The sequence below is a fragment of the Martes martes genome (assembly GCF_963455335.1).
Source record: "Martes martes genome assembly, chromosome: 1".
Lineage (NCBI taxonomy): Eukaryota > Metazoa > Chordata > Mammalia > Carnivora > Mustelidae > Martes > Martes martes.
Window position 1 is genome coordinate 13769160 of NC_137888.1, and position 56009 is coordinate 13825168.

The 56009-nt window shown below is 36.5% G+C and overlaps 3 protein-coding genes across 3 annotated transcripts; 2 read left to right on the top strand and 1 right to left on the bottom strand.

Annotated features, from left to right (window-relative positions):
* Nucleotides 1–12568: 12568 nt before the first annotated feature.
* LOC308343119 (uncharacterized protein) lies at nucleotides 12569–17591 on the bottom strand (the record flags this gene model as incomplete). Its single annotated transcript, XM_080804052.1, has 2 exons — nucleotides 12569–12769; nucleotides 17385–17591. The coding sequence occupies 2 exons, from the start codon at nucleotides 17589–17591 to the stop codon at nucleotides 12569–12571; spliced, it is 408 nt and encodes a 135-aa protein (XP_080660178.1).
* A 14701-nt stretch (nucleotides 17592–32292) lies between these two features.
* Nucleotides 32293–33255, top strand: LOC308352415 (uncharacterized protein). Its single transcript, XM_080818678.1, has one exon. The coding sequence runs from the start codon at nucleotides 32347–32349 to the stop codon at nucleotides 32644–32646; it is 300 nt and encodes a 99-aa protein (XP_080674804.1). The 5' UTR covers nucleotides 32293–32346; the 3' UTR covers nucleotides 32647–33255.
* A 13607-nt stretch (nucleotides 33256–46862) lies between these two features.
* On the top strand, nucleotides 46863–47582 carry LOC308352408 (uncharacterized protein). Its single transcript, XM_080818666.1, has one exon. It carries the CDS (start codon nucleotides 46923–46925, stop codon nucleotides 47250–47252), a length of 330 nt encoding a protein of 109 aa, XP_080674792.1. The 5' UTR covers nucleotides 46863–46922; the 3' UTR covers nucleotides 47253–47582.
* The last annotated feature ends 8427 nt before the right edge of the window (nucleotides 47583–56009 follow it).

Consider the following 56009-nt stretch of genomic DNA (forward strand, 5'->3'; position numbering starts at 1 on the left):
TAAAAACATAGTAAACTTGGCCAGTGGATGAAAACACAAGACAAAACCAACATCAAAAACATTATTCTTAAGTATGCATATACACAAATAGTAAATTTTTATATACTACTGATGGGAATTATAAGCTGGTAAAATTTCTTTGGAAAACCAAACTTAATTCTATGACCATGGATTGCACTTTTAAGTATAGACAGAGTAAAATGTGATTAATGTTTGCAAGGTATATTGTTCTTCATCATTTTTTTTTCAACCTACCCATGTCATTTTTGAATTGAGGTTTTTATAGGGAGCATATAGTTTGATCATTTTTTTGTTTGTTTGTTTTTGTTTTTTCTACTCTGCTTCTCTCTATCTTTTAGTTAGTGTGTTTAGGCCATTTATATTTAAAGAAATTATTGATATGCCGATATATCATGTCTCCCATTCTACTGCTTCTTTTCTATTACTTTTCTCTGTTTATTGGTCTTCTCTTTCTCTCTTTTTACTTTCCTGTGGATTACTTGAACTTCTTCTTGATCCCATCTTGATTTACTTGCACGATTTTTTAAATGTATCTATTTTTATTGTTTTCTTAGTGGTTGCTGTAGGCTTCACACTATTTCTTCCATTACTTGTCTGAGTCTACTTATATAAACATTTTATGATGTTAAGTGAGGAGTAGAATCTTATTCCCATTTAGGAAATATAATTGTCTTAAACATTTCCCTTACATCCATCAACACCACATCAGGCAGTGCTGTATATTTTATTTCAACTATCAAATATGACTTAGGAAAATCATTAGAAGAAGAATAGTTTAAAATATTTACCCCAATTTTACCCACTCTAGCAACTCTTTTTATTTCTGTAGCTCCAAACCTTCTGTTGTTATCATGTCTGTTTTAGAGAACTTTCCTTAGCCAGTTATTAAGGGTAGATGCTAAGGAAAATTCTCTTAGTTTTCCTTCATCTGTGAATTCCAGAGGACTATTCTTGACACATGTAAATTTCACAGTTAATTCTTTTTTTTCTTTTAGAATTTGAAAAATGTTGTGTCACTTCCTTTTAGCCTGAGTGGTTTCAGATGAGAAATTTGCTGTCATTTAAATTGGTTTTACCCAGTAAGTAACACACTGGAAAGAAATGATTTTTCAAAGTTCTTTTTTAAATTTCTTATTCTCTTTCTCATCATCTAGGACTCTGATGATACTGATGTTAGCTTTTTTTGTTATTGTCCCACAAGTCCAAGAGCCTCCATTTATTTGTTTGGTCTGTTTTCTCCCTGTTGTTCAGTTTAGTAAATTCTATTGCCCGGCCCTCGGGTTTACTGATTGTATCATTTGTCATTTCCACTTTACTGTTAAACTCAGTGAGTTTTTATTTTTATTTTGGTGGTTGTATGTTTCAGTTCTATAATTTTCATTTTGTGCTTTTTATAATGTCTTTTTGCTGAGGTTTTCTATTTTTTCATTTCAAGAGAATTTTTAATTGTTTCTTTTTAAAGATGTATTTATTGATTTGCGAGAGAGAGAGAGAAAGAGAGAGAGAGGCTGCTTTGGGGAGGGGCAGAAGGAGAGAGGAAAGAGAATCCTAAGCAGACTCCATATTGGGCATGGAGCTCAGTGTGGGGCTCAATCTCAGGAACCTGAGATCACCATCTGAGCCGAAATCAAGGGTTAGAGGCTTAACCAACTACACCACTCAGGCACCCCTAATTGCTTCTTGAAGTAATTTTATGATGGTTGTATTAAAATTCTTATCAGTCCTCTAAAGAAATTCTTGTAAGGTAATTCCAGTATCTGATCAATCCTGATGTTGGCATATGTTGTTTTCTCATTCAAATTGTGATTTTTCTGTTTCTTAGTATAATGAGTAATTTTTAAAATTATGTTTTTAGGGGCACCTAGGTGGCTCAGTGGGTTAAGCCTCTGCCTTCGGCTCAGGTCATGATCTCAGGGTGCTGGGATCGAGCCCCGCATCAGGCTCTCTGCTCAGCAGGGAGCCTGCTTCCCCCCCTCTCTCTGCCTGTCTCTCTGCCCACTTGTGACCTCTGTTTATCAAATAAATAAAATCTTTAAAAAAATTATGTTTTGAATATTTTGCATAGCATAAGACTTGGATCCCATTTCACCTCTTTTTCTCTCTTTTTAAAACAAGCAGTCTTCTTCTGAGGGAGTAGGGACTAAATGTGTGTGTTTGTTCACCTTCCTCTTGGGCCACTGAAACCACTCTGGCTAAAGTGAGCTGCTAACTCACACTGGTTCCTCACTGCATATGGGTGGAATAAAAGTTTAGTACCTCTCTTTGCCCTGCTAACACTTTCTGGTAAAAATAGGGTGCCTAATTGCATTGCCTCATTGGCACGAACTGGGAGATAGAAACCCAGATTCCCACTGGGCCCTGCTGATACCACAGTCAATATGAATAATCTGGATTTTGCTTATTATATCTGTATACATAACCATCTGAGTGGTGGTTTGATGAGTGACAAGCTGCCACAGGAACATGGATCTCTCTACTGAGAAGCCCACAGTATTTTCAGCTATCACATTCTGCAGAGAATGTATAATTTGACAAAAATGCCATAATATTAAAGAAATTCAGATTCTGGAGATTGATGACTATAAATAAATAGACATTATTTGCCACATGTTCTTAAGAGAGAGTATGGGAGAAGAATGAAAAGTTTTGCATAATTGTTAGCATCCTTCATTCACTCATTAATAAATATTTGTAAAGTACTCTCTGCAGTGTTTATACTTGGTGACCATTTTTCTAAGTGCTGAACTATAGGACTTATTTTTGGTATCTTAATATAATCTTTTTCCATAGTCATACCACAAGAACATGACAAGTACAAGAGACCATTAGATAAATATCCATCTTGGTAGAAAAAAGGACTAAAGTTATTTTAACATATTCATAATTTTGTGTGAAGTTTTAGAATATAATGAAAATGAAGTGAGAAACAATGAATCCTGTTTAATGACAAAAAGACGCATTTCACTTAAGTCTCCTCAAATGAAATTGTTCCTAGTAGCCGGATCTGTAAGAAAGGTAGCCTCAGTGAAAAATTTTTAGCGTTGGTCAAACCAAAGTAATAAGTCTATACAGAAGCACAACAATAAATGGTTCACTCCAAATGTATAGTGTCAGGAAACGCCTAAGAACAGAGACATCAGAATAGAATAATGGAAAATTAGGTTACTATTATAGAAAGTATTATTAAGTAATTAAAATAATGATTAGTTACACTTATCTTCTTAAGATAAGGTTTTAGTGTTATCAAGGTGATGATGGAGGTAAGTGGCTGTAGATATACGTGAATGCATAAATTTACATTAGCGTTGCCTATGAAGTAATAAGAATCCTATATTTCTGATACTTCATCACATTGGGAATGCCAATAGCACAGTTTCTTCAGTCACAATCACCAAAACCTAATGGAGACAAAGATAAGTAAATGAAAATAAAGCAAAGCAATAATGACAATAAGAATGTTGATTTTATTTTTAGTTTTATTTTTTAAAAGATTTTATTTATTTATTTGACAGACCGAGATCATGAGTAGGCAGAGAGGCAGGCAGAGAGAGAAGGGAAGCAGGCTCCCCGCTGAGCAGAGAGCCCAGGACCCTGGGGTCATGACCTGAGCTGAAGGCAGAGGCTTTAACCTGAGCCACCCAGGCACCTCAGAATATTGATTTTAAAATGAAGTTAAATTTTTCTGCCCATGAAAGCTGTTGAAATAAACTGTGCATTGAAGTAAAATGGAATTATAATTTAAAAGGAAAAAGTTCTATAAATCGTACCATATTTCAAATGATATTTTAATCAACCAAGGTGAAACATGTCAAATTTGAACCCTAGTCTTCCCTCCCACTATTCCTGTAGGCTGGTTGCATTGGACTATTTGAGGAGAGAATAAAGTTCTATGTAAAGAGTTCTAAAAACAGAGTCAATCACAGGCGGAGAAGTCCAATAATCTAAGTGGCTCTAGAAGTTCCTCAGTAGAATCCATAGGACCAGAATCTTCTACAGCAAGATGAGTGACAACAGCTGTATCCATACACCCACTAGCCATAGCCATAGCCATAGCCACAGCCCAAGTGGCTATAGCCATAATCCAGGCCACCATAGAAATTGCTGTGGAAACACATTATAAAAGGAGTGGATGGTTCAGTTGAGAAACAGAGAAACATGCCTCAGATTGAATGTGACCATTTGCATACAACCTCCTATACACCCTCAATAGTGGGTGGAGAAAACCATAGGCAGTGTTTACTGTATATTTCAAACTAATTTTCATTGGAAAATTTTTAGGGTCTCTTGATCCATGAGGTGATATGAAGTCTTCATCAGTAAGATTCTTTTGATAAAATGTTAGAATTCCTACAGTCAAATCTTGTGGCTTTAAGAAGAGGCATTTTTTTTTCAACAAAAGAAAACTAATATTTCAATTAAGAATGGGCAAAGGATCTGAAGAGACACTTTACCAAACAAGATGGATGGATGATAAATAAGCATACAAAAAGATGCTCAACATTGAATGTCATTAGAGAATTGCAAATTAAAACACCGAGATACCACTGTAGAACTTTTAGGATAACTAAAATCCATAACACTGACAGCGCCAAATGTTGGCAAGAATGTGGAGTGATAGGAACTCTCATTCATTGTTGGTAAGAATGCAAAATGATACAGCCACTTTGGAAGACAGTTGGACAGCTTCTTACAAACTAGTCTCTTACCATACTATCCAGTAACCTGTGTTCCTTGCCATTTACCCAAGTGAGTTGAAACTTACATTTACACAAACACCTGCACTTGGTTATTTATAGCAGTTTTATTCATAATTGCCAAAATGTGCAAGCAACCAAGACATCCTTAAATAGGTAAACGGATAAGCAAACTGTGATGCATCCATGCAATGGATATCATGTGGTGAAAAAATGAAATGAGCTGTCAAGCCACTAGAAAATTTGGAGCAATCCTAAATACATATTGATAAGTGAAAGAAGACAATTTACAGAAGCTACATATGAAATGATTCCAGCTAGATGACATTCTAAATGAGATCAATGAAAAGATCAGATGTTGCCAGGGGTGTGGGGGGCGGTGAAAGAGGGATGAGAAGAATGTGAAGCACTGGAGATTTTTAGGACAGTAGAGCTATTCTGTATGATGCTATAATGGTGGATACATGTTATTACACACTTGTCTAAACCCGTAGAATGTACAACACAATGTACAGGGAACCGTGGTCTTTAATTAATAACAATGTACCAATTTGACTTATCAGTTCTGACAAATGTACCACACTAATGCAAAAAAATTAATAATAGAAGATACTCATGGCAAGAGGGTGAGGGTGTATATGGGAGATTTCTGCAGTTTTTCTGTACATCTAAAAATGATCAGAAATTAGCCTATTTCTTAAAAAAGAAGTGTTTGTTTATTTTTCAAAGACTTTGCTTACTCTGAATTTGGCCAGTTGATAAATATTACCAAATTACTTGGGATGACGTAGAGCACATGAGTATTCCTCTAATTTTGTGGGTCTTCTGTTTCGGATAGTTGTTCTACTCAACTGTGGATTTCTAGGAATGTTTATATTTATACAATTCTATTATACAGTCTAAGGTTTTATATTGTATTTAATGTATGAGTGGATACCTTGAAGGGAAATTACTTGATGCTGAAAGTCTGCCAAGTTTCTCCATCTGTTCTCAGATGAAAACATGTCTTGTCTACTACATCGTGTTTTCTATGTAATACGTTCAGTGAACTGACTTAACATATTTTTATCTCTTGTAACAAAACCCTTTATTCATATATATTGTATAACATCCAGATCATGAATAAATCAAAAAGGTAGAACTTGATGAATTTCCAAAGTGGACATACCTGTTTAATCTGTACTTAGATTAAAAATCACATATCACTAATATCCCAGATGACACCCCTTATGTCCATTTCCATTCAGCACCAGATTTTAAGTTGTAACCATTCCTGATGTCCAAAACTATGGATTTGGTTGCCAATGTTTGAACCTTATACAAATGGAATCACACAAAGAGAATTATTTTTTCTGGCTTCTTTTGAGCTGCATTTTTTTTTTATAGATTCATGCTTTTTATTTTCTCACCACTGTATAAAATGTCAATGTACAAATATACCATAATTTCTTTTTAAAAAATTTATTAATTAATTAATTTTTAAAAAATTTTCAGCTTAACAGTATTCATTTTTTTTGCACCACACCCAGTGCTCCATGCAATACGTGCTCTCCCTAATACCCACCACCTGGTTCCCCCAACCTCCCGCCCCCCGCCCCTTCAAAACACTCAGGTTGTTTTTCAGAGTCCATAGTCTCTCATGGTTCACCTCCCCTTCCAATTTCCCTCAACTCCCTTCTCCTCTCCATCTCCCCATGTCCTCCATGTTATTTGTTATGCTCCACAAATAAGTGAAACCATATGATAATTGACTCTCTCTGCTTGACTTATTTCACTCAGCATAATCTCTTTCAGTCCCATCCATGTTGATACAAAAGTTGGGTATTCATCCTTTCTGATGGAGGCATAATACTCCACAGTGTATATGGACCACATCTTCCTTATCCATTTGTCCATTGAAGGGCATCTTGGTTCTTTCCACAGTTTGGCGACCCTGGCCATTGCTGCTATAAACATTGGGGTACAGATGGCCCTTCTTTTCACGACATCTGTATCTTTGGGGTAAATACCCAGTAGTGCAATTGCAGGGTCATAGGGAAGTTCTATTTTTAATTTCTTGAGGAATCTCCACACTGTTCTCCAAAGTGGCTGCACCAACTTGCATTCCCACCAACAGTGTAATTTCTTTATTCATACTCTTGATCATCATTTGTATTGTTTCAAATTTTTAGCAAAAGTTTTCAAATAGTGTTGCTACAGACAATCTTGTACATGTCTCTTGGTACACTTATGCATGTATCTAAGACATGCTAATTATTACTATAATAATAATGCTTTTAAAACCCCTCAAATCTCAGTGTCATGTGATATTTACATTTATGTTTTGCTCACATATTTGTGTGTCTGCTGGGATTTGGCCAATGTAATGTAGATATGGCTCAATTTGTGGTTTCATTTCAAAACTTCTTCAGGTGTCCCTCATCTTCCCTGGACTGGTAGCTACTGAAAGCATCTTTTCCAGGTGGAAAGACTGGAATACAAGAGGAAGCCCAGACATGCTTGCATATACCTAAGCTCAAGTCATGTGTGGCAACATCCCTTTGGCCAACGCAAATAATATGGTCAAGCCCAAAGGCAATGATCAGAGAAATATACTGTGTCCACAGTAAAGCCAGACCAAGTGACATAGGCTGCCATACTCAAATGGTAGAGGATGCAGATGCCTGTCTAAAAGTGAGAGGGAAAAGAACATACTCTGCTGAATAATAATTTAACCAAAGGATCCACAAACTCTTGCCCACCGTTTGTTTTATTGGAAAACATCCATTTGTTTATGTCTGGTTTGTGACTGTTTTCATGCTGCAGTGATAGAATGGAGTAATGGAGACGCAGACCATATGGCCTATAAAATCTAAAATATTTTACTATTTGCAGAAAAAGTCTGCTCACTTCTGAGTAGTCTATCAAAATAGACATACCAATTAGGGATATACTTAGAACCAGAATTGTTGAGTTATAGAAGACACTACCAAAGAGTTTTCCGAAGTTCTACCCTTTTATCTGCAGTTTTTCTATTATTATGACACTCTGCATTTTCATCTTGTTTATAGAATCAATGATTTGGTACAATCTGTTGTGATATGTTACTTATACTTCTTTCTTGATAAATATAGAACCTTAGAGCTAGCTGTTTTTATAATCAGTCTTCTATGGAATAATGTGTAATATATCCCATTTTCTATACAGATCTCCAAAGAAATTATCACTATTTGTGCATATTCATATATATATATATATGTGTATATATATATATGTATGTATATATATTTCATTTCATGTTTTTGTGAATGTCCATGTTTCTGTCAGGATCTCTTTCTTGCCACCTGAGCAACTCCATTGTTTCTTACAATTAATACTTGGTAAAAATAAACTGTTTCAGTATTTACTTGTTTGGAAACTTTTATTTTTATTTTTGGAAGAAACATTTGATTGCATGAGACTCTAGGTTGATAGTTTATGTAATCCATTCTTCCTTGAAATGTCATCACATTTTCCTTTGGCTTCCTTCACTTCTGTTGAGGAATCTACTTCTGGTTACTCTTTGTAGGTAATATTTAGGTTTTCTCTAGATGCTCTGATTTTGACTTTGCATTTAATTTTCAGCTCTTGGGCCATGCCTAGATGTTATTTTATTTTTTAATTTTTTTTGTTTGTATTTAAATTCCAAGCAGTTAACATACAGTTTAATATTCGTTTCAGGTATACAATTTAGTGATTCTACACTTCCATGCAACACCCAGTCCTCACCACTAGTGCACTCCCTAATCCCCATCACCCATTTCCTTCTTCCCTCTACCCACCCCCCTGTCAGTAACCACCAGTTTGTTTTCTAGAGTTAAGAGTCTGTTTCTTGGTTTGCCTCTCTCTCTCTCTCTTTTCCCCTTTGTTCATTTGTTTTGTGCTTAAATTCCATATATGAGTGACATTGTATCGTATTTGTCTCTCCAGAGACTTATTTTGCTTAGCATTATACTCTCCAGCTCCATCCATGTTGTTGTAAATGACAAGGTCTCATTCTTTTTTTTATGGCTGAGTTATATCCCATTGTATATATATATACCACATCTTTTTTATCCACTCTTCAGTCAATGGACACTTGGGTTGTTTCCATAATTTGGCTCTTGTGTATAATGCTGCTATAAACATTGGGATACATGTATTCTTTTGAATTAGTATTTTTGTATTCTTTGGGCAAATGCCTAGCAGTGCAATTGTTGGGTCATAGGGTAGCTCTATTTTTAACTTTTTGAGGAACTTCCATACTGTTTTCCAGAGTGGTTGCATTAGTTTGCATTCCCACCAATAGTGTAGGAGAGTTATCCTTGCCAACATCTCTTGTTTCCTATGTTGTTGATTTTAGCCGTTCTGACTGGTGTGAAGCGATATCTCATTGTAGTTTTGGTTTGTATTTCCCTGATGATGAGTGCTATTGAACACCTTTTCACGTGTCTGTTGGCCATCTGTATGCCTTCTTTGGACAAATGTCTATTCATGTCTTCTACCTATTTTTTTAATTGGATTGCTCATTTTTTGGGTGTTGAGTTTGTTAAATTTTTTTCATATATTTTGGATACTAACACTTTATTAGAGATGTCATTTGCAAATATATTCTCCCATTCTATAAGTTGCTTTTTAATTTTGTTGATGGTTTCCTTCATTGTGCAGAAGCTTTTTATCTTGATAAAGTCTCAATAGTTCATTTTTGCTTTTGTTTCCTTTGCCTCAGGAGTTATATCTATAAAAATGCTGCTATGGCTTAGTATGAAATTTTAAAGATTTTATTTATTTATTTGACAGAGAGAGAGAGACAGTGAGAGAAGGAACACAAGCAGGGGGTTTGAGAGAGGGAGAAGCAGGCTTCCCCTGAGCAGGAAGCCCTATGTGCGGCTTAATCCCAGGACCCTGGTATCATGACCTGAGCCTAAGGCAGATGCTTAGTGACTGAGCCAAACAGGTGCTCTGGCTTATATGTAGTTTTAATTGTACTTCTTCTTCTTCTTGGCAGTGTAGTTTTTAGAATATGTGATTTGGTACCTTTCATCAGTTTTAGAAAAGTATGGACTATTTTCTCTTCAAAAATGGCTTTTGCTTTATTCTTTCCTTTTCCAGTTACATTTCTTACTATTTCATGAGGTCTGGTGTGCCCTTTATTCTCTTTTTAGTATTTTACATTTCAAGTATTCTATTTTTACTTCAGTAGAATAGCTGTTATCAATCTATCTTTAAGCTTACTATTCAAATTTCTTGTAGCTAGTCTATTGAATTCCTGACTACATTGTTCATTGTTCATTTGCTTTCTTTTTAAGATCTAGAATTTAAAGTGAATCCTTGGTGAATTGCTCCAGTTATAACATCTATTTTGCAATTTTTCATTAAGTTTCTTGTATGAATTAATCATGACTGTGTTTAAATTTCTAGTTTTCAAATCCAATATATGGCTCAACTTTTGGTCTCCCTATATTGTCAATTGTTTCTTTTGTATTCTTTCAGATGGTCCCACAAGCTCTATGTTTTGTATAAATGTTGAAAATGATCCAGAATGATATTGTATTTCATCACGGAGACTTTTTTGTTTTTGTTTTTGGTCCTAGGTTATTCACAAAGCTCTGATTGCCTTCATCCCAACAAAGGCTCACATAAAATTAGGTTCTTAAAATTTTTGTAATTTTGGTGAGAGCCTGTCTACCTGTTTTCTTTCAGGTGATAGTGGTACTCCTTTGGATCTTCCAATTCGGGGAACTTCTTGGCAGTTCCTGAACTCTAATGATTATTTCCTCAACACCTTGATATGGAAAAAAATCTGATTTTCAAATGTGTCTGCTTGGTATCTTAGGAAATTGACTCTTACAACTTCAGAATTTGGAAAGTATCTCAAAGAGAAACTGGCTGGCTGTTAAGCTCAGTGTTCTGCCAGTTCACTTTTATCAGAATCCTGTGTCTCCAATTCTGTTTTGCCAGCCCTGAAAAAAGAAAAAAAAAATAACACCCAAAACTCTGGTTGTTAGTCTTTTCCCCAGCAATCTCTTGTTTGCTCTGCTCCTAGCATCAAGGACTGCAGAATTTTACTTAATTTTCTACAATTGTCTTTAGAATCTTGGTCTTTTTTTTTTTTTTTAAATTATCTCTTCACTGTACTTAATGCTTTTAATTTGAGTTTCCCAAGTAAAACAACTGCTTCTAGGATGGAAAATAAATTCAGTTCTGGGGAAATTTAATATGTATAACATATACATTTGAGCAGGACCAGATCCCTAGGTAAAAAATGAAATGAGCTAATACTAATTTGACATTAAGAAAGTATCTCATGGTTTTCATAAATCTATATTGAATCATTTCATATATATATGTGTGTGTATTCCAAGTATAGAATAAACTGGTATACTTTGAAATACTTTTCAGATATCATGTCAGTAGGGCAGAATGCCTTTGTTTTAGTGCTGATTTTTTTCTAAGATTTTATTTATTTATTTGAGTGAGAGAGCAAACAAGAGAGAGCATGAGAGGGGAGAAGGTCAGAGGGAGAAGCAGACACCCCTCCCTCTCCCCTGCACAGAGCCGGGAGCCTGATGCAGGACTTGACCCGGGACTCCAGGACCATAACCTGAGCTGAAGGCAGCGGCCCAACCAACTGAGCCACCCAGGCGCCCCTAGTGCTGATATTTTAAATTTGATAATGCCCATATTCATTCCCTGGGCAAACTACTAAAAAAAAAATTGAGACACATTTAGCAGAAGTAGAGCTTTAACTCATGTAGTCCAACCATAGATGTTGCAAAACACAAAACATACAAATGAACACAAGTTTTAATGTTCTGATGTGAAATACAACTATTGTAAGTACTGGCCATTTTTAAAGCTTAGATTAAAACATAAACCAACAGAGATGATAGAAGAGATTATAGAGCTGTGTATAAAAATAGATTTCTTATGAACACTCGGAAAGAATTAGTATATTTACTCTCAATTTTAGTCACATAAAGACCACAAAAGAGCACTTTGGGGGCGCCTGGGAGGCTCAGTCGATTAAGTATCTGCTCTCCGCTCGAGTCATTATCCCAGAGTCCTAGGACCATGTTCCGCATTGGACTCCCTGCTCAGTAGGGAGTCTGCTTCTCCCTCTGCCCCTCACTCTGCTCTTGTGCTCTCTTTCTCAAATAAATAAATAAAATCTTAGAAAAAAGGAGTACCCTGGGTTTTTCCTGCTCTCTTTCACTGTACCCCCACCCCCACCTGCATACACATGTAAATAATCATACCCAAATAGACAAACATACAAACTAAACTGGTGGAGATAATTTAGTATAATGTAACAAAACAATATTTGCATTGAGATAAAGTTTATTTAATAATACGTATGCTTTTTAAAGATTTGTTTATTTATTTGAGAGAGAGAGAAAGAGAGAGTGCAGCATGCAGGGAGGCAGGGCAGAGGGAGAGGTAGAGAGAATCTCGAGCAGACCCCCTGCTGAGCATGGAGTCCATCGTGGGGCTCCTCTCCCAGCTCTGAGATCATGACCTGAGCTGAAACCAAGAGTCCAATGCTTAACCTGCTGTGCCATCCAGGCACCTTTAATACATATGTTTTAAAGTAAAATTAACAATTCAACTTAATTAAATTTTATGTCACATTACAAAGATAATACCATATCAGAGGAAAACCTTTCTTATAATCTGCAATACAATCTGATCCATAATAATGAATCAAAATAGGCATGCTGAATTTCCTTTATTTATCTCAGATGGTTTGGTACAAAGTGAGTATTTTGGAAGGCATGTAAAAATTTTTCACATGAAGGAAACTTGGAGAGAATGCAAGTAAAATAAAGTGATGTAGCCAATAGACTAAAAATTCCTCAGTAGAAGCCATAAGACCAGTATCTTCCATAGCACAATGGGCGGCAGCAGCCAAAGCCCAGGCCACCATAGCCATAGCCCAGGCCACCATAGCCATAGCCCAGGCCACCATAGCCATAGCCTAGGCCACCATAACAGTTGCCGTAGTAACACATGGTATCAGGAGTGGAAGATTCAGTAGAGGAGCAGGAGGTAGGTTTCTTTAATATGAATGCTACCATCTGCTGAGGGCCTTTTATACACCCTCAGTGGTGGGTGGGGAAAACCACAGGCAGTGTAGCGTCCTATATCTCGCTAATTTGCTTCAGACCACATCATGAATATTTTGATTTCTTGGCAAAACAGGGCCCTCATAACTGAGATAATTTTACTCCTATGTCAGGACTCCACCACTTATGGGCCTTTAAAATGAAACTCTTATTCTATTTTCAAGGTGATGTCTCAGTCTCTATTTATTTATTTGAAAAAATACGACTTGATCACACAGCACGATGCAAAACATGAAAATAGGAATCCCATTGTTTGGTTTTGTTTCCATTATTCTTTAAGAAGAATTTTAAAATGAGCTTTGTCTGGAGGACTGGGTTTCCTGAATCTTTCACATAAAGGATGGATATAACATATATTTGTATACTCTTAAAAAATAAACTTCCTTCCAACTCAATATGACTATTTATTGGTTACGTTAAATATGGTGGTAAGTACTTTCATATATGGACATATTTGGCATTTTTCAACCTTTCCTCTACTATGTATGACTTTGATCTTTCCAGAAAATGTGTGACCATTTTATGGGCAGAAATTGTTTATGTCTTATGCTTCCTTGTGTCATCACATAGGAAGGTGTTGTAGATATATCTGCAAACCAGATGAAGGCTAAGCTTGATGTTCTGTCCTCAACTCAAGTCTTTTTTATCATGGGTCATTTCTGTTTTTTTCCAGATGCCTAAGATTTGCTGTAGTGACATGTGTCCTAAACAATGTGTGGGTATTATCAGAGAGACGGAGAGAGCCCTGCATCATTCTTCATTCCCTTAGTTTCAGCTGACTGGTGAAGTGCTGGTGGAGATAGAAATCTTCAGTCATGGAAGGACTCATTGAGAACACAGCAGAGTCTATGGTCTAGCTTTTTTCTTTCTTTCTTTCTCTTTTTTTAAATTTCAAATTTTTAATGAAAATTAAAATATAATTGAATTTCATTAAAATACACTTTACATAAAATAAATTTAGGTCTATTTAGGATGGGTTTCTTCCACTGTCCAAAAGAACAATATTCCTAAGAAAGCTTTCTTAAATTGAAATGGCATAAAGCAAAGCAACAATTATCATTAATTTATATGAAAAAATTCCTGAGCATTCCCAGACTCAAAAAAACAAAAACAACCTTTCTTAGGCTCTTCTGATACTTTAGGACACAGTTTGCTAACAGATGCACAAAATAAATCAGGATAAAGCATGGATGCTCACAGACAAAGGGTTCAGAGCTCTGGGGGTGAGACTGAGATGCTGAGAGGTCTTGGGGAAAGATCTGGAGGCAGGGGTGTCACTCTCAGAGGTCCGGGGGCTGACTGTACCTGTAATGACTCACTGCAAAAGCAACACTGAGTGTTATTTTCACTTTTTGCCCTTTTTTTCCTTTGCAAAAGCAAAAACCCCTTTCAGATTTCTTTTGGTTAGAGAAAACCAGTACAAATGTAGGGTGTTTTTATTGTTGTTTTTGTTTGTTTGTTTGTTTGTTTGTAAAAGCCAAGTGTTACAATGCAAACTTTTGAAAAGCTACTTGGATAATGAGTTTTGACAAATAGATTAATGCGAATTATGTATTTTCACTCTAAATATAGCTATTGGGATATTTTGTAAGGTGGGGGGAGAAGCTTCCTGACTATATAGCTGCCAAACTGACATTTTCTCTGACCCCATAAACACTGCTTTGAACATTGAGAGTATTAATAGGTATATAGATGGGATGAAGAATCCTGCTTTCCCTCAGACTTCTGATTATATGAAACTTCACAGAAAAATTTACATAGGTTTTTCAGCCTCTTTCAACCACTCAGTTGTTACTTATCTGTTGCTAACCATGGGCCAGCATTTTTAAGACATTGTATTATGTGATAGCGGTTATTTTTCCAGTGTTTCCTCATATCACTGACCTTCTCATTCACAGCATGAGAGACCAGAAGTGGTAAAAGGACTGTAGAGAAACTTCCAGCATTGTAAAGAAAAATAAATTTGCTTTCTTCTGGAATTGGAAAACAAATCATTATTTTCCTGCGTTGGATGAAGACTTACTACACAATCTCTTCACATCATTAAGGGAGATTTTCAGTTATCAAAACGATGCTTGTCATCTATGTTATCAAGCTGAATCTTTTTGGTAGGTTTCACTTTTCAAATGGGATAATGGCCAAACTATTTTTTTTTTCTGAGCAAAATGTAGCAATTTCTTGAAAAGGAAGTAGAAGGCCCATTTAATCATAGTGATCTTTGTCTGACTGATAACGGATTCCATAAACCTCTGTTGTCTCTTTACCATTTTCCGATGTCATGAAATTTCTTAAGAAAAAAAAAGGGTAAGAGGGCACATTCGTTTTGGAGGTTTTAAATATGGGCCTAAACAAAGTGGGAAGGGGAGGTGGTAACTCAGTGCATTGAAAACCATGATGATGAGGTGGTGAGCAGTGACCAGGTCCTTCCTGGAGGACTTGGACATCAAATGTCAGGCAGTCAGCAGCCACCAAGCACAGAATGTTTCGTGAACTATTTCGTGGACGGCATGCACAATATAGGTAGAAGCCTGTGAGGTGTGAGGAGCAAATGATCTCTTTTTTGATGCATAGTTTTAAGTAACTCAGCCAAAACTTAAGTAATCAAAAATGGACAAAGGCAGAGGTTTTTAAATGTAGTGATGAGGAAAAGGACGATTTTGGTGGGCAGAAGTGTCATTTAAAAATTTGGCCTGGGGCACCTGGGTGGCTCAGTCGGTTAAGCATATGCCTTTGGCTCAGATGATGATCCCAGAGTCCTGGGATCCAGTCCCACAACCGGCTCCCTGCTCAGTGGGAAATCTGCCTCTCCCTTCCCCCCCCCCTCTCTGTCAGATAAATAAATAAAATCTTTAAAAATAGTTTGGCCTAGAAAAGCAATTTGATAGCCTGAGCAGATGCAGTAGTAGCTGCTGATTCACATGGAAGCCTGGGTTACATATGTTCTGAGATAGAAAGAACGGATGTTCAGATCCTTGAATTTGTAGTTACAGCAAAAGTTCAGAGATAGCCCAAGACAGTCTGTTCTCTCATCTTGGTTTCTGCCTCATTTTCTCTGCTTGTCTGTCATTTGTCTCTCTCTCTCTCTCCCTCCATTCCATTCTCTCACATGCATACACACACATAATCAGAAAAAGCAAAAGAATGGAAATATGAAGGTAAATGCAATGCAGCAATATTTACGAGGCTAGATTGTTGAAGGCTAAAACAGCATAAAAGGTAAAACATTTTTTTTTAAATAACTGGAATTTATTTATTTATTTTTAACAACTTAATTTAATTTTATTTTTTTTCAGTGTTCCAAGATTCATTGTTTATGTATCACACCCAGTGCTCCATGTAATACGTGCCCTCCATAATACCACCACCAGGCTCAACCATCCCCCCATGCCCCTCCCCTCCAAAACCCTCAGTTTGTTTCTCAGAGTCCACAGTCTCTCATGGTTTGTCTCCCCCTGCGATTTCCCCCAACTCCCTTTCTCCTCTCCATCTCCCAATGTCCTCCGTGTTATTCCTTATGCTCCACAAGTAAGTGAAACCATATGATAGCCCCAGGTTGAGCTCCATGCTCAGAGGGGAGTCTGCTTGAGATTTTCTCTCTCTCCCCCTGCCCCTTACCTTGCTGCTGTGCATTCTCTCTCTCGCTCTCAAATAAATAAATAAATATTTAAAATGTTATTGCATGGTTTTTGCTCTGTTCCATCATTTAAGACAGCAATATTCCATCATTTAGGCAATATTTTATTGAGTGTCCTCTATGTGCCAGAAGCTTTTAAGGCAATGGCTTATATTACTTCTGTTATTGTGATTATGACTTCTCATATGATCTTCCCCCTTCATGTCTAGCATTAAGATGTGGCAGTGTTGCAAAGCCATTTGAAAATATTAATCCCCCAAAAGCAATATTAAATTGAATTATTATTATTATTATTATTATTTAAGATTTTATTTATTTATTTGACAGAGAGATCACAAGTAGGCAGAGAAGCAGGCAGAGAGAAAGAGGGGGAAGCTGACTCCCCGCTGAGCAGAGAGCCCGATGTGGGGCTCGATCCCAGGACCCCGAGATCATGACCTGAGCCAAAGGCAGAGGCTTAACCCACTGAGCCACCCAGGCACCCCTAAACTGAATTATTTAAATACACACACACACATGCAAATGATGAAAAAAATATATAAATGCAACAAGTACTTTCAATGAGATAAATGTTTATTAAAATTATTCTAAACTTTTCTCACATAAGATTATTGATCGAAAAGGTAAGAAATTGAAAGGCAATGCAATATCAAAGGAAAAGCTTTTAAAAAATCTGAAACATTCCATATGATTTCAGTGACTCTAGTAAGGTTTGCAGAATCTGACTTATTTTATTTTATCTTTGTAGATATCTTAGGATGATGTTGACATTTTGGAATAGAAAATGGAATTATTCATAGGAAGAATCATGGAGGCAGATTCAGGCAGCTGGAGGAGAACCGTAGGTTGAATTTCTCTGGAAGCTTCTCAGTAGAGTCCGCAGCATCTTCTGCAGCAAGATGGGCGGCTGACGCCATATCCATAACCACCACAGGCATAGCCCACACCATTGTGGCCACATCCATAGCCGCCATAGCCCCAGCCGCCATAGCCACAGCCCAGGCCACCGTAGCCACATCCATAGCCGCCGTAGCCCCAGCCGCCATAGCCACAGCCACCATAGCCACAGCCACCATAGCCACAGCCGAGGCCACCGTAGTAGTTTCCGTAGTAAGACATGGTTTCAGGAGTGGAGGGTTTTGCTGAGGAGCAGGGAATCAGTTTCTGTCAGTTTGAACGCCACCATCTGCACAGGTCCTTTTATATGTACCCTCAGTGGGTGGGACACATCGCAGGACTTGTTGACCACATATTTCCTACTAATTTACATCAGTACACTTCCTGAGTCTTTGTTTCATTAGGCAAGGTGAGGCCCGCCTGCGCAGGATGACTTGGGATGACTTGGCTGTTGAGTCAGCTTCCCTACAATCAAATTACATGCCTTTGATGTGTTTTTCTTATACTCTTTTTCAAACCCTGATCAGGTTTTTTTTTTTTTTTTTTCAATTTTGCTTAAAATATTTGAACCAATTTACCAATTTTTATCTAGTTTAATCATTGACAATGAAATGTTGATTTTTAAAATTCTATCGTTTTCTTCTGATATATTATATGAGGGTCTTCCATAAAATGAAAAATAACTTTCTTAATGACAGAGCTTATTCAGTAGAGTCAGGCAAACTTCTCATGTTTATTATTTACTTTCATAAGTAAATTTCATGTGGGCATAAAGGTATATAGAGTTGTATTTTGAAGCTTTATAAACTTATCAGCAGGATTTAATATCTGTCAGTATTCCACTATCAGTTCCTTCTCTCCTTTTTGTAGTTATTGTTATTCTTGCTGAATATTTTAAAACAAATCTAAGACAAGTAGCATTTTTCTTATAAGTCCTTCAGTGTGTATGTCTATCACAAAGCGAGCTTTTAAAAGATATAAAATTATACCATTGTCACACAGACATTTTTTTTAAGTTCCTTAGCATTCCCTAATACTTAATTCATGCTCAGATTTTCTCAGTTGTTTCATAAATAAATTTTTACTGTGAATTTTTTCACGTTGGGACTCACATTTAGACATATTGTCTCTTAACTCTTTTTAAAGACATACGGTTCTTTTCCAATCCTTTTCTTCATGCATTTTGTTTTTTTAACAAGACCATATTATTGCCCTGTAGAATTCTTAAATTTTGGATGTGGCTGGTGTCTACCTTGATTTTCTTTTCTTCTGTTCCTCTATCCCTTATACCATCGCTATCCTGGTAGGTAGGTGTAGACGGTTGAAGTGATTCTTCTTATTAATTTGACAAGAAAAATGCTGTATAGATGCTTTGTAGTACTCTTTTCTATAATACTAGGGGGCACCTGGTGTCTGGTTCTCCCACTGCTTCACATTTAGTAATGTTGGGATTTTTAATTGAGTTTGTGACATGATCTTTTCCGACAAATTTTATCTATTAACTTTTACACTTGATGATAGTACATAGACCCATTACTGCTAGAAGTTCTGTGATGTTGATCTTAAAAATTCTATCATTACCTCTCAGACCACCATAACTGTAGTCATGACCACCACAATAGTAACATATGTGTTAGTAGTGCAAGGTTCAATGGAGGAGCATAAAATAAGTTTCCTGAGTTTGAATGTCACCATCTTCATAGGATCTTTTATATAATGTAAATAGTAGATATGGCGAACCACAGTCAATGTTGACTCATATTTCAGACTAATTCGCAATAAATCTCCCTATGAATCTCTATTTTTTTCATTTATGTGAAGTGCATCCCTTAAGCCGTGACTACTTAGTTATAATGTCTGGTTTCTCACAATCTATTCACTTGCCTTGTGGTAGGGTTCTATTATATGATAACAGGTTTGTCCACTCTGTGAACTCTATAAAAATATATTTAACATCTTGGATCAGACTCCATGTAATTCCACAAGCATAAAAGACCTTATTGTTTTTTCCCCCTATTTTCATTTGAAGAATATTAATGTCCAATACATAATCATATATGAGATGGGTGGTTAGAAGAAGAAAGTTACTTGGAGACACATGTCTATAAATTTTATGAATTATTTTTACTACAGCAAAAGATTTTCAACTCTAGATAGTGTTTCTCACTGATTAATGATGATGAGTAATTGACTAACTGCAAGTACATTTCCATCCTATTATAAAGACACCTCTTCTTTCATTGATATTTACATTAATTTTTTTAATATATTGATATTTGCATTAATTTTTAATGTTTGTGTTTGAGTATATATGTGAAGTTGACCATTTACCTACACAACTTGGCATTTGTCTTATATTCCTTTCCATTAAAGCACGATGGCTCCATATTCAGACAGTCTATTTCCTATGGCATTTCATGCATTCATCTGTCACAGTGGGATCAAGTGTCACTGATGTAAATAAGAGAAATGAGGAGGCTGAGTCCTCTGGTTCTGGTGGAGCTGTGTTCTGTTTTGTCTTTCTTCCTTACCACTGCTAGGTCCCCAGGGTTTCTTTTGTTTATTATATATTGGTGGGGAGCTTCAGAAAGCTAACACAGGTTAGCTGAATAGTGGTGGGGGATACATGCATTATGGAACAGATGTGGTTATGCTTGGGAATCAACTGGGTGTAGCTCTTGATGCATAAAGAAAAAGAATTCCTTGTCTATAGGAGACCATGCTCTAGGTTTTCATTTTTAAATGCACATTTGATTTTCCTAACTGAGCTGGGTTTTTTTTAACCAACATTAGCTGGATCCAAGTACGAACCATAAAGGGAACTGGTATGTATCCAACTGGCTGAAAACTACTGAAACAACGTATGCATACAGTATCATTCAAGAAAGGTAAAATATATGAACATATAAGTGAATTAGTGATGTTTTTCCAATTATGTATAAAACAGTAATTTTGCTCTATTTTAGTAGGCAATTTTAAGCACACAGTTGTCTAATTATTTCATCAGAAACACCAGAGGATTTGATATCGTACACTTGTCTTCCAGGTACTTCTGAACATAGGTAAAGGATGGTGAAGTACAAACCCACTACTTTGTGTTGCTACGAAATTCATCTTCCCCTCTGAGCTTAACATGAGAAGAGTCAATTAGACAAAATAGAATGTCAATTATACAAAATAGAATCATTGAGGATCTGGAGGGAATAAATGTGCACACACCTGAACAGCCATGTATTTTCACATGCTATTAATTTTTAAAGTAAGCTCTTAATTTGAGAGCATTTAAAAAGCGGCATAAAACATTGACAAAAGATTGTCAGCCTTATTTATTCATTAATTTATTTTCCATTTATTCATTTAAAAAAACCAGGAGACAAAAACAAAACTCAAACCTGTCATACTTCTAGGCTTTGTCTTGGGTGCTGGAACCACATGAATTCTATAAATGGCTTTGTTTTCTTAATGTTATTTGATTTTTCTCTCAAAACAGGCCGTGGTATTTTTTATTTTATTTTTATTTTATATTTATTTATTTTTTAAAAAGATTTTATTTATTTGACACAGAGAGAGATATCACAAGTAGGCAGAGCAGCAGGCAGAGAGAGAGAGAGAGAGGAGAAAGCAGGCTCCCTGCTGAGCAGAGAGCTATGCAGGGCTCAATCCCAGGACCCTGAGACCATGACCTGAGCCGAAAGCAGAAGCTTAACCCATTGAGCCACCCAGGTGCCTCAAGGCTGTGGTATTTTTAGAAAGCCAAGAAAATTCCATTATATGAGATGGATACATAGATTAAAATATTTTACCTACTGAGAAAAATGAGAAAAGACTTCTAAATATGTATAATAAACCATAAATGTCGTCTAACCTTATGATCCAGTTTAAAAAAAATAATCTATATAAATTTGAAATTCCTAAAGAGTAGCTTGTCCTTGTATATTATTCTTAAGGAATAATATTTGTGACACATAACATGTTGATATTTCATATTGATAAAATGGCTATGCTTTTTTTAATCATTTGGGGAAAAGTTTATAGTTTCAAACAAAGGTCAAATCATACAAGTTGTTAGGTCAAAATAAGTCTTCAATACAGTGATGTTGAAATTCCATTCTACTAATTTTTTTTCTGATAGGGTCTGGTGGAAAGTCGTATTTAATCTAAAAATAAATTTTGATATGTTCGTAATAGATATTGGAAATATGAAATTCAAAATCACCATTCCATGAAAGCACTGATTTAATTTCTTTTGTCTGATGTGCTGATGTGGTAATGGGGTGGCACTTTCTAGAAATTCTTGAAGACAAATATGATATACACATCTGCTCTGTGGGCTACTATTAAATGTGGGATATGGAGGGTCACTTAAAGGACGTGAAATGGAAAATCCAAGTACAACCATCAGGAACCACAGGGTGGTGTGTAATATGAGGTGTAAGGAAATAATCAGAGACAGAGGTGTGTAGAATATGATGATTGGAAATAGGAGTGTCATTTGGAGTGGGATTTTTATCCGTTAATTAAAAACTCAACATACAGGCTAATGTTTAAATATAATCAGGTGGTTGCAGTGATTACAGCTTTATCAAAAACAAATTTCACTTCGAAATAATTTATTCTTAGACTTTAATTTTTTAGCATATTAAGATAGGTGATGTTGCTATCAAAAAAATACACACTCATGTGCATGCAACAGATGTAACAAAAGTAATGTAAAAAAAAGCATTATTTTCAATACAGGAGGTTTTATTGAAAATTGAAATAAATGTTTCACAGGAAGAATGTTGAACTAAATGTATGCAGAGCAGTAATTGTAATGCAGTAACAAGAGAAGAAGTTTCTTTTGTAAAGCAAGACATTCCAGATGATTTTATTCCACTGAACTGATGGATGTAGAATTGCAACTATCTCTCCTTCCCAAGTATTCTAGAATGAGAGAATCACTACTTCTGAAAGAAAAGGACTCGGAAAGTGGATTCAGAAAATGCAAAAAGAGAGTCCTGGAGTACCTCCCGAGGTTTTTCAGTAAAATCCATAGGACTAGTATCTGCTACAGGATGATGGGCAGCAGCAGTCGTATCCATGTCTGCCAGAGCCTCAGCCAGAGCCACAGCCTTGTGGCAGGAATGAAAGATTCAGTTGATCACTAGAATAAGCGTCCCCAGTGGAAATGTCTACCATCTTCCCAGGGCTTTAATTTATCTTCAGTGGTGGGTAGGACAAACCACAGAAAGTGTGGAACTCAAAATTCACACTAATTCATGCCAGAAAAATTCCTTAAGCTCATGCCTTTTCTTTTAGGCAAAGAGACTCTCATGGGCTAGATTTTTTTTTTCTTTCATGTCAGAATTCTCACAATTGAACCATATGAGTCTTATAATAAATAATAGCTATATTTTCAAATCTTCATCAAACTAGTTAGTGAAATTTCTTTGACCAGGTTTTATGGGCTTTCTAAAGAATGATGATTTCTCACTTGAGTTTAGAGTTTCATAGGCATATATTTTAGCTAAAGTAAAAATTCTGTCAGATGCCTATGTGTTTTTTTGCATGATTCCTTTCCCCTGGGAGAATATTCCTTCAACTGAATAGATGTATGCTCAAACACCCTTGTAAAAGCACCAGTATTTATTAAAATACTGGTAATTATGTTACTTTTTTATTGTTTCTGGAAAATTTTACAATTTTGTTATGAAGTGAAACACTGAAAAAAAAGTGAAACACTGACATATATATATATATATATATATTTTTTTTTTTTCCCCCCCCTATCAAGTATTAAAAGTATGTGGAGCAATTGGAATCTCTGTAAACTTTTGGCGGGAGTGTAAAGCGGTACAGTCACTATGGAGAAAAGGAATGGTAATTCTTCAGTAATTTAAAAACAGAGCTATTATATGATCCAGCAGTTTGACTTCTGGGCATACATCCAGATATATACCCAAAATGATTGAAATCAGGATCTCAAGAGATATCTGCACTTACTTTCATTGCAACATTATTCACAAGTTGAGATATGGAAACAACCTGAAAGTTCTTTTGATGGATGAATGGATTAAAAAATGTGGTAGTACACATAATGGAATATTATTTAGCCTTAAAAGGAAGGTAATTCTGTCACTGTGACAACATAGATGACCTGGAGGACATTTTGATAAGTGAAATATGTCAGTCACAGAAGGATATCGTGCATGATTCTTCTTATGTGAGACATCTATAATAGTCAAATTCATAGGAACAGGGAAAAGAATGATGGTAGACAAATATTAAGGGGAGGGGGAAATGGGGTATAAAGTTTCAATTATGCAAGGTAAGTTCTGGAGAACTCTGTACAGAATTGTGGTTAGTCACACTGTATTGTGCACTCAAAATTTTGGTAAGAGTGTAGGTCTTATGTTAAGTGCTCTCACCTCTATAACAAAAAACCCCAAAAGAGCAGGATGAAGCTTTTGGAGGTGATAGACATGTCTTTGACCTTGATTGTGATGATGGTTTTATGGGTATAATAATACCCCCAAAATCATTATGTTGTATACTTTCAATCTGTGCAATTTTGTGTGTGTATATCAATTACATCTCAAACTGTTACAGAGACTGGGTAAAATGGCAGGATTTTTTGCTTTTCTCCGTTGCTGTGTGTCAAATTTGTTTCAGTATAGTGCTCCTCTCATCAGTCCAAGTAGAGATCTGGAGACTTATCTACTCATTCACCTTCTGACTTCCACCCATCTTAACCGTTGCCCTGGGGTGGGGGGTGAGGGGCTCTGGAACAAAGGGTCCTCCCAAAGCAGTCGCATATCAGCATAGCGGGCATGTGATGACTTGCATGAGTTTTGAATTCTATTCTGAAGGCAACTGGAAGGGTATGTATGATGCAGACAGAGAACATTTCTTAGTTATGAAAGAGCTAAATTCTCTCTTAGGAGAGGTTCTGAACCAGGTAAGGCTTTAAGATGAACATTTAAATTCAGTATTTGAGGTGCTTCTTACTGACACTGGCCAGAAGAACGAAACAAAAGAGGTTGGTTTGAAAAAAGCTAAAGGCGGAAGGCACAATGCTGTTGACTGAAATCTAGCTATATGCAACGGTATTCAAATAGAATCTCTCTTGATAGGTAGTGTAGATAAACATGGTTGAATTAATAAATTTAATTCATTACATATTAAACAGTTATCTTACTCTTATTTTAAGAGGTGGTTTTGGTCTTCCTTACCTAAGTATTGAGAGTGATTTGTAATACTCATTGTCCTCAGTCTCTTAGTCATAACATAGCTGAGTGAGGGACAGAGAATGTCCCTGTTTTCTTATGATAAAACTATATTCCATTCTGAGTACTCCACTGAGAGCCCATAAAAAGACAATTGATACTTTTTGGGAAAAATAGCATTATCAGTGCATCAAGACCCTGGAGATACTTTATATCCCTACTTTCTCATTTTCTGCTAAAACAGAATATAAAATTCCAGGGAAACATTTTTCAACATTATTCATTATTGTTTATTTTTTTATTAAAAATATTTACTAGGCACATAGCATGTGCCAGCAACTCTCCTCGCCACAAGGCTATTATTCTTTATCAGTGATATTGTGTGAAATATCTTTTTATTACTCATTACTTGAGTAAGTGTCAGTTTTACGGGGCCACTGAGAAATGTCCACCATCCCAGAAGGAAAATTGGAGGAGAATTCCTTGAGTGGCTCAGTTGCTGAGAAAATGAAATAGAACTTCTTAAAATATAACATAATATAATATAAAGTGTACACATTGCCCAAAAGTCCTTCAAATAATAATACATTTTTGAAATATCTAGAGTGCCTTCAGCCATGTGTGTCGATATCTGAGAATACTGTCTGGATGTTCAGAGACATTGTTCTTCATTGGAGTCTTACAGAGATTCCTTTTCCTCATTTGCTTGGGGAAGAAAGCTAGAATAATTGAGAAAAGTTTTGTTTTCTTCAAATTAGAAGTTGGAAGAACAAGGTTAATATCCCTAATGCAAATGAAAGGTGATCTAGTTTGCTGAAACGTTGTTTACCAAGAAGGGAGCCAGATGGCTTTTTGTGATAGATCTCTAAAATGAGAACAGAACCACCAGGTATGCAGATCTGTCTTTTACTCTTTTACTGTTGAACTCAGAGGAATAGGAAGAAGTAGGAGAGGCAGAATAAAGCACTTACACACATCCAAAGGCACCTATTTGAATGATATGACCTAACTGGGGTTTTAGAAAAACAGCCAAAGACATTATGATACCCCTAGTACATGTTAATAGGAAATGGTGCTATTATTGTATGAAATGGCATTTAACTTATTTATGTATGAACAGTAGGGTTGCCTATAGATATATATGAAAGCAAAGTTTTTATAGGACGTTGTTATAAAGGACTGATGGCCATATCCTTATTTTTTGAAAAATGATTATTTCAGAATAACAACAAAGTCAGGGTCCAAAGGCGGTTCCCCATAGAGTTATACAAATCAATATAAATAAAATGCAATAATACTGAATATGGAAAAAGATTTTTTACTGAACTCAACATCTTGCGTTATGAAATATATTGATCAAAAATAGAAAAGATAGGGGTTCCTGGGTGGCTAAGTTGGTTAAGCGTCTGTCTTGCAACTCAGGTCATGATCCAGGGGTGCTGGGACCAAGCCTACATTGTGGTTCCTGCTCAGCGGGGAGTCTGCTTCTCTCTCTGTCTCTGACCCTCCCCCTCTTGGGCTCACACACACTCTCTCTCTCTCTCAAATGAATAAATGAAATCTTTAAAAAAATAGAAAAGTTATGTTGTGAACACAATATCAAAGATAAAAGTTCTTGGTAGTATTTGACACATTCCTGGCTATTTTCATCACTTGAGAAGTACATCAGATCTGAACTTTGTGCTTTCCAGGTTTTCATGGATGGGCTTGTAGCAGTTTGCATAGAATATAATAATAGAATTACTCTTGTGGAAAACCATGGAAGCAGAGTTAGGAAATCACAGGGGAAGGAGTCCGGTAGACTGAGCTGCTCTGGATGTTCCTCCGTGGAATCCATAGGCCACCATGTGCCCCAGCAAGGTGGGCAGCCTCAGCCATGCCCACAACCACTCTCCCCACAGCCAGAGCCAGAGCCAGAGCCACAGGGCAGACGGCCATAATGGTTGCTGTAATAGTGCATGGTACAGGAGGAGAGGTTTCCATTGTGGAACAGGGAACTATTTTCCTCCATTTGAACGTCAGCATCTGCATATGGAATTTTACACAACTTCAGTGGTGTATGAAGCAGTATGACCTCATATTTCAGGTGAAGTTTAATAAGAAAGCTTCCTAAAAAACTTGTGTCAATAACAAGGAGATGTCCTTATAGCAAATATTATTAACTATTTTTCTTGGAATCCAATAATCATGTCACATGTCCTTAACTAGGTTCTTGTATTTTAGGGATCTTCTCACTCTGGTTTTGTTATTAAAGTCTATACTCAGGTTCCTTGAAATGTTGATATCCAAGCCCTTAGACCCAGTTTTCGTCTTTTTTTTTTTTCCTCTCTCAAAATAGTAATTTCTATGGCATATTGAGACATACAATTAATGGACTGAGGTTATGTCTATTTCAGTGAGGAAGTGATAAAAGTGAGGAGTTACTTGAAGTACAATATCTTTTAAATTATATGATTCCTTTCTGTCAGGCAAATACCTCCTCACACCAAATGTTTTCTACTACTACTAAGGATGAACTGACTATATTTACATTAAAGTGCTAATGTAAAGCTGCATTTTTTTTTTTCACCCTGAGAGTTTTATCTCTTTGTGAACCATGACTTTCTATGGGAATGCACCATTATATTATGTAATGAAGCATTTATTTAGAAATTCAAATATTCATTCTGGGTGTCCTCCCTCCTCCACCTTTTGGGTTCTCATATATTCAAATTGGCTTTAAAATCATCATTTCATTTCTCAAGGAATGTTTTCTTGAAATAGTGGCAGAAGAAACATGGGATATGGATTTCTCATATCTGCTTCTGTGTTCAGTCTGTTGGGGTCATGTGTCAGACATAGCACTGAGCTGGAAAACTCTGGTGTATAGTCATGGGCTTATTAGGTTGGAATAGGCAAATATATATATTATGAAAATAGTTTGGGGCTTATGAATCCCTTGAGAAGGTCTTTGTGGGACCGGGGAGGGAGACAAACCATAGGAGACTCTTAATATCAGGAAATAAACTGAGGGTTGCTGGGATAGGGAAAGGGTGGCTGGGTGATGGACATTGAGGAGGGTATGTGCTATGGTGTATGCTATGAATTGTATAGATTGATGATTCAGATACCTGTACCCCTGAAGCAAATAATACATTATATGTTAATAAAATTTAAAAAAAAAGAAAAAGAAAAGGGTCTTTGGATCCTGCTGGTGTCAACAGACCACAATTTGATAAGCCCTTGTATAGACCAGTGTTCTTCAAACTTTCAAGAAAGAAAGCTAGACCAGTAACTATTTGGAAACTGATTCCAAAATTTAAATATGACTATTTACTTATTATCTATTTCATGCATGAATTACTGATAAGTAATAATTTATTATAAAACATGAAATTATTTATACCAATAAGAACTCATATTATGATAGATTATGCTTTAACATGCTGGAAAATTTTTAGGATTTTTTTCATATAGAGATTTGAAGTTTTGGTTCTATATTATAATTATTAGAAAAAATATATTATTTATTATACTCATCAAATCATTAAAAAAAATTTGAATCAATCTGAATCCCACTATCTAGTTGTATGATTTATTTTTGAAATTTGACTAATAAATATATATCCTCCTTAATTTCAACAGTTTGTTTTGGCAAATTATTTTGAGAGGCTTTGTTTTCGTATAAATAGGGACAAAACCCACTTAAACTCTTCATTTGGAAAAATTTAAAAACATTAGAATATTCTATTTTCACATTTTATTATTACATAGATATTAGTGCCTTACAGATGGTACATCTATATAAAACAGTAATGTGGGGTGCCTGGGTGGCTCAGTCTGTTAAATGTCTGCCTTCAGCTCAGGTCGTGATCTTGGGGTCCTGGATCAGCCTCACATGGGGCTCCCAGCTCAGCAGGGAGCCTGCTTCTCCCTCTCTCTCTGCCCCTCCCACCCACTTGTCCTCTCTCTCTCTCTCTCTCTCACAAATAAATAAACAAAATCTTTAAAAACAACAACAACAACTCATGACGTAACAATGGAAACAATCTCAAATAATCATTTACAAAATGTTCTCTTCCCAACACAGCAGTGTGCCTGGCATTCTTTATACACTGAGTGTTGAATGAATGAAAGGCTGAATGAACATATGAAATGGACTTCATAATCAAAATGATTTCACATAAAAAGATTTGCTAAAGACAGCCAGGCTCTCAGTGCTGGTACAGCATTCCCTATGTCCCATTCCAGGTCGGACATCAATTCTGTGGGAATGACATCAGGCATCGGAGAAGCTTTCTTGTGAAGCTATCAGAAAGCCGACGCCTGGAAAACTCACAGAAGCACCACTTAAAATGTGGGTGTGTTCATCTGTGTTCTGGGGAACCAAGGGCAGACAGCCAGCCCCGTACAGCTATCAGAATTCAGGTGTGTTTTGAACTATCTGGCCTGTGAATTAAAGAGAAGCCAAATTTACTGAGGAGGAAACAATCAGCTGTGTCACATAGAAACTCAGCTTTAAATAGTACAGGAAACATGTAGAGGGACCAAAAAAAAAAAAAAAGAAAAAGAAAAAGCAAATGGAGGAAAGTAGCGTCACTCCCTTGGGAGAGCAGTTACACACACATTTTTATCTTATAATCATCCGTATGCAAAAGTGACAGTGAAAATAAATAAATGTGAAAGCGTATCATCTTTGCAAAAAGATTAAATTTATTGAAAGACGTAGTTATAGACCAAGGAGAAATTTCTGTTGCATTTTAAAAGATATTCTTTATGATCTTGCACAAAGGAACCAGAGAAAAATGACATGTGAACTTCTTTCATAATAGCCTAGATTTAGATTTTTGCTATTTTGCAGAGATGGGATGGGATAAACAAGACCAGCAGCAGAACTCATGTTTCATGGGAGGACAAATCTGGTAGGTCTAGTCATTCTAGAATTTTCCAGTAGAATCCATATGACCCATATCTTCCATAGCAAGATGGGTGGCAGCAGCCATATCTGTAGCCACCATACCCATGGTAGCTACAGTCATAGGCATAGCTGTAGCCACGACCAAGCCCACCATAGCCTTAGCCCCCATAGCAGGTCGTGGTGTCAGGGAGGATGGTGCAGAAGAGGAAGATACTTACCTGAGTTTGAATATCACTATCTTCATAAGGTCTTTTATATAGCCTTAGTAGTAGGTATGGGAAATCATGGGCAATGTTGCCTCTTATCACAAATTATTTTGCATTACCCATGAACAACACCAACAACAAAACGCTCATAGATCTCTCATTTCATTAAGGATAGAGAGGGCTTTATAGCCACAACTACTCTGCTGTTGTGTCAAGATTTTCATGGTCAGATCATGTGCATTGAATGATGGATCTCTGATTTGGTTTTCTCACTGGGGGCTCAAATTTAAAGTTTGTAATGAAATTCTATGAAATCACAGAAATTGATTCCAATTGTTTTGGGCATATTAGTAATGTCAAATTCATCTGCCCATTGAGGTTGAAAAGTTACGCTTGTTTAGCTTTGAAAGAAGTGTTAAGGGGTAAGTTTTATTTAAATTATGAGATATATAATATTGTCCAATATTTCTTTTAAGGATAAAACAATTCATTTTATTTTAAATACATATTTCAGATAACATTTTATTTTATTTTATTTGAGAAAGAGAGAGCTGAGAGAGAAAGAGCACGATTGGGGGGAGGGGCAAAGGGGAGAGAGAAGCAGACTCCCAGCTGAGCTGGGAGCCCAATGCAGGGCTCCATCCCAGGATCCCAAGATCATGACCTGAGCCGAAGGCAGATGCTTAACCAACTGAGCCACCCAGGCACCCTTCAGGTAACACTTCTTCAGAAAAAAACTTTACAAGTGTACAAATATGCTTTCTTTTCATATTTTACCAAATTCTATCTTGTGTCACCATTTCCACTAGATGGCAAAACATTTATTCTTGTCCCTTCCAGGTAAATAACAAAGTTCAATAACATACTAGTCTGCAGAATGAAAGCTCAATTGACTTAAAGGTTTCACCACTCCTCCTTCTCCTGAGGTGGACTCCAATGTGTAGACGGATGCTATTGATTGGAAGGGAGTACTTTCATCTGTCCTACCAGACATGTGTGACTGCTATTCCCATGGCCATTAGCCAAAAGACTCCTCTAGTCAATGTATTCCCCGTCATTCAGTGCATGGCTCTACAGCCATCAAGGTTTTTCCTTGTGCTTGGGAAAATAATGAGTCTGAGCTCAAAGCCATCTGGGTAGGCACCAATTGTTATATTCTCTACCCACATGTGTTATGTTGCTGGGTCACTCATGGGACTTGTTCCTTCTCAGGCAAATTAGAGTGTGATATTCTCTACTTTCAGATGCCTAGCCATAAGCTAGGGTTTCTTTTTCCTTCAGCTGCAGTGACCCAGGACCCCTAAATGAGGACTTAACCATGTCTGAGTTCTGTTCGACACATCCACTCTCCACTAAAGCTTATATCCAGGGAAACAGGGGATGAAATAAGTAATAATAATAGCAAAGATTATTCTACTACCTACTATGTGCCAGACACTGTTGTAAGTGCTGGACACACGCTAGCTAATTTGACCTTTGAAATTGTCTTGTGGGGTAGGTGTTATTATTACTATCTTATTTGCAGACAGAGCAACTGAGGCACATCGTTACAGTGGTTACTAAGCTACAAGTGATGGAAGTAAGATTTGAACTCGGAGAGCTGATTTCAGAAATTCTATTCATATCTATTGTGCTCTACTGACTCCTATCAAGTCATCTTATTAAGAACATAAGTTTAGAGGGCTATTTCATTTAACTATTGAATTAAGTTCTGAGCTGTATTGCATTAAAAAAAAGAAAAACCAACAACCAGCCATTAGTATATTTCTCATAGTCCAAGATATTTTTACCAAGACTTCGTTGTTAGTTGGCGAAAATCTATTTGTGTCATGAAAGGCACCTCTGCTGGTATTGTTATTTTAAATGAAGAAATGCCTACATTCAACTATGAGTCAAAACACAAATATTACAAATATGTTGAATTTTAAAGAAAACTCTTTCATGAAAACACAATTGTATAAAGAAAATAAAAGCTCATTTCTATTTTCAGGCTATAGATTCAGGATATAAATTTGAAACCATAGAAAAACTGATGGTTAAAAATAGAGTCATAAAAGGAAATATTAATGTAAATGAAAAAGAAAAGCCCAGTTTTCTCAGGCTTGGTGTTCCAGAATTTCAAACTACTGTTTTTTTGTCAATAGTCTCATGAAGTTGAGTGATACCTTTTGGCTTTTCCTAGTTAGCCACTAAATCCCTGAAGGAAAAAAAATGAGTTTGGAACAGGAAAGAAGAAATGGAGAATCTCAAGTTAAGGCTGATTATTATGACCTATTGAATGCTGGCCAAAAGAAGCCTGGTTGTTTGGTTATTTGGAGGTCAGAATGTCTACCACAAATGCTATTTCTTGTCATAAAGACTGGTTACAAATTGCCAACTTGAAGATCTTACATAAGCAGAGTTTTGAAGCTGGGACAACCGATCCTTATTAATGACTCACAAATGATTCAATGTAGTTAAACAATGGCAAATGTCATTGCCCCCAAAGCCATACCCTAAAACCAGGAGTCAACAAGTTACTCACAGAGGTCTTGTAACCAATGGGATGACTTGTGTGGTGGATCCCACCCACATCAAGGGTATATAAAAGGTCTCTGCAGGGGAATTGTCCACACTGAAGTGATACTTCTCTCCTCCTCTACCCAAGGACAACCTCAACAACCAACACCATGTGTGGCAGCTACTACGGAGGCTGTGGCTACGGAGGCTGTGGCTATGGAGGCTGTGGCTACGGAGGCTGTGGCTACAGAGGCTATGGCTACGGAGGCTGTGGCTACGGAGGCTGTGGCTATGGAGGCTGTGGTTACGGAGGCCTGGGCTGTGGCTATGGCTCCAGCTATGGCTGTGGCTTCCGCAGACTGGGCTGTGGCTCTGGCTGTGGCTCTGGCTGTGGCTACGGATATCGCTCCCACTCTCTCTGTGGCTATGGATGCGGCTCTGGCTACGGCTCTGGCTTTGGCTGCTACTAATTGAGGTCACCATGGGAGACTCTCAGCCTCCACACCTGGACATGGGATTCACCAGTTCTGAGCCCCAAGCTTCTGAGCCTTTTCCCTTGGGTGATGATATCCTGCAAGATGAAAGTCTAGCATGGTCTGTTGCTGCCTACAACCAAACCTACAGATACCCTGAATTTATGCAGGAAGTGGGAGATGGTGAAATTCACCTGTGACCCCCACAGTTCTGCTTTCGTCAGGATGATGGTGTCAGAGCAACTGCCTCGATGATATTCATGCTGGAGACTGTTTCTGTGTTGACCCAATAAACTTGTTCAATCCAAACAGCATCGCTGGTTTTATGTCAGTCATTTGATGTCTGGGATTAACATTTTTTTGCTTGTTTCTGTTTTCAAGAAAGCTAATGATTACTATATTTGGGAGATATTTTTCTCTCATTATTTTTAGGTCAGTTGTCTTGGAAAAGTACTTTTTTTCTTCTAAACTTCAGTTTCCTCCTCCTCTGATACTGAGGGAATAATGTCTTATGCTAGGTGAATGTTAACACTAAATCAAGAATTACTTATATGTTAGGTTAAGCATTGCCTGACATATAACACATAATAAAGAAAAAAAATTAATTTCCCCAAACTTCCTTATTCATGTTCCTTAAAATAAATGAACATTGTTGCTATATACTTCTCTTCTCTTGTTTTTTCTTTTTTTTTTTAAAGATTTTATTTGTTTATTTATTTATTTATTTATTTATTTATTTATTTGATAGAGAGCAGGAGAGAGAGAGAGAGAGCATGAGCAGGGGGGAGGGTTAGATGGAGAAGCAGGCTCCCACTGAGGAGGAAACCCGATGAAGGACTTGATCCTAGGACCCTGGGATCATGACCTGAGCTGAAGGCAGATGCTTAACTGACCAACCACCCAGACACCCTATCTTTCTCTTCTTTTAATCTTCCATTTTAAAGATATCATTTAAAAATAGACATGCACTGGGGCACCTGGGTGGCTCAGTGGGTTAAAGCCTCTGCCTTCGGCTCAAGTCATGATCTCAGGGTCCTGGGATCGAGCCCCGCATCGGGCTCTCTGATCGGCAGGGAGCCTGCTTCCGCCTCTCTCTCTGCCTGCTTCTCTGCCTACTTGTGATCTCTGTCAAAATAATAAATAAAATCTTTAAAAAAAAATAGACATGCACTTTAAAGGTATGAAAGACATAACCCAAGGAATAGTTCAATAATCTTTTACATCCCAAGCTGGTGATAAATTATAAAACTGTTTGGCATGCATGGTGGGCCATAATATTTAGATAACTGTATTTCAGATATAGTCTGAGAAGTTTCAGGGTCTCATGAGATTTCAGTTCAAGATATGGGATGGGGCTGTGGTCACGCCTGAGGCTTACTGAAGAAGGATTCACTTTCAGACTCAAGTTTTTGTTGGCAGATCTCAGTTCATTGCATTTGTAGGAATGTAAGGTCCATTTTCTTTCTGATTTCTGGCAAGAGGCCCTTGCAGGCTTTCTGCTGAAGTCATCCTTAGCTGCAAAATCTTGCCTACCGTGCTTGGCTAAGTAAATTCCCAACATGGTTGCTTGTTTTCTCAGAGCCAGCAAGGAAGAAGAAAGACTCCAGTAAGATGAATGCTATGATCTTAGGTGACATAATCACACACAACCATTTCCATTTGCCATATTTTATTGGGTACAAAGCAAATCACAGGTTTCCTTCACACTCACAAGAGCATTTGCATCAGGAGGTAGGAATCAAGGGGGCATGTGGAGAGTTTGCCTACCACAGACTCAATGTTATTCATCCATCATAGGAATTAGCAAATTGTCTTTCATTTTCACAGCTCTTCAACAGCGTAGGTAATATTAGCACCATCTCGTCCTCTAATTTGGTAGCATTCTGAAAGATGATGTGGATCTTGGTTTTTAGGTGAATTATTTTGTTAATGATTTTATTACTTCTAAGGAAATAGAACTGTTTTTGATTTCTGAATCTAATGGTATTCATTTTAGTAATACATATTTTCCAAGGAAATTATCTACTTCATATGGGTTTTCAAATTTATATGCATAGAGATCTGAAAAGTTGTCTCTATGATGTTTAAAATTTCTTCTATTTTAATGTTCCCTCTTGTTTATTTTTTAATATGGTTTCTGTCTCTTTTTTTTTCCTCATCAGTTAGCAAGTTCTGTTATATTTCATTTGGTTCATTATTTAAATCATCTCTTTTTTTCTGATTCTCTGCTGCATTAACTTCTGCTTTACTATTTATTATTTCTCTCTGTGCTTGCTTTGTTTTTTCTCAAAGTTTGTGTGATAAAATATAATATTATGAAATATTAATTTATTTCCTTTCATTTTTACTAATTAAATTGTTCATGCTATGAATTTTTCTCTAAAAACTGCTTTAAATATTTCTCATAGATGCTATTATGGCCCATTTTTATTATTATTAATTATTTTAAAAACTGCAAATTCATTTGTATGACTTCTCTCACACAAGAACTTTTTAATGGAACGTTTTTTATTTTCCAAGTTAAAGGGTGTTTTTGTTTTTGTTTTTTTTTCACTGTTTAATTTTATTTTTAAATGGCTTTTTGTTCTTTGTTTTTGTTATTAATCATTAGTTTTGAAGTCTGACATCAGAGAGTATTTTTTTCCTAGTATTTCTACTTTACAAAACTTATACTTTCTGTGGGAGCTGAGAAGAAGGTTCATTCTCTATTATTAGGGAAAAAGTCAACATATAACCATAAAAGTTACCTTATAATATTGTTATATTGATAATATTGAAAATATTTTACCTTTTCCACTCCATTTGTCTTGTTCTGAAAGTGCTATTTTAAAGTCCCCCATTATTAGTGTGCTTCTATGTATGTCTTGGCCTCATGTAACCGTATCTTCACAAAGGGGATGTGCATGCTATTTGGTGTATGCATGTTGGTAAGCATATTTTTTTCCAATTTTTTTTCCAAAATTTTATTTAAATTCCAGTTAGTAAATTGGACACATGAGTGAAATAATATGATATTTGTGTTTCTATGACTGACTTATTTTGGTTAACATTGTACTCTAACTCCATCCACGTCATTGCAAATAACAAGATTTCATTCTTTTTTATGGCTGAGTAATATGGACCAGAATAGAAAACTATATGCCCATATAATCTTTGACAAAGCAGGAAAGAATATCCAATGGGAAAAAGAGAGTCTCTTCAATAAATGGTGGTAGGAAAACTGGATAGCAACATGCAGAAGAATGAAACTGGGCCACTATCTTATACCATACACAAAAATAAATTCAAAATGGATAAAACACTTACATATGAGACAGAAAACCATCAAAATATGGAGGTCAACACAGGTAGTAAAACCTCTTAAACATCTTGCCAGTGGCAAAGAAAACAAAACTATTGGGAATTCATCAAGACGAAAAGCTTCTGCACAGTGAAGAACAACCAACAAAACTAAAAGACAACCTACAGAGTGGGAGAATATATTTGCAAATAAAGTCTTTGATAAAGGGTTAGTATCCAAAATGTATAAAGAACTTAAGAAACTTGACACCCCAAACACAAATCATACAGTTAAAAAATGGGCAGAAGACATCCATAGACATTTTCCAAAGAAGGCATACAGATGGCCAACAGACACATGAAAAGTTGCTCAACATCAGGGAAATGCAAAACAAAACCACAATGAGATATCACTGCACACCCATCAGGATGACTAAAATTAACAACACAGAAAACAACAGGTGTTTGCAAGGATGTAGAGAAAAGGGAACCCTCTTACGCAGCTGGTGGGACTGCAAACTGGGGCAGCCCCTGTGCAGAGTACTATGGAGCTTCCTCAAAAAGTTAAAAATAGACCCACCCTACAATCCAGCTCTTGTACTACTAGGTATTTGCTCAAAGGATACAAAAATACTGATTTGAAGGGACACATGCACCCCAATGTTTATGGCAGCACTATCAACAATAGCCAAATTATTGAAAAAATCCAAATATCCTTCGACTGATGAATGGATAAAGAAGATGTGGTTATATATAAGATATTTCTCGTGATTTGTTTGGAATTTTCATGCGAAAGCTCTCTTCTTTGTCATAGCTAATGCTTTTTGGCCTGAATTCTATTTGGATGATGTCAGGTTTATATGTTTCCTTGTGACATTTTGCACAGATACCATTGTATATGCCTATTTTTTTTGTTATTCTGAATCAATTTTGTTTAGTTATACATACAGCATATAGTGATGTTTTCCTTCAGGAGTCAAATTCAGAATGTTTTATTTATTAGATAAATGAAGCCAATTTATATGTATTGGTAAGACTGATATGTTTCAAAACTAAATATTCTTAAATAAATTTAAAAAATAGTATTGGAATGGTTTGCAGTTTTCCTAGTGGTTACTTGGGTATCTTTGTATCTATAACAAATTTAATGTGCTAAGTTCTCTCTTTTTTTATTCAACATTTTTATTATGTGATATACTAGTTATTTCATATTCTTAACTTCCACTGTTGTCTATAGAACAGCAGCTTAAGTTATTTTTCTCTCTCCATCTCTTGCTACTCCCTTGTCTTTCACCTGGTTTATTACTACTTTGTCATCACAACATATTTACATATTATTAATCCTCAAATATAATCCCTGTGTTTGATTTGGTTATATATTACACTAAATATGTATCACTGCACACACACACACACACACACAGTCACTTATATGTATATAGACACATTTATCTCTAAATCTAAATGTCTCCAACATTTTGCTGCTCAGTATAGCCTTCTGGGTGCAGAATTTCCTGATTTATTCTATGCTGAAAACTGTTGTTCTAATACATTATTACATGAAAGACAACTTCATTAGATATAAAGTCTTTACTTAATACTAGCTTTTATTAGTTAGTCTTTAAATGTTCTCTCTTCCACCTGTCTTTGAATGTAGCTTTTGAAAAGTCTGATTAACAGCTTAATACTTTATCCTTTGTAAATTATTTGATTGCTGAAAAGCCTTGAGTAAGCCTTCTTTATCATTGAAATATAATATTTTAATAATATATATCTTATAATTAATAATTTTAAATTCATATTCTGTTATCATTAGGACCTGACAGTGAGTATTTTTTGATCAAATAAAATAAAGCAAACACTAGAATATATCATAATTAAATATTTGAAAAGTAAAGGCAAAGAAAAAAGTCTTGAAAGTCGCCAGAGAGACACAACAGATTATCTACAGAATAACAGTAATTTGAATGACAGTTGCTTTGTCATCTGAATGGAGTAATAAAATATGGCATAGCAGTTTTCAAATGGTGAAAGAGAAGAACTGTCATCCATGTATTTTACATCTTGCAAAACTATCTTTCAAGAATGAAGGGGAAATAAAAAAATCCTCAGAAGGAAAAAAATAATTTACCATTAGCAAATCTACATTTAAAGATTGACTTGAAAAAGTTCTCTGAACAGAAAAGAAATGCTAAAGGAAGAGATCTTGAAACATCACAAAGGCATAATGAAAAAAAAAACAGGAATATGAATACCTACAATACACTAACTTCCTCCTCATGAGTTTTAGAAATCATATTTAGTGTTTGAAATAAATATTATAACACTATAATCAGGGCAATAATAGTAAAAGTAGACATGATAAGGGGATCTAAATCAAAGTAAATGCCCAACACTTCATTTGTGGCCATAAATATTGATACCAGTACACTGTTATAAGTTGCATATGCATATTATAATACCCAGAGGAAGCATTATAAAAGCTATGCAAATATATGCACTCAAAAATACCATAAATAAATTAAGATGCAATAAAAAATGCTATAAAATGTTCAAAAAACATAGAAAGGCAAGAAAAATAAACAGAGTAACAGGAACTAGAAGAAACAAATAGAAAACAAATAATAAAACGACAGACTTAAATGCTAGCATATCAGTAATTAAATTGAATGTGCATGGTCTAAATACATCAGTCAAAGACAGAGATTGGAAAAGTGGATTGCAAAATCCAACATGACTTACCTATATTTCGTTTATAAGAAACTCACTTCAAATTCATTGACATAGGTAGGCTGCAAGTAAATGGATGGAAAAAGTTATGTCATGTAATCATTAATAAACTAAAGCAGGAGGTGGTCATATTAACACCAGATAAAATAGACCTTGGACCAAAGAAAATTACTAGAGACAAAGGAACGTATTACATATGGTATAAGGATTAATCCACCAGGAAGAAATAACAATTCTAAGTGAGTACTAAACAACAGAGTTTCAAAATATATGAATTAAAAGAAATAGGATTGAAAATAGAGATAGAGAAATTTACAATTATACTTGGGTATTTTCAGCTCACCTTCTGAGAAACTAATAGATCTAGTATGAAGAAAACAACTTGGAGACAGATGATCTGAGCAACACAATCAACCAAAAGAGTTTTTCATATTATAGAATTCTTTACCCAGCAATGAAAATATATATATATATTTTCAATGAAAGTATGTATATATTTTGAGGCCAGTCTTTAAGGTTTGCCCTACACCTAGGAGGGCTCCTCTTACCTGTCTTTCTCCTGGTTCTCTGAGAAAACCAGCTGGCTTATGGTTTAGCTTATTGCTATCACAGAGCAACAAAGTTCCTCTTAATTACTTATCCTCAAAATCTCTGCTGTTTTCAAGCATATGCTTAAGCTTGAATTTCCTACACACTATTCTAAACAAACTAGTTCATTTGAGAAAAGGTTCAGAACTCTCTGTTTTTATGGCTTGCCTCTTGCTTTGTGTAAAATATCTGAGCAACAACTCCAGAACTGGGGATAGGAACAGTTGCTTGCTTACTATCTCATAAAGACACATCTGCATTACTAGCAATCACTGGGTTTGGGCAGTAGTCTCTTGTTTTTTAGGCTTGATGCCCTTGTGATGAAATCTCCTTCTTATGAGTGACATGGGATAATGGAAAGTAAGAGAGTTACTTAAGATAGTAAGATAGCAAGATAGGGCCTCAAGATTGTTAGCTTGTTGGGTGATGGGTAGAGTTTGGCTCTACAATTGGGAACTGGGTAGACGAAAGGAAACACATAACTCTTGGCCATTTTCACTTGGAATTTAGCCACTACGACATAGAACAAGAGAGCATGAGATATGCTAACGGCCTGCCCAGATAGGATGGATAACGTAGCCTTTGACAAAGGGAGGGAGTACTGTTTTTGTGGCTTCCTCTGTCCAGAGTTGAGCTTCTGCCACATTAACTGGAGGAAAGAGGATGGAAGAAGCAGATTGCAGCTTAAGTAGATCAAGACTCTCACTAAACCTTGATTAAGCTTATTTTCTTGAATGAATGTTTCTACATTTGTTTTGTTTCCTTAGGGCAATTTCCAAAGACTTGAATTTTTTTAAGTATGTAATATATTTGAAAAAGGCCTGATATCTGATGGACACTTTTTAGAGTATGGTGGGATTGAGTCTAAAGTCACAGCTTCTACAAGGCTTCCACTCTGGTCTTTTTGACCACTGTAAGACAGGGCCCTCTCTTGACCTGCCTTTTAAGACTCCTATCCACTATGGCAGGACTAAAGCCAAGTCTATTAGAAAAGGGACTTACTTAGTGTCTCTCCTTCCAGTTTTGCTGCCTGTCAATGTTTGGAGATATTAGGGTGATATAGCACCATGTGTTGCCTGTTCTCAGTTGATGGAGGATAAACAGATAAACTTATATTCTTTCTTCCTTTTGATACCTTAAAAAAATCCATTTTGTCACTGGTTAAGAGTTTAGCCAACTTCATACTTTAATAGCCATTCAGAAAGTAATTTTGTACGGATCTTAAATTAGTTGTAGAAGCCCCTAATTCTAACAGTAGTTACTAAAAGTTTAGAAGATAATGTTGCCTTATACTTTATCATTATTGATATCATTATTAACACTTAATAAGTGGAATTAATAAAGAGATGTTATTATGAACATCTTTACTGGACATGAACCAAGCTGGAAGGATCAAGGTTACTTTTTCCAGCCTATAGTTTGGATCAGACTTGTGTTTTGTGGATTTGGTCTACCTCAGCTCCTGATTTGTTATGAATGTTAGAAGATTGTGGGCTTGAAGGCAGGCAAATATCAACCTCTGTGATAAATTTAGTGAAGTAGACTTAAATTCAGTCATCTCGCTGTGCCAGCATAGAATCACATAGAGTCAACATGGGAATCACATGCAGAATAGCTACCTGTGCAGCCACCATGCATTGATTGAGTTTGGGGATATATTTTGTCAGTGAATAAAAAGAAACAGCTATAATATATGATTTAGGGGAAAACAGTTACAGCCGCCTGGAGCCACAGATTCAACAGCTGAGCATCAGGGAAAAAATGAAATTGGATGAAGTGTTAATAAAGGGGGTACTGTTTCTATAAATGATTTTAGTCAAACACTGGCTATACTGAAGATGAGGCTTTGATAAGACCAAGTTACGTTATAGTAGCTTTTGGGTCTGCTCATGAAAACACCTTTTGCAAATGTGCTGTTGAATATAGCTATCAGTCAGGCCTAACACCTCCATATCATCAACTGTAGATAGCCAAAGGGTGACCAAACTGTTCCTCTGTCTTTTACACATACACAGACACATACTCATTACTGCAACAGACATTATATACAGATATATATCTGTGCATTTGTAATAATATATACTATATAATATTATATAATGTATATAATATAGCATAATATTATATTATGCTATATTATATACATACACATATACTATATAATATTATATAATGTATATAATATAGCACAATATTATATACATTATATAATATTATATAGTATATGTGTATGTATATCATGTAGCATATTATATTATATTATAATATTATATACTATAGTATGTGTATGTATATAATATAGCATAATATTATACATGCTATATAATATTATATAATGTATATAATATATATGCTGTGCTATATAATGTATATAATATATATGATGTACATTTCAATGAAAAATGAATTTAGACATTTTCCCAAATGGAAATGGTTAAGGTTGCTTATATTTAATCATTTACTAATAAAACAACATTGAGGCTTTTGTTTTCAATTGTTGGAAACTCCAGATAATTGATCAAAGAAGTTCTGATGTGGTATTGTAAGCTAAGATTTGGTTGTCATTGTTTGAACAGCCCATAATATTGTTATTATAAATAATGGAGTAGATATACTTAGTGTCTCACAGGATAATGATCTAAAGAGATCAACAATCTAGAATTTCTTAGAAGAATCCAGAAGACCAGAATCTTCCATACCAGCATGGATGGTAAGAGATATATCCATAGCCACCATAGCCACATGCCAGGCTTCCATGGCCATACCTCAGACCACCACAGTAGTTGCTGTAGAAGCTCATGTGTGAGAAGAAGACTCAGAAGAACAGAGTCAGTTTCTAAAGTTTAAAGTTTATAATCTACACAGGACCTTATAAACCAACTGAGTGGAATGTGGGGCAAACCACAGGCACTGCTGGATTCATCTTTCAAACTAATTGGCATTAAAACCATCTCAAGAATTTCTCATAACTAATATATCCAAGACAACTTCGGTATGTGTCAGGAGGCCTGTAATGAAATCATGTGCCTTTGATGAGAGATTCTTCTACTTTGGTGACTTGTTTATTCCAGATTCCAAATTTAGACTGTGTTACTGCTACCATAACATCATGTAACCCATGCAGATTCTACCTGTTGAAAATTCTAGTTTTATTTAATACCATTCTTCTTATACCTGCATATTTGCTGCCTTGAGCACAAAAGGGTAGTTTCAAAGGAAAGAGAAAGATGGAAAGAATGTGGGACTGGAGACATGGTACCAGGATTCACTTGTAAACACTGAATGACTATGTGTTTTATCTTTTTGGGGGGAGCAATGTTATTAACTTTGGTTTATACTTCACATTTACATGTGTCCATAATTTTATAAATGACCCCAAACCATGGCAGAGACCTTGAAGTTTGACCCCATTAACCCTAAATATATAGAAAAGGAGGGACTTACTTTACTAGAAATTTGAGTTTTAATGGATTTCAGAAACTCTCAAATGATTTATTGATGTCATGGTCCACTGGATATGCTGCACTGAAAAAAACACATCTCTTCTGGTATTCTTGCTCAAAATGTAAAACCTCAATCTAGATGTGATAATACTTCAGACAAACTCAAACTGGGGAATATTCTACAAAACACACAACTCTTTTGAATTTTTAAGGCCATGAAGGCCAAGGAAAGACAGAGGAACTGTCACTAGTTAAAGAGACTAAAAAGGTCTTACAACTAAATGCAGTGTGAATTGGATTATGGAACAGAAAAAAGACATGAATTGAAAAAAATGATGAAATAAAATCTATAGTTTAGTTAAGAATATCATATAAAGTTAATTTCTTTGACTTGATAAATATACTATGGTTATGAAAGATATTAACATTAGGGAACATTAAGTGTATATAAGAATTTTCTGTACTATTTTGGAACTTTCTATAGGTCTAAAGTTATTAAAAATATGATGTTTAAAGGAAATATAAAAATACTCTTTCATTTCATTGATTTGATCATTTTCTAATTCACTTATCAAACTTTATTGAGAACCAATTATATACTAGGCACTACCTTTTTATTTTAAGATTTATTTATTTATTTGAGAGAGAAAGAGAGAGAGAAAACACATGGGGTGGAGGGGTAGAGGGAGAAGAAGGGTGAGCATCTCAAGTAGGCTCCAAGCCTAGTGTGATGCCTCATGAGGGCCTTGATCCAATGACCCTGAGACTGATCTGAGCAGAAACCAAGAGTTGGATGATTACCCAACTGAGCTACCCAGGCACCCCAATACCAGGCACTATTATGAGCACTGGGACAGAGCAATGGATAAGACAGACAAGGACACTATTGTGATGGAGCTTATGTTCTAGATTAAGCAGGGACAGGAAATTCAAGACAGACAAAGATTGAGTGAATAGATAATTTCTTTTTTTTTTTTTTAAGATTTTATTTATTTATTTGACAGACAAAAGATCGCAAGTAGGCAGAGAAGCAGGCAGAGAGAGAGGAGGAAGCAGGCTCCCCGCTGAGCAGAGAACCCGGATGCGGGACTCGATCCCAGGACCCTGGGATCATGGCCTGAGCCAAAGGCAGAGGCTTTACCCACTGAGCCACCCAGGCGCCCCTGAATAGATAATTTCTAGTTGCGATGAGTCTTTGTAAATAATAAATCAAGATGAGCTAAGGAAAACTTGGAGAGTTATTGGTGAAGGATTACTTCAGACTGAATGATCAGGGAAAGCCTCCCTGAGAGAACAAAGAGAGAAGGATGAGCCATTCTCGCTATTACTTCAGGAGCTCAAAGGCAGAGACTTTGAGGTGGAAACAAGCAGGCCCATCTGAAGAGCTGAGAAGCCACTGTGATCTATATATTGTAATGTAGAGGGATAGGGTTACCAGATGAGCTCATAGATGTAGTCAAGGCTGTGACACGCAGGGTCATATCAGCTGTGTTTTCCAAGCTTTGGGTTGCCAGATGCAGCAAACAAATATTGAAATTCAAATTTAATTGCATGTCTGGTACATACCCTAGCCATCCTAATGTGGGCAGACACTGAAGGATTGTGGTCAGGGAAGGGTCATGATCCGATCTGTGCCAGGCATGCTTTGAGACCTAGAAGAAAAAAAATGAAAAAGTTTGAGTAATATAAAGAATCATCAACTTAATTTTGTTTTGTTAAATTTCTAATGATGATTAATTTATGAAGATATACATATATACACACATTTATATATTAAGATTGGAAATATATGAAACGTTATATATAAGATATATACAATAAGATTAGAAATATAAATTGAAACTGGAGAAGAGAATGTGTCCAAAGTGATTCATCTAACAGGAGTCCAGGTGGAGACTAGAGACCATAAGTGGGGTAAACAGCTAGTGAGGCATTCTCACAGTTGAGGGTAAAATCTGAGGAGAAAAGAGAAAGGACACTGAGAAGGAGAAGCTACTGAGGTTGGAATTCAACCAACTGTGTATGGCAGGATGAAGGTAAAGGTTGGAGAGCCTTTCAGGAATGTAGAGAGAAGCTGGTGAATCTGAATGCTGCTGAGAGGCTGACTAAAATACTTGACCTCTAGATCTGGTGAGACTGAGGTCCTGATGATCTCTGTCAGATGGGACTCAGGAGAGTAGTGGAAATGAAAGACCAAAACACAGGAACAGAGAGAAAAAGGATTCTTAGAATACTGCTGTGGAAATACACTTGTGAAGTTCTGTTGTGAAGCAGAATACAGAAGTGGGGATTATGCTGAAGAGTGTGAAGAATGAAAGATAGCTTGTTTAATTTTTGATTATGGAATATATTTGAGAATTGAGTATATTTAGAACAGCACACCTACCAGAAAAGATAGGGAAAAAAAGAATGGCATGCCGTGCGAAGCTCTCATTGCTATGATCAAGGAGAACAATTTAATTCTTCAGAAGAAACACATTAAGAATCTAGGGAGAAAAAAACCTCTAACAAATGTTATTAGAGACATCGTTTGCACAAAATGCAATGTATTCGATATTCTTTTAAATAAAATACAGAGAACCCAAGATTAATTATAGCTCTTTTAATTACCTGATGCAATTCAGGTCTACCAAATTTAAGCAATGATCTAAGAACTTAAATATTGTTGAAGAAGAATAAAAATCATGTTATTTCAACTAGTGCTTGCTAAAAACTTATTGTTCACTAGGCTCTGAACTGTGAGAATTTAGTCTATTGCAATTTTCTGTATGGAAAATTTGAACATGATGTCAAATCATGGTGAGGATATCCTCTGCCTTTAATGTCTCGATCCAACAGGTAGTAACTAAAAATTCGCAGTAGTGTGGTGCTTTACAAAACACATCTCCCACGAAACACACGTGGAAAGCACATTCAAAGACATATGACCACTGAGTAGAAGAATGTGTTGATGGGATCATTAAATGAAATTCTTTTCTGTTTCATTAAGATGCTATTTTCTTTTGACTTATTTGAAATAGTTACCATGTAAGATGAATTGCATTTTTTGAAAAACCTGTGTCCTTATTCTGAACATCTCCAGAGAGAGTAGATTAAAATACAGAGGGTGTCTAACTTCTTAACCCATCTTCCCTGTGATATGAACCAGCATCAATTCCATTCTATAAACCCTGCTAAGGTTACTTGAAGAAATGCATAAAAAGATATTTTGCCTGAGAACTGTAATTAAATGTCAGAAATCTACATGGCTGAATAGATAATGCTGTCTTCCCACATGCATTTTCTTAAGGACACAGAGGTCTGTTTTTAAACTGTAACACAAAACTACTCCTGCTTTTCTTGGGCTATCCTGTTGGGTGAGCTATTGCACTGATTGGAGTAATTCAAGGGTTATGCAGGAGAGCTTAGCATGTCAGGTCACAAAGCATACTGATTTGACGTTTAGAGAAAAAAATAGTTCTCTTATTGTTAACAAAAATATGTGATGCTAAGCTCATTAGGTAGTTACTTAGAATATTTACTAATCATTGCATATACAATTAGGACAAAAAAATATAAAAATTGGATTCCACAGAATAACTTGTATTTGCTTGTCCTTCAGTAGAAGTTGTACATAAATGAGAATAAAACTCATTGGTATAAACAGGAAAGTAGAAGATACTTTGTTCAGACCTGTTTCCCTTGACTTTAGTGAGTTAAATTATTATCAACATCATGAGCATGAAAGATACATTATGCTTTCAATAGAGAAAAAGGAATTAAATCCTTGAAGAAATTAATTATTTGGGTCAAGAGAGAAGAAAAACTCATGAATAGAAAGAAATGTTATTCTCTGTGAAATGCTATACAATAATATAATTATTTGGGGACCAAGACCCTCACAATTGCATTCTTTTTTGAAATAAGGATGATTATAGGTAGTTAAAATGAAGGTCTAATTTGGGGCAGGACTGTGTAGAGTGCATGAGTGTCTCCCCTCATTCAAGCCCTAAACTGGATAAAAAGTCCAAACAAAGTAAATCACCTTAATACCTCTGAAGCTTTATCTTATGGTTGAGGAACAACAAACTAATGCAATTAATCATAAAATTAGCCAATGACATGACACGTGTTGTGGTGACACCCACTCTGGGAGCATATAAAAGGTCTCTGCAGGGAGAAATGTCCACACCACAGTGAGGTAACACTTCTCCTCTCCTCATCTACCCAACAACAACCTCAACAACCGACACCATGTGTGGCAGCTACTATGGAGGCTGTGGCTATGGACGCTGCGGCTACGGAGGTTGTGGCTACGGAGGCTGTGGCTACGGAGGCTGTGGCTACGGAGGCTGTGGCTACGGAGGCCTGGGCTGTGGCTACGGCTCCAGCTATGGCTGTGGCTTCCGCAGACTGGGCTGTGGCTATGGCTGTGGCTCTGGCTGTGGCTACGGCTATGGCTCCCGCTCCCTCTGTGGCTGTGGCTATGGCTGTGGCTCTGGCTGTGGCTATGGCTATGGCTCCCGCTCCCTCTGTGGCTACGGATGTGGCTCTGGCTGCGGCTCTGGCTTTGGCTGCTACTAACTGAGGTCGCCATGGGAAACTCTCACCTTCCACACCTGGACATGGGATTCACCAGTTCTGACACTTTCTGAGCCTCATGGTTGGGGGCTGATTATCCTGTATCGCAGGTGTTAGACGTGACTTTTTCTGAAGACTTGAACTTTGGTGCTTTCTTCATCTGAACTACATCTCTTTCCTTTCCTGGTTATAACTCATGAAAAGTAGAAGAATGTGAAAATTATCCTGTGAGCTCCTGCCAGGTGTCTCATCTGGGTGATGTTGTCATGGATCCTGCCTTTTGATTTTTATACAGATTATTTTTCTCCATTTTTCTAATAAACTTCTTCAATCTAACATAAAAATATTGGTTCTCTTTTCATTTAATATTCATAGCTATGCTTTGAGCTTTTAAAAAATTATTTGTATAAAAGGAAATAATTGCCTTCTTTAGTGGATATCTATTTTTTATATTTCTTTTTTTTTTTGGTAAGATTTTATTTATTTGACAGAGAGAATGAGAGAGAGAGAGAGAGATCACAAGAAGGCAGAGAGGAAGGGGGAAGCAGACTCCCCGCTGAGGAGAGAGCCCAATGTGGGACCCTGCAATCACGACCTGAGCTGAAGGCAGAGGCTTAACCCACTGAGCCACCCAGATGCCCCTTCTTTTTATATTTCTAATTCAGTTGCTCTACCAAATCCTTGATTTGTGACATCAAGAAAGTACCAATCTTTGCAGCTGTCATTTTCTACTCTGTTTAAGCTGTAATAATGTGTGATGCTGGGTTATTGTTAAGATAAACGAGATAGTATTTGCCAATTTAGTTAAGCATTGCCTGGAAACACTATATATTCCAAGTGCTTTTGCATCAAAATCTCCATCTATTGAAATTTCTTATAAGATATGAGTGTTGGAAGGAAAAATAAAACAAGATAAAAACAGGGAGGCAGACAAACCATAAGAGACTCTTAACTATAGGGAATAAACTGAGGGTTGCTGGAGGGAAGGTGAGTGGGATCGGATAGATTGAATGGGTGATGGGCATTAAGGAGGGCACTGGTGATGAGCTCAGGGTGTTATATGCAAATGATGAATCATTAAATTCTACCCCTGAAGCTAATGCTACACTATATATTAAGTAATTTGAATCTAAATAAAATCATTTTTTCAAAGATTGTATTTATTCATTCGAAAGAGAGAGGAAGAGCATGAGTTGGGGAGAAGGAGAGGGAGCAGCAGACTCGCCCTGAGCAGGGAACCTGATGTGGGACTTCGTCCCAGGGCCCTGGGATTGCGACCTGAGCCAAAGGCAGATGCTTAACCTACTGAGCCACCCAGGTGTCCCTAAATAAAATCTTGAAAGAAAAAAAAAAAAACAGATATGAGTGTTGATGCATGATTCTGGTTTTCTTGTCTTTGGTTTGGGCATATGTAAGCAAGAAGTGTTTCTTATGCTTGTTCAGCTCATGAGGTAAAGTGGATCAAACCACCCCCAACCTCTTTCCACCTAACAAGTCTTGCTATGATTTCACAAGTTATTTTTAAAAGATGACACCATCTCTAACACCCATTACTTGTTTATGTTTAAAGCTGTTTGGTGGCATCCTCCATACTTGTTTGTCCTGAGTCGTTCCTTCCCTGTCCGGTGTGTGGTTTCACAGTTGTAGCTGCAGTTGTTTGCTTTTTCCACTAGTGAGAGTGTGTGTGTGTGCATGCACGTGTGTGCACACTCGTGTGTGTCTGAGACTCGTGTCTTTAAACTTATCAATTATTTTTTTCTTGAAATGTGATTTTTCGATCTTGGACATGAATGAGTTCAAGGTTGTATTTAAGGTAATGGATAGGCCCCAATTCACAGAGCAGGTTGTCAGATTCAATTTCAAAATTGTTGACCTCTCGAGAAGGAATTAAGATCCCTGGAAATATCAAACCCCAAAGAGAGCATATTTTCCTCCATGTACACCTGTGTGAAGACTTGTCTTTCTTCTTTACTTTATTTTTGAAGCTTAGAATTTTTCTTTAATATTAAATAGAAATTAGTTGATCTATGCTTGTGCATCTAAAGAAATAGTGGGTTTTACAACTATTTTGGCTTGCTTGGTAAGTCATAACAGTTGGACACAAGTGATGCCTTGGATGTAGGGTCACAAGCCAAGACTCTTTTTGGTTATGGTTTTCCATGATTTCCCCCCAACATATCCTTTGATGTCACCCAGAATTGATTAATATTCTTAGAAGCTCTACCATATTGAAACTGACATTAAATGTTACCATTATCATCCCCAAATAAACAACCATTTTTGTACTCACATTGGACGGTCCACTTCTTAAAGTCTTCAAATTATGTAGATCTCCAATTGCAATTGAAATACATGGACATCTTTTACACTCTACACTATTCCTTATTTGTGTTTCTCTTTTTTACAGTGACAAACCTCTACCTCAACATCATTGTGTTCACCCTATCCAATAGCATACACAAAATACTTCCTAAATTACCACCTAAGACTTAAAACATAGGCCTGCCTCTTACTGGCTCATGACATTTGACAAATTGTGGACTGTCTTGGAAATTGGCATTCTTATAAAAATGTTAGATATAACGATAGAACCAGCCTTCTTGAATTGCTCTAAGAATGTTCGTATCTAGTAAATGTAACTTTTTACTATTTCATGCATGGTTTATTTTCTGATTCTTTGCATATGAAAGAGTTATTTTTTGTCATACTTGTTCTATGCTGCTTATGTAATTCATATTCCAAAGCTCTGTATAATAATATGTATTTATAATCTAAATAATAATAAGTAACATTTTTTGGCTGTTTATCATAGGACAATCACTTGCCAAGTCCTTTATGCACATTATCCTACATAAGCCCCAGAACAACTCTACAATGTATTAAAATTACTCTGTTTTATAGCTGAATAAAAGAGAAATGAGTTAATTTTCTCACTGGCAGTTTTAATGTGGCAAAGAGATGTCTCATAATTACCTATTTGTTGTCTCTGTGCATGTGAATATAAAACATTGTTGGTTTTTCCTGCCTAGATAATTACAAAGACTTTATTCCCCCCATCAAATGCAAAAGAATCTCCTGGGATAAATTTAGTTACTAGTACCGTTTATTATTGACTAATATAAAATTAATATATTGATGATCAAGTTTATTTTTAACTCTTTTCCCCCATGACTTTCTTCTTTCATCCTTTACTTTCTACCTGCCACTTAAATTATGAAATTCCAATGCTCCTTTGTGAGAAATCTAGAATCTTTGGTGTACATGACTTTCTCTACTTGGCATAATTGTTGTCTTGGCATAAGTGCTTTTGTTCCAAATTTTAGGGAAGCCTGTCAGTCCCTTCCCCTATCTCAGCTTATGTTAAATTTTCTATCTTCAGTAGAGGCTGCACATTTCTCATGACAAATATATATTTCTCCTTTTTGGATTTGCTATTTGCTTGTATGCTTGTAATAGCATTATCCATCGCATGTCTCTTAAACATTATGAATTTTAGAATTTAAAAAAATCTGTTAAAATGTTCTCCCTTCTTTGGCAATAGTGCTATTTTGATGGATGAGCTTATTCTGAATCCTTAGATCAATTCTTTGATTTTTGATAACCAAGAGAGCCAGTGGTATAATTCAGTCTGAGTCTGGAGGCCTTGAGAACCAGTAGCACCAATGTCTGGGGTCAGAAGAGGGGTGCCCTGATTCAGGAAGAAAAAAAATGCCCCTTTTCTGCTCTTTTTTTTTGGTTCTATTTATGTCCTCAACAGATTGGAAGGTGCCCATTCAGATTGGTGAGGGTGACCTTCTCTATTTAGTTTATGAACTCAAATGCTCATCTCATCTAGAAACATTCTCACAGACACATCCAGAAATAATGTTTTACTAGCTATCTGGGCATCCATTAGCCCAGTCAAGTTAACACATAAAATGAACCATCACAGCATAGAATAACAGATTATTGCCACCACTAAAGACTTAAAGGATGTAGGAATTGTGATACTCATCATACACACATTTGATTCATTGTTGTTCCTCCTGCAGAATTCAGTTTTTGGCAAACCCCCATGTGCAAGTTGCAGCACATATTACTAGGTTTCTGGAGCAAAGCCATATTGTGGCAGAATATATTCACAGCTCAAAAAGAAGCTCCTGGCATACTAATGGACCCAAGCAGAGCCTGAACATCTGTCACTATGTAACATCAAATGACGATGGTGCTGACCTTCATGACTGGGTACTCTCATATCCACCAAGCTGTAAATTCTGGTAGACTTAACAGCAGGAATCTAATGTTAAGTGACAATATAGATTCAGAGTCAGTTGAAGCAGGTGCAAAGGTCATGAACGATTTGAACTTGTTCCCTCTCCAAAAGCTTATCTAGCCCAAAGGCTACCTGTAGTCCTAAAGCCTTTCTGTAAGCTCACTGTTATAGCCCAATGGGGCTGTTGCAATGACTAAAGGGCAGAGGAAGAATATACCAGGCATGTTTCATGGATGGGTCTTCTCAATATGTTGGAATTTGACTGAAAATGGACTTTTGTTGCACTAAGAATTGCTCTGAGAAAGAATATTAGGGGGGAAATATTCCCAGTAGTCAGAACTTTCATGCAGTATACCCAATCACTAATTTTATGTGGAAGGAGATGTGGTCTGTGGTAAGAAGATACAAAGACATCTGGAAAGTTATTAATAGTTTGGCTAGTTTTTCAGGGGTCAGAAAAAGTAGGCTTAAACAAAGAAATCTGAAGAGGAATTGTGTAGATGGACATATCAGAGTGGATACAATTATGTAGATATTTGAGTTTGATGTCAGTTTTCACCATAGTGCAACTACAGCAAAGAAGACTGTACTAAACAACCAGGAGGACAGTGACTCGGTTAGGAAATCTCCAACAGCTTCTGTTATCTGCAATACCAGCACATGTTCAAGGGGGCTCAAAAGTAGAATTACTATAGTGGCAGAGATGGGTCTCCTTTTACAAAATGGATTGGAGTTGGAATATCTAATTAGCAAGCCCCGGAGTATTTCACTGAGCCCTTAATGGAGCACCACACTTAGAGGATTCCAACCAGGTCTTGATGGCAAATTGATTTTATCAGACTCCTTCCATAGAGATGGAAGTTGCTATTTAATAGGAATGATAGATATTCAGGTATGGGTTTGCCTTTACTGTCCACAGGGGCATGACCATCACCAGTCTCTGAGATATGTGGTGGCTTATTTATCATCACAGTGTCCCACATAACATTGCTGTGGACTGAGAAGAAGATGAAATAATCTTCTTCTGAGAAGAAAATGGAATAATGCACCCATGGTTATGAGATCTGTTTATCTTAGCACACATCACAGCAACCAGTTGAAATGGCTTCTTAAAATGCAGCTAATGAAGGAGCAAAGGATTATACTCTGTGAGATTTGGTGTTGTTTCTACAATGTAGAATATATATTTTTTAAACCAATGTCACCCTGTCCCTAATATGTAGAATATAGAGATCTGAGGAAAAACAAAACAGAACAAACAAACAAACCTGTTGAAGAAAACTTCTCTCTCACCATCGCTCCCTGGGACCCACTTAATAAATCACTGTAGCATTTTTGCCTACCTGATAAGAGTGAGCTCCGCAGACCAGTAGATCAGCAGAAAAATTAATTACAGTATTGATTACTGTGAAGAGATATAGTTCTGCTGTATAGTGGGAGTCTGAAGAGACATGTTAGAAATTCACAGGATTTGTTGGGTTTGCTTCTATTCCCAAAGGACTGCTGTATAAAGGCACAAGAACTGAGAGGAGGGCTCAGACTTCTGAGCCCTTTTAGCTACCTAGACCAGCAGCGGAGGCAGCGAACTATGAGAGCAATGTAGAATGGGTAACACAGGAATGAGATGATCAATGTCAATTACTGCTTAGAAACCAATTTGTAGCTGAAAAGAGACATTAGCTTGTCCAACTAATCTTTTGCTGCTGTTTAATTTGGTTTTGTTTTTGAGACTTCAGGACCAGCTATTGTCTTTAAGAAGTGGTGATAGAAGAGATTGAACATAACATGGGTTATGCCTGCACCTGAATGGGACAAAGAGTAAACTCTAGAAGATGCTTGTTGGTGCCTCATCAGTAAATGCTCTGCATCCATTTCAGTCATGCTCATGCTTTCCTCTTGCAAGCTGTTCAAGTTCTCAGAACGATGCCTTTGTCCTTTCAAGTGCCAATGAGTTCATGTCTTAGGAGCAGACTTTAGCAGATAGAAAAATAGCAGCTATGCAGACACACACACACGCACACACACACTCACGCACACACACACACTCAGAAGTGATGAAGGTAAATGAATATATGTTAAAAAAATTATACACTTGCAAATGAACTTACATTTAATGAAAAATAAACAATAAGTAAAATCAGAATTTTCCGAAGATTGTATTTGTGCACACATGCAAAAATGAATGCGTATTTTTACCCCACAGAATCATTGGATATTCCAGATAATTCATGAGTCAGTGACTCTTTTATCATGGGTAGCCTAGGATTTTAAATATTAGTGTTAGAATAGAAAATAGTACTAATATAATAGAGAATCTTTATATAAATAACAGCAGGAAATATCCCAGGGATCAGCAAACTAGAACAGCTCAGTAGAAGCCAGAATACCAGTATCTTCCAAAGCAGCGTGGACGGTAGCAGGCATAACCATAGCCACCCCAGCCGCAGCCATAGCCATGACCCAGGCCACTGTAGCTATAGTCCAGGCCGCCATAATAGTTGCCATAGTAGCACATGGTGTCAGGAGTGGATGGAGGGTTTAGTTGAGGAGCAGAATCAGTTTCTTGAGTTTGAATTTCATAATCTGCACGGGGCCTTTTATACAACCTGAGTGGTATGTGGGAAGACCACCAGCAGGATCGACTCATTTCCAAACAGATGGACATTTAAAAAAAAAAAATCTGAAGAATTCTTTATAGCCAATGTATTCAGGACTCTGTTGCTGTAGTGTCATGTGGCACTAAAACAAAACCCATTTCCTAATTACAGTGTTTGGTTACTTAAGAACCCAGCTTCCATGAGAGCTTATGAGCAATGCAAACCTCATCTCTATTTGTCATTTTTATTATTATTGTGGTTGATTTTATTTGAATTTTTTGAAATTTTTATTTAAATTGCAGTTAGTTAACATACAGTGTAGTATGAGTTTTAGGTGTGCAATATAGCGATTCAACTCTTCCATACATTGCCGGGTGCTCATCACAACTGTGCTCCTTAATTTCCATCACTCGTTTCCCCCACTTTCCCTCTGGTAATCACTGATTTGGTTTCTTAAAGTTACGATAGGAAATTCCTTTTTTAAAACTTTATTGAAGAATAATGGACAAATATAATGATATACATTTAAAGTGTACAGCATGATGATTTGATGTACATATTCATTGTGGAATGATTACGAAGATCAAGATAGCTAGTAGAACATTCATCACCTTACATCGTTAACTCTTTTTAAGTGTGTGTGGTAATGACACTGCTATGGAAACATAGAGATGAATGGACACACTAGTAGTTTAAGCAAAGCTTGATTTTAAACTGAACAAATTTTTATCTTTCTTATTCTTGAAGCCTCCCTCTCCCTTTCACTTGTTTTTCTGAGACTCCTTTGTTCCAGAAACTTCCTGTTGATACTGACGTTTCACTGACCCTCATGTATACTTAGTAAGGTGACCAAGATGGCCAGCACTAGTGGAGTCAGGAAACCACCTCGAAGTCATGATGTGTGCAGCTGGTGCAGTACCTACCAGATTCCTATGGACACCACGCAGGTCCTGTATTTTCCTACAAAACCCCTCAGCCTGTTACCCCAGTGGGTCTGCAGTTTTGAAGGCATTAGTCTGCTACAGCCTCCTTTGCCTGGCAAAGTAATAAAACTATTGTTCTTCTTTTTTTTTTTTTTAAGATTTTATTTATTTATTTGAGAGAGAGAGCATGAATGGGGCGGGAGTGGGGAGAGGAGAGGGAGATGGAAGAGCAGATTCCCGGCTGAGCAGGGGGCTCAAGGCGAGGTTTCAGGACCCTGAAATCATGACCTAAGCCAAAAGCAGATGTTTAACAAACTGCGACACCCAGGTTCCCCCTATTGTTCCTGTTAATCCCCAAACTCTGTCTTCATGTTGTATTTCAGCTCTGGAACACAGAGGTTGGTTTTCAAAAACAGTAAGAGTGTATAAGATCTTCTCTCAACAACTTTAAAGCATAAAACTGTTATTAACTATAGTCACCATGTTGTATAAAAGTTCCTCAGAACTTATAAATGAAACTTGTACCCCTTGAACATCACCCCATTTTCCTCTTTTTGCAAGCCCTAGCCAACACTGTTCTATTGTCTGTTTCTATGAAATTGCCTTTTGTTTTTGTTTTAGCTTCCACACATGAGTGATACCATACAGTGTTTATTTTTCTCTGTCTGGCTTATCTCACTTAGCATAATGCCCTCCAGGCTGATCTATGTTTCTGCGAATGGCAGAGTTGTCTTCTTTTTTTATGGCTGAGTTTGTGCCATTTATCTACATGGGCCTTTGACATTGAGAGGAAATATGTATTCTACCAGAAATCTTAGTTTATAAAGCTATCCTACTTTGTTGATTTTTTTTCATTTTTTTTCACTTATTATTTTTTGTGTGTGTGACAGACACACAATAGCAATTAAATTCTGAAATAAATATATTTAAATTCTGATAATGAATACTTGAAAAACAATAAAAATCAAAGGGTTGAATAAGCTTATTT

Excerpts from the sequence above, each read along its gene's own strand:
- LOC308352415 (XM_080818678.1), top strand. The coding sequence starts at position 32,347 with ATGTGTGGCAGCTACTACGGAGGCTGTGGCTACGGAGGCTGTGGCTAT.
- LOC308352408 (XM_080818666.1), top strand. The coding sequence starts at position 46,923 with ATGTGTGGCAGCTACTATGGAGGCTGTGGCTATGGACGCTGCGGCTAC.